The sequence below is a fragment of the Mytilus californianus genome, unplaced genomic scaffold, assembly GCF_021869535.1.
Source record: "Mytilus californianus isolate M0D057914Y unplaced genomic scaffold, xbMytCali1.0.p SCAF_20, whole genome shotgun sequence".
Classification (NCBI taxonomy): Eukaryota; Metazoa; Mollusca; class Bivalvia; order Mytilida; family Mytilidae; genus Mytilus; species Mytilus californianus.
In genome coordinates, this window is record NW_026262669.1 from 5612879 (window position 1) to 5684967 (window position 72089).

General features: G+C 32.2%; 3 long non-coding RNA genes across 8 annotated transcripts; 1 reads left to right on the plus strand and 2 right to left on the minus strand.

Moving 5' to 3' along the window:
* Window positions 1-10141: 10141 nt before the first annotated feature.
* Window positions 10142-37679, minus strand: LOC127731612 (uncharacterized). 6 transcript variants are annotated; one of them, XR_007995625.1, is made up of 11 exons: window positions 37638-37679; window positions 28626-28705; window positions 23549-23602; window positions 22434-22616; window positions 21486-21590; window positions 20296-20601; window positions 18524-18650; window positions 15930-16059; window positions 14822-14977; window positions 13025-13132; window positions 10142-12231 (listed from the first exon to the last, which is right to left on the minus strand). It is a non-coding gene; the product is annotated as an uncharacterized LOC127731612 (long non-coding RNA). The 6 variants fall into 6 exon arrangements; XR_007995621.1 differs by lacking the exon at window positions 37638-37679 and adding an exon at window positions 37360-37522; XR_007995622.1 differs by lacking the exon at window positions 37638-37679 and adding an exon at window positions 36231-36320.
* Window positions 37680-45937: 8258 nt separating this feature from the next.
* On the minus strand, window positions 45938-48110 carry LOC127731635 (uncharacterized). The gene is made up of 2 exons (XR_007995651.1): window positions 47706-48110; window positions 45938-46719 (listed from the first exon to the last, which is right to left on the minus strand). It is a non-coding gene; the product is annotated as an uncharacterized LOC127731635 (long non-coding RNA).
* A 10693-nt stretch (window positions 48111-58803) lies between these two features.
* LOC127731631 (uncharacterized) lies at window positions 58804-64551 on the plus strand. Its single transcript, XR_007995647.1, has 3 exons — window positions 58804-59497; window positions 60272-60725; window positions 64336-64551. It is a non-coding gene; the product is annotated as an uncharacterized LOC127731631 (long non-coding RNA).
* The last annotated feature ends 7538 nt before the right edge of the window (window positions 64552-72089 follow it).

Here is a 72089-nt window from a genome sequence, read left to right on the forward strand (position 1 = left end):
GTAATATCAGTTTATATTATTAATCGAATATTTTTAAGGATTTGTGATTCGTTAAAACTTGATCACATGTACATTTGTGTTTACTCAGTTTGCACGCCAATACTGTTGTGTTTAGCTTTTCGTAGGTCAAAGACAGTATATTGCACATGGCATACAGCATGTAACTAAAAATACATGCTAGAAATCCCCAATTTTACATTGTTCATGCAATAGTTGTTTGTTGATTAATAATATAACAATTGTAGCCTTTGGTTGAGGTCAATACGATGTTATATCGACCTACAGAAGCATATCGACCTCGGAATTCGTCCTCAGTCAATATGCTTCTCTTACGTCGATATAACCTCTTATCGAACTCATACAAAGGCTATAATTGTATAATTCAAAATGGATCTATTGCCCATGTTATAGACCAGAAATCGCATGCCGATATCACCCCGGGTTGATAACCGGTTGTCGGTCCGTCGATAATAGCCATGTTATCGATATTAGCCCATCGTCAATTGTAATGTCATCGGTTAAGGAAAGCAACGTTCTTACTAGAAATCTGAAAAAAAGTGTATATAAATGAATGAATTCGAATCAAAAACGCTTTGACGTAGTCCGTATGAGACTGCATTTTCATTGAAAATATGTGATAAAAAAAGTAATGACTGCATTAATAGATTAATATTTGGCTTTTTTCATATTGCCCTTGTTATCAGCCCAAGACATTGAATTCGGACCCGAGGGCTTTAGTCCGAGGGACGATATCAGTCGAGGGCTGATAACAAGGGCAATATGAAAAGGGCCATATCGTCCCTCGCATCACACCATGACCCATATCAGCCCTTGCGCACAGCTCTCGGGCTATATATGGGAGTCTCCAGTTGATACTCTGGCCGGTATGGAAAATTCAATGTTATAATCCATAAATCTAGTGGTGACATTGCTCGAGCAACTGTGTACCAATGTTATATGAACGTGACCCAGGGGTCATAGACCTGTTGGAACTAAATTGTAAGTATTTTTGCTGTATGAAAGATATCTGGTAAAGTCACACGCCTTGAACAACTGTGTAGCAGTTTAATATATACGTTACCGAGGGGTCATACACCACTTTGAACACAATATAAGTCTTGTATGAACGTTATCTAGGAGTCATACACCTCTAGGAACTCTGTACCTGTGTTATATGAACATTGTCTATCGGACCTTCGGAATACTGATATGGTTTTTATGACATATTTTGTCAGTGCATTGGACCTATATTTGAGCAATAAATTTCATTGCTTAAAAAGCAGGGGTCGTTCAAGTCGTCTAACCAAATTTTCTCAACCAATGTATATTTTTTTCCGATTGTGACCGATGTCCTCAGTGTGTAAAATGTCCTCAGTTTGAAAAAAAATCTCCAATTAACCGTATGTGCGTGTTGCCCTCAGTGCCACTGTTAGCTGAACGTAACATGTTTATATCTAGGGATCCTACTTCTCGAACATTTTAGTATCATGGTTAATATATGTGAATGGTACACTAAAGGGGTCGAATAACTATGTAGTAATGTTATATTATTGTTAGCTAACCGTAGAATGCCTTAAGTAACTCCATATAACTGTTTACAGAACTTTATCTAGGGCCCGTACACATCGAACAACTCAGTCCTAGTGTTATATGAGCGTTATCTAGGGATCAAACATCTAAGTATAAGTGTTATACGAACGTTATTAAATGATCATACACCTCGAGGAACTAAGTATATCTGTTGTAGAAAAGGGGTCTGCAACCTCGGGCATCATTCTATCAGTGTAATATGAACGTTTTCTGCAGATCATAGACCCAAAGGAACACAGTACCACTGTTGTATATGCGTCATCAAAGAGTCATACACCTCGAGGAGGTCAGGGTCACTTTCATGAACGTCATGTAGGGTCTTTTAACTCGAATATCTCAGTACGAGTGTCGATCGTATGAACGCTGTCATGAGGTCAATCACCTCGAAGACTCCGTATCACTGTTTTATGATCGTCATTTGAGGTAATACGCCTCAAGACATTCTTTATCTGTCTTATATGGACGTTATCGGAGAATCAATCATCTTTAGGAACACAATATTTTTGTTATATGAACGTTATCTAGAGTCTGGCACCACAAAGGTCTCAGTACCAGTTTTATATGAAGGATGTCTGTGGTTCAAACACCTCGAGAAACACCGTATAACAGGTATAAAAACCTTATCTAGGGGTCAGGTGAGTCGAACATTATAGTGCCAGTGTTATATGAATGTTATGAAGGGTTATACGTCTATAAGAACTCAGTATCAGTGTTAAAAAACGTTTTTATCAGCATGTTATATCAGTTTATTTAAAATGGATGTATTGCCCATGTTATAGACCAGAAATTGCATGCCGATATCACCCCGGGTTGATAACCGGTTATCGGTCCGTCGATAATAGCCACGTTATCGATATCAGCCCATCGTCAACTGTAATGTCATCGGTTAAGGAAAGCAACGTTCTTACTAGAAATCTGAAAAAAGTATATATAAATGAATGAATTCGAATCAAAAACGCTTTGACGTAGTCCGTATGAGACTGCATTTTCATTGAAAATATGTGATAAAAAAGTAATGACTGCATTAATACGTTAATACATGGCCTTTTTCATATTGCCCTTGTTATCAGCCCAAGACATTGAATTCGGACCCGAGGGCTTTAGTCCGAGGGACGATATCAGTTGAGGGCTGATAACAAGGGCAATATGAAAAAGGCCATATCGTCCCTCGCATCACACCATGACCCATATCAGCCCTTGCGCACAGCTCTCGGGCTATATATGGGAGTCTCGGGTTGATACTCTGGCCGGTATGGAAAATTCAATGTTATAATCCATAAATCTAGTGGTGACATTGCTCGAGCAACTGTGTACCAGTGTTATATGAACGTGACCCAGGGGTCATAGACCTGTTGGAACTAAATTGTAAGTGTTTTTGCTGTATGAAAGATATCTGGTAAAGTCACACGCCTTGAACAACTGTGTAGCAGTTTAATATATACGTTACCGAGGGGTCATACACCACTTTGAACACAATATAAGTCTTGTATGAACGTTATCTAGGAGTCATACACCTCGAGGAAATCTGTACCTGTGTTATATGAACAGTGTCTATCGGACCTTCGGAATACTGATATGGTTTTTATGACATATTTTGTCAGTGCATTGGAACTATATTTGAGCCATAAATTTCATTGCTTAAAAAGCAGGGGTCGTTCAAGTCGTCTAACCAAATTTGCTCAACCAATGTATATTTTTTTCCGATTGTGACCGATGTCCTCAGTGTGTAAAATGTCCTCAGTTTGAAAAAAAAAGTCTCCAATTAACCGTATGTGCGTGTTGCCCTCAGTGCCACTGTTAGCTGAACGTAACATGTTTATATCTAGGGATCCTACTTCTCGAACATTTTAGTATCATGGTTAATATATGTGAATGGTACACTGAAGGGGTCGAATAACTATGTAGTAATGTTATAATATTGTTATCTAACCGTAGAATGCCTTAAGTAACTCCATATAACTGTTTACAGAACTTTATCTAGGGCCCGTACACATCGAACAACTCAGTCCTAGTGTTATATGAACGTTATCTAGGGATCAAACATCTTAGTATAAGTGTTATACGAACGTTATTAAATGATCATACACCTCGAGGAACTAAGTATATATGTTGTAGAAAAGGGGTCTGCAACCTCGGGCATCATTCTATCAGTGTAATATGAACGTTTTCTGCACATCATAGACCCAAAGGAACACAGTACCACTGTTGTATGTGCGTTATCAAAGAGTCATACACCTCGAGGAGGTCAGGGTCACTTTCATGAACGTCATGTAGGGGTCTTTTAACTCGAATATCTCAGTACGAGTGTCAATCGTATGAACGCTGTCATGAGGTCAATCACCTCGAAGACTCCGTATCACTGTTATATGATCGTCATCTGAGGTAATACGCCTCAAGACATTCTTTATCTGTCTTATATGGACGTTATCGGGGGATCAATCATCTTTAGGAACACAATATTTCTGTTATATGAACGTTATCTAGAGTGTGGCACCACAAAGGTCTCAGTACCAGTTTTATATGAAGGATGTCTGTGGTTCAAACACCTCGAGAAACACCGTATAACAGGTATAAAAACCTTATCTAGGGGTCAGGTGAGTCGAACATTATAGTGCCAGTGTTATATGAATGTTATGAAGGGTTATACGTCTATAGGAACTCAGTATCAGTGTTAAAAAACGTTTTTATCAGCATGTTATATCAGTTTATTTAAAATGGATGTATTGCCCATGTTATAGACCAGAAATTGCATGCCGATATCACCCCGGGTTGATAACCGGTTATCGGTCCGTCGATAATAGCCACGTTATCGATATCAGCCCATCGTCAATTGTAATGTCGTCGGTTAAGGAAAGCAACGTTCTTACTAGAAATCTGAAAAAAGTATATAAATGAATGAATTCGAATCAAAAACGCTTTGACGTAGTCCGTATGAGACTGCATTTTCATTGAAAATATTTGATAAAAATGTAATGACTTTGCATTAATACGTTAATACATGGCCTTTTTCATATTGCCCTTGTTACCAGCCCAAGACATTGAATTCGGTCCCGAGGGCTTTAGGCCGAGGGACGATATCAGTTGAGGGCTGATAACAAGTGCAATATGAAAAAGGCCATATCGTGCCTCGCATCACACCTTGACCCATATCAGCCCTTGCGCACAGATCTCGGGCTATATATGGGAGTCTCGAGTTGATACTCTGTCGGTATGGAAAATTCAATGTTATAATCCATAAATCAAGTGGTGATATTGCTCGAGCAACTGTGTACCAGTGTTATATGAACGTGACCCAGGGGTCATAGACCTGTTGGAACTAAATTGTAAGTATTTTTGCTGTTTGAAACATATATACATGGCCTTTTTCATATTGCCCTTGTTATCAGCCCAAGACATTGAATTCGGAACCGAGGGCTTTAGTCCGAGGGACGATATCAGTTGAGGGCTGATAACAAGGGCAAAATGAAAAAGACCATATCGTCCCTCGCATCACACCTTGACCCATATCAGCCCTCGCGCACAGCTCTCGGGCTATATATAGGAGTCTCGAGTTGATACTCTGTCGGTATGGAAAATTCAATGTTATAATCCATAAATCAAGTGGTGATATTGCTCGAGCAACTGTGTACCAGTGTTATATGAACGTGACCCAGGGGTCATAGACCTGTTGGAACTAAATTGTTAGTATTTCTGCTATATGAATGCTATCTGGTAAAGTCACACGCCTTGAACAACTGTGTACCAGTTTAATATGAACGTTACCGAAGGGTCATACACTGTTGGAAGTAATGCATAAACATAACGTTATCGCTGCCGCTATTCATTGTAACGTCACCTAAGTGTGACGTATTGATATTAGAGTTTGAATAGAGATCCATACATGCTAGACGCCTTTGTTATTGTTAGCCATATAGTTGCCCGATTTAACCACTTAACGATATACACAACGTTAAACACAATATAAGTCTTGTATGAACGTTATCAAGTTATATGAACTTTGTATCTTCAAAACTATTTCTCATGCTTGCATGACCATAAAAAAAGTCTTCTTTTTTTTAATATTTCACTTGTCAGAATAATTAAAAATTTGAAATGTTTCCCGCCTTGGCTATCCTACAGGATTATCATGAAAGACTATTTCCCATTAAAAATGTCGCATAGGATTATTTTTTCTCCTAAGGGATTTAATTTGTCCTATGGGATTTCTTTTCTCCTATAGGATTTTGTTTTCTCCCATAGGATTTTCTTCTCTCCCTTAGGATTAATTTTGTCCCGTAGGATTTTTTTTCTTTCTCCCTTATGATAAATTTTGTCCTGTAGGAGTTTTTTCTATTGGATACATGTACATTTTGTCCTGTAGGACAGTTTTATCAGGTTTGCTGTTTTTTTACACAATATATTTATGGTGTTGTTTGTATAGTGTTTCCATATTTGATTAAAAATAAAACCTCAAAATAATACATCATGCACTTCAAACATTCCAATACTTTTATGCTCGTCAATGCGAATAGTCTGCGTGGTCCAGAACATGGAGTATCAAACATCAATAGGAAAGGTATATTTAGACCTTGCGACAATAAAAACTTTTTACATCGGATGTGACCTTGAGAGGTCATACCGGTGTTATGTTGCCGCAGAAATTCTGCACACGTCCCTTGCGCTTTTGACTGATAACCGAACGTATTTCGTATAAATACGCGGATATTATCGAGTGCAAAATAACATTCCTTATCGCTTGTTATAAATTCATTTCTTCAATGAATACCCATGAAAATAATTTTTAAGAACATAAATAAATAATATGAAAATGTTTTGTCGTGAGAAACATATATATATAAGTAAAACAATCAATAATATCTATGCACACGTACCGAAAAATTGTGTTTGCGGATGAATATCTCGAAAACGCATTCCAACAAGAGCGGGCTTTGAAAGAAATTGAGAGGCGAACCCTGTCTGGCAGGTATCATATTACCGCCTGTCATTTATTCATCATCCAACATAACTTGCGGTCATCCGATGTTCAGTACTTCAGTACTTTGATTTAACTTGTATTGTTGGCTTACAGTCTCATAGATCTATATAATTCAAAACCAGAGTTGTAAACTTTACCTCAGAATATGCAAAAGGATCAATGATTAATTGTCCTTCTTAAATAGAACAAGAGTGCACACGCTGAAATGTCTCGCCTGCCTTACTAACCATGATTGGTTTTATGTTGATAGTCCTAAAGATAAAGTTTTACTACAAGAATCACATAAACTTAAAATTATCAATGATCCATGAAAATGAGGTCAAGGTCATATAGACCAAGCCAGACAGACATGTACCCCTTACAATCATTCCATTCATCAAATATAGTTGACCTTATTGCTTATAGTATCTAAGAAGCAGACTTAAACAGGAAAACTTAACTCTGACCAATGAACCATGAAAATGAGGTCAAGGTCAGATGAACCCTGCCAGACAGACATGTACACCTTAAAATCATTCCATACACCAAACATAGTTGACCTATGGCTTATAGTATTAGAAAAAACAGACCAAAACACAAAAACTTAACACTGACCAATGAACCATGAAAATGAGGTCAAGGACAAATGACACCTGCCAGACAGACATGTACAACTTACAATCATTCCATACACCAAATATAGTTGACCTATAGCTTATAGTATTAGAAAAACATACCAAAACACAAAAACTTAACACTGACCAATGAACCATGAAAATGAGGTCAAGGTCAAATGACACCTCCCAGACAGACATGTACACCTTACAATCATTCCATACACCAAATATAGATGACCTACTGCTTATAGTATTAGAAAAACAGACCAAAAACACAAAAACTTAACATAGACCAATGAACCGTAAAAATGAGGTCAAGGTCAGATGAAACCTGCCAGACTGACATGTACCCCTTACAATCATTCCATACACCACATTTCCTTTCTCTATTGGTACTGTACACGCATACCTAACAACAAAATTATTTTCATTTACCTGTGTTTAAAGTTATTGCAAATGGATGGTATTTTTGTTGGAGCATATTGTTTTTCTTTACTTGTTTAACATTTCTTACCGATATAACATGTTACTTTTATTATTCTTCCCTTAATTTATTTTGAATCAAAATTATTTATTTTCTAAAAATATTTCCTTTCTCTATTGGTACTGTACACGTATACCTAACAACAAAATTATTTTCATTTACCTGTGTTTAAAGTTATTGCAAATGGATGGTATTTTTGTTCGAGCATATTGTTTTTCTTTAATTGTTAAACATTTCTTACCGATATAACATGTTACTTTTATTATTCTTCCCTTAGTTTATTTATTTTGTATTTACATTGTGTCATAGGTCAAATTTATTTGTTCAGTGTATGTTCAATGGTGTTAATATGTCCTTTGATTGAGTTAAGCTATTTCAGTTGATATTTTATAGTGTGTCTTTCTATGTTGTGATGTTACACTATTGTTTCAGAAAAAGGGTGAAGGTTTGGTACCATTAAAACGTTTAAACCCGCTGCATTTGTTTGCACCTGTCCTAAGTCAGGAATCTGATGTTCAGTAGTTGTCGTTTGTTGATGTGGTTCATAAGTGTTTCTCGTTTCTCGTTTTTTATATAGATTAGACCGTTGGTTTTCCCGTTTGAATGGTTTTACACTAGTAATTTTTTGGGGCCCTTTATAGCTTACTGTTCGGTGTGAGCCAAGGCTCCGTGTTGAAGACCGTACTGTGACCTATAATGGTTTACTTTTATAAATTTTGACTTGGATGGAGAGTTGTCTCATTGGCACTCATACCACATCTGACCTACTGCTTATAGTATCTGAGAAACGGACCTTATCACGTAACTTTAACCTTTATCACTGATCCAGGAAATGAGGGTGAGGTCAGGTGAACCCTGTCTGACGGACATGTAGACGTTGCAAGGAACCCATATACCAAATATAGTTATCCTATTACTCATAATAAGTGAGAAATTCACATAACAAAAAAACTATAATTTTTTTTCAAGCAGTCGCTGAACCATGAAAATGAGGTCAAGGACAATGGACATAAGACTGACAGAAACTTCGTAACATAAGGTATCTGCATACAAAGTATGAAGCATCCAGGTCTTCTACCTTCTGAAATATAAAGCTTTATAGAAATAGTTTACGCCACCGCCGCTGCCACCGGATAGTAATACCCGTCTCACTCTGCGACTTTCGTCACAGGCAAGACAATAAAAACAAAACAACTCAACAAAACAAATGTCTTAATGATTTTTACCTTTCAAATAAATGTTTTACCACAAAGAAGCAATTTAACAATGTTTAAAAATACCAAGAAACAGATACTGTAAATCATTTTCATTTACACTAACTAGTTAAGCTTGAAATGACAAAAAAATCAATTCGAAGAGACTGCACCAGTATTTATGTGGTCAATAGATTACGCTTTGTATCTAATAAATTGTTGACGCAGTGGTATATTTCGTCTTTATTCAATTTTGATAGTATGATGCAATTGTTTGAAATTAAAATTGTGCAAAACAATAAAAGTCAATGAACCATAACTGAAGGTGCAGGGACAAATAACCATCTTGGAAATGAGAAATGCCAATACTAATACAATTGCATACCAAATTTCACAAAGTGTTTCCCTTCCTTAAAACTGACCTAAACACAAACTTTAACATGTAGACTATGCAAAAGTTTCAAAACCAAAAGACCATGACTGAGGGGGCAGGGACTAACAATATCCATGGAAATGAGATGTGCCAATGTCAATACAGCTGCATACTAAATATCATTGACCTGCCACCAGTGGTGCCCCTTTAACTAACCTAATCACAAACTAGTACATTGTTGACGCCGACACTGCCAGAAAAAAAATCATGTTTAAGTCTGGCGTTTTCTACTTTGTCCAGCCAGGACAAAACCTGTTTGTATCATTGAATAGGTTCAAAGGGTGCTGCTCAGGAGAGTCTTGAAGTTGGATGTGCACATATTAGCTCATTTTGAAGACCAAATACATGTGAAGCTGGGAACACTGATGATAGTGCAATTACTTTTATGTGTAGTTGTTTCGTAATATTTCATGAAAATGTTTTCTACCCAACATTCTTTCTTATCCAATAGCAAGGACCACATTTCTCATGAAATAAATGGCAATTTATTACTTTGACAATCCAAATAAACATCTAGAATATTCAAACTATTTCTCATGCTTGCATGACCATCAAAAAAGTCTTCTTTTTTTTTAATATTTCACTTGTCAGAATAATTAAAAATTTGAAATGTTTCCCGCCTTGGCCTTTGATTCTGGTACTTTGACCATTAAATGATTACATTTAGAAACCTTACAAATATTTCACACATTCTCTTTTTTTCTTGAATAATACATTAACTACAGTGTAATGAGGTTTCTTGGCCTTGAATTGAAAATGAAGGACCAGTAAGTTGATGAAAGGACAACCCAGAACCTTTTACAAACAAAATTATAAATTAAAACCTCTACTATTGTATTAAGACAAACAAATTAAAAAAAAAGACAATTATTTCTGACATAAAATATTTATTTTGTATTTACAAAAGAACTATGGAAAATTGATACATCAACACATTTCTTTCCAAATGAAAGTTGTTATTTTACACTGGTGAATTCTATCTAAGATATACATCTTTTTCATTAAATGTCAATACTTCAAAGCATAAAGCCTGACTAATAAAAAAAATACGAGTAAAAAAAGTAAGTTCTATTGTCTAATAATCATACATGCATACATTTGAATTTTAAGGCTAAGTAAAGCTTTCTATTTCTCATCTTGTACAAAAGAGAAGGTTCAATAAAGCCCCAATATGACCCCTACTACTACCTATAATTACAAATTATTATTGAATGGCCTTTATTACAATGCATCATAGTTAAAACAATGAATAGATAGGAGAAATGCTGTTTTTTTTATCTATTAATTTATCGGCATTTTTTTCATGAAATAAAAATAAGTATAACTTTCATTTCCTACCAATTAAAACAGGCTAATTTCAATAGGTTTTTATGCATCATCTTCAAAAGCTTTTCAGCTGAAATAATTTACTTCAAATTGGGACATAATAGGGCACTTACCACATCTACTCCTTTCAGAATAGAAATAGCAATTTCACCATTTTTAAAATAATCACAGAATGAATTTGTCAAAACACTGACTGAAGCAATTAAAATATTATTTACAAATATTTTGTTTTATATTTACATTTATACAATTGTGAACATTATATATATTGCACTGCTATACATAAACACTTAGTTTTCAAAATAATCATGATTTTTTTGTGTGTTAAAGTTAAAAACAGAATTCCATGCAACAGAGGCAAACTATAGTACATCAATGCAGATGATATTTTGCTTCATACAGACATCTGCTAAAACCCTCAATTCATAAGGAAGTCAAGACATAGAAGTGGTGTCAGTATGTCTTCCTTCCATGTTTAATTGGAATGTCTAATAACACCATAACATATCCATTACAACAATAAGCCAAACTAAGTATCAGCTTCAAAGCTTTTAAAACTTTATATCCATTGGGCCAAAAATAAAATTTAAATTGTTTGATGTTGCCTACCTACCCCGAAAAATTTTATGACACAAACTGTTTCCAATTTTTTTTTAAAAGATTTTTTCCTGCTTTAACGTCGTTTTCTTGTCTAAAACATGTAACAAAGAATTTTTAAAGGGTGGCCTTGCATTCAATCAATTCAGATTTTAAATTTAGAAATGCCTTTTCACCTTTGTGTCAAATTATACATTCATACCATTTCAACAACATTAGTTTCTAAGATATTGGCCAAGATAAAACGGTTTAAAATGATACATTACTAACATGTTCATTGATATATATATTCCATTTTGCTTTAAAAAATAAACTCATGAAGTAAAATTTGATAAAGTCACTACAGTTTTAACTCAAATCATTGTGACTTCTATATTGCAGAGCTGTCTTTACAAAAGGGCAGCAGTAGAATGATTTATTACTACAGATATTTCTAAAGTCACTCAAGAACAACACTTTGTGATAGTGACTGAAATTTTGCTGTATAGCAACTTAATAAGAGAGTGAAATATTATACATAGCTACAAGTTTCTGGGCATTAAACTTGACACAAAACATGCTGTAGTCATTTCATTAATAGCAACACAAATTTGGCAGCACAGTGCTCATTAGAAGATGGTTTATCTATCAAATGTTCCTATGAGGTTCATTACAGACAAAATATAAAAAGTACAATTCAGTAATAAAAATCAGTTTTGAGGTCTTAAACCCGTGGTCGATGTGTGACAATCCTGACATTGGTGTTCCTATTAAATGTCTGTATGTGGTTGTTAATTGCCGCCAACATATAATCCTCCATAGCTGGTTGTGGATGTTGTGGTTTCTTGTATCTTCCCATATTTTGTGGCAAGGGAGTCTTTAGCGCAGGTTGTCTTCTCTTCTCCAAGGCTGATAAGTAGTTGATCCACCAAAGTTCATCTTCTCTATTTAGTTTACCATTCTTTACCCATTTTGGTAGATCTGTTCTCATCAACAGAATGATACCACTAATTTTTTCCATATTCGGTTCTACCAACCATGAGGAAAGTCAGCTTGATCTGTCAAAAAAAAACATAAATAGATATAGATTTGAAATAAGTAACTAATGCTTCAATTCCAATTCTCATATAGTTCAAATAAAATTACATAGATGCCAACCCTTTTTTGGTGCAGGATAATAACAGAAAATCAAGTCTCAATATGATCACCACCATATCTAGTGGGGACTGTTCTGTTCAACACAAATAATTAACAGAACAAAAACAAGCAAAATATGGACTATAGCACGTTATGGTCTATGGTCGGGAAATAATTCCAATTACTGAAAATCGTAATTTTTGGCATCTATACATTTTACTGACAATTTACAAACTTGACAAGCTGCTCAAGGCAGTGTCACTGATCAAATGATCAAGTTGAACTCTTAATCTGTGTTTTTAAATGAACTTTAGAATTTCAGTACATTTTAAGCAATTGAATCAATTGTGATTTTTAGATTCTGTGACATCTGACCTACTATAAGGTCATACGACTAGCACTTTTGCTTTGTTATGTGAAACATTTTCTCTTTTGATGATATAATTTTATAGGAAATTTTGTGAAATTTTGTAATGACAAACATATACATGATATAGTGATAAAGTGTTTAAATTTGCAATAAACGAATATTGGAACTAAAAATGTTTTGCATGCTGTAATGTCTTAATTTAACAGTAACTGGAAGTAAGGATAACAAAAAATCATACATGTATGCAAAAGAACTTCTATAATAATATTCAAATACCAAATTTTGTTACCATGGTTAGTCCATCTATCAGTAAAAAAATGCAAAAGAATAAAATAAATAATTACCTTTTTTACAATTTCCATTTTCACCAATATTGCTAGGAACATTATCACAAATTTATTTTTGTTGTCATCAGTTTGAATATAAAGTGTAGGAGGTAAACCACCATTTTCCTAAAAGAAAAAAAGTGAAACAGCTATACATATTATATATTCATGATATCTTTACAATAAAAAGTTTTCCAATCCTTTAATACTGAACAAGACATATTACCTAGCATATAAAGTATGCCAAAGTTAAAGTAACACAGTTGAATTTTAAGAAAAGATGTATTTTCAACAATGTTAATTTATGGTGAAACTGCATGAATAAATTGTTTCATTTCACCTCTTATCATGAGATAGGCAATTTGTTCTCCACTTTTTCAGTGAATTTATCATATTTCTTCGAAAAAAAATAGATCAAAGACTAAAATGACCGGGTTGCACACATTGTTTCTTAAACAATGGAGAATGGTCTATGGGTATCTGGGTTGAAAACTGTAGGAGTTGATTACACAAAAACTTGTACCCTCTTTCATAAATTTTGCTGAAAAATGACTTAAGTTTCCAAGTCTGGAAAAATGAGAAAAAATTCCTCAAACAATTCCATAATAGCAGGTGCACAACTTTCACATATGTGCAATCTTCCTGTGAAGTTTCAGGGATCTGGGTTGAAAACTATAGGTGGAGTTGATTACACAAATTAGGTACCCACTTTTCCCCGCCCGCCTGCCTGCCCATCATCACCATACTATAATCCGGTTTCCCGGCCAACAATTTTGCTTATATTTCCATAATATTTTACTTAATTTTTGGTATAAAGAAAACCATTAAATACCACAGAAAATAAAAATGCAATTGAAATTTATAGACTATATTATTAATAATGTTCATGCATATAGATGTTCATGCATCTAGATATATATATAATTCAGAAATGTGAATGTGAAAATAATCCTCCATCAAATGAGATTTACATAGTGTTCAAGTGCAAAAGTAAACAAAATAGACTTTCAGAATTGACACAAGCATGCTGTTGGTTTTCTTTTTTGAATTTGTTTTCCATTTTGTCATCACATGGCATTTTAGCTAAGTATAGGGTATGGGTTTTGCTCACTGCAGAAGGCCATACTTTGACCTGCAATAGTCAACATCATTGTCCGTTAGTCTTTATGCATAATTGTTTCATTGGCAATCATACCTATCCTTATTTTTATATGAAATATATAGCAACATTACACCCACCACATCTGTCAATGACTTTTAAGTATTGATTTTGAGAAAAGCCTACAAAGCAGGGTTAAGAACAATACTATAATTGTATTCATAAAAGAAAAGCAATTATAGGCCTATCCTCTTATGATGTTTATCATAGTCATGAAAATGAAGCCACCAAAATTTCATACTGATTTCCATACTTGTTGCAAACTTGGCACCACACAGTCCAATAATGAAAAGTTCATATAAGTTTATAACTGTTAGTGATATCGATGTATCTAACTTTAAGGGTTTTAAAGCAACCTTGTCAAATTATTATTTCCAATTTAATATGATATGCTAGATTGGACTCATCTGTTATTTTTCATGACTTTATCATGTGAACTCTTTGGATAGTTGTCTCATTGGCAATCATACCACATCTCTTAATTTTTATATTGTAGATGGTTCTTTGATGTTTAAAATTAATGGACTAAAAGTGGCTTCCATACACTTTGACTTTCTTGTAGATACATAAATTGTAAAGTTAATAAAAATGTGTTTTTCTCCTGCATGTGAACTTTAGTCAATTGTTTCACTTTGAACTTGATAATTAATACTTACTTTTGTTACATCGCCTAACACAGACATCAAACAATTCAAGGTGATATTACAATCAGAGGAAAACTGATCTGTCCATGTAAATGTGTATGCCTTATTTAATCCGTGACATAAAACACCTGTGACATGGTGGTGCATTTTTTCAAGTGTTGTTTCATTCTGAAAAAAAATTTGTTGAAAAACATGTGCTCATAACTCAAACCAGAATGCACTCACAATTCAAAATATTGGCAAACAGGAAGTAGTTATCTGACATATCTGAAAGGTGCACACTTAACAACTCATCTCTGTTGAGCTGCTGACCAAATAAAAAGTCATTGTGTTCAGTAGTTTCTGAGAAAAATGTGACAAAAAAGGTTAAGTTCATTCAAATATTGAAAAATTCAAAGTATTAGCAAACAGGAAGTAGGTATCTGACAGATCTTCAGATGCTTCACATATCACAAGTCATCACTGTCAAGCTGCTGACCAAATATGAAGTCATTCTGTTTAGTAGTTTCTAGAAAAGTTTAACGAAATATTTGTTGTACAAACAGATAGACAAGGTGATACCAATATAGCCCCCCCTTCTAGAATGGTATAATATTTGTCTCATACAAAATGCCTAAAAGAAAATAAATACTGCTAGAAGTTTTTTTCCTGTCAGAATGTTTATTTTAGCTACACATCCAGTTAGTTCATATGATTGCTGCTTCGCCTTAAGTTAATCAATCATTTAATAACAAGTAAATATAGTACTAAATAAAATGTCAACACAGAGATAGGTTTCCCATGTGTGACCTTATCACAAATTCTAACATTTGCCTGACATTCGTAGCAAAATTAAAAGAGACCATTCGAATGATATACCAAATATTTGTAAAAGTGATTTTATAAAGTACAAATATGATTAATCTAACACTGTCAACCCGTTTTCAATATTGAAATTGATTATTGCAGTGAAATATCATGTTCTTTTCAGAAATTTACATAAAAGTAACTACCATGAAATGTATTATGTAAGAAGTATGTAGTGATGTATCATCCCAGTGGTCAGACCAGATAACCTAAATCTAGTTGTATAGACATAATGGACTCTGCAATTTTATACACACTTCCAAAATAAACTCACCTTAAAATGTAACGTAAATCTTGGCAGATTTGTTTTGGACTGATCCATATTGTCAATGATAACAGATGTATACATGCTTGGATGTTCTTTGGATTTCTTGATGTGTTAAAAATATTTTTCTCTGCAGAGACTGAAAAAAAAATCAAAATATATACAATATACACACAAATGGCAGAATTTCACTGATGCACCACTATCAATACACCCCAAAACTCAAACGGGTTTTAAAGTTAAGAGAAAAAAAATGTATCTAAAAAAAATAAATACGCACATGGATGCACGATTAAGTTGCGCTAATTCTATGACCATGACTTCCTTATACCCAACACACCTTCTAGAAGTGGTGATTAATCATGCCAGGTTTCATTACCCAACATCAAGGTGTAGTGCAAAAATCAGTAAAGACCCATCGAAACAACATCTGATACACAAATTTAATAATACTTTTAGATATTTGGATGATATTTTGGCTCTCAATAATGACGACTTCAGTATGTATACTACAGAAATTTATCCTGTTGAACTTACTTTAAATAAAGCTAATACTAACAATGACCACTGCCGTTTCCTCTATCTTGATATCTATATCATTAACGGAAAGCTTAATACTAAAATATATGATAAAAGAAATGATTTTTCATTTCCTATCGTTAATTATCCATTTTTAGATGGTGACGTCCCCTTGTCACCATCTTACGGTGTTTATATATCTCAACTTGTACGATTTGCTCGTGTATGTAACAATGTTTTAGATTTTAAGGAGAGAAATTTATGTATTACTGAAAAATTATTACACCAGGGTTTTCAATATCACAAACTAGTCAAAACATTTACTAAATTTTATCATCGGTATAAGGACATCATTCGTAAATATAGCTCAACATGCAGACTTCTTATACGTTCAGGTATTTCACATCCAATTTTTTATGGAAATATTCTTTATAAAGCACAAAAAATGTCAGTATTCACCTCTAAAACTAACAAAACCGTTAAATAGACTTATTAAGAAGGGATATAGTTACGATACTGTTGTCAGGTCATTAAAGATTGCATATTTTGGCGTTAATATTGATTCACTTATAGGGTCTTTGCATCGGCACTAAACACATTTATTTAAAAACCAGCTGTTGGCATGACACGGGTTATGTTCTTCTCATATATGTTATGATGGTATGATACTAAACCCCTAACGGGAAGGATTGTGCCTGATATTCATATGATGAAGACATAATCTTTCAATCAGTTTAATTGAAGTCTGGAGCTGGCATGTCAGTTAACTGCTAGTAGTCTGTTGTTATTTATGTATTATTGTCATTTTGTTTATTTTCTTTGGTTACATCTTCTGACATCAGACTCGGACTTCTCTTGAACTGAATTTTAATGTGCGTATTGTTATGCGTTTACTTTTCTACATTGGCTAGAGGTATAGGGGAGGGTTGAGATCTCATAAACATGTTTAACCCCGCCGCATTTTTGCGCCTGTCCCAAGTCAGGAGCCTCTAGCCTTTGTTAGTCTTGTATTATTTTTAATTTTAGTTTCTTGTGTACAATTTGGAGTTTAGTATGGCGTTCATTATCACTGAACTAGTATATATATTTGTTTAGGGGCCAGCTGAAGGACGCCTCCGGGTGCGGGAATTTCTCGCTGCATTGAAGACTTGTTGGTGGCCTTCTGCTTTTGTCTGTTCTGTGGTCGGGTTGTTGTCTCTTTGACACATTTCCAATTTCCATTCTCAATTTTATTTTTATGTTAGGAAGCGTAAACTATCTTTATACCTATGCATGGGGGTGACTAAACTAAAGAGCCTGTGTCGCTCACCTAGGTCTATGTGCATCTTCAACAATGGACATTCTCCAACATTGTAGACTAAAATAGAATTTATGACAATAATCTTTTTTTTGTTGATATTGTATTGCTGATCATTTTTCTGTTGACAGTTTCTCTCCATCTTCTTTAGTTTTTGCCCAAAACACAAAAAAGGGTAAAAAAAACAGTAATTTAAGGGCAATCACTCATATAAAGTGTCTACTAAAGATTTCAGCAAAATTTAACTTGTTTGTAGATCTTGTCTTGCTAATCATTTTTGCTTTTTAAAGTGTATCTATCTTTTATAGTTTTCAAGATAATAGGCAAAAACACTAAAAATTGGTAAATATCGCCATTTAAGACCAATAACTCCAATAAAGAGTCAACTGACGGTTTTGATGTAAATGGACAGAAGGTAGATCACAACATTCTGAACATTTCTGCCCTGTCAGATTTATCTCTATTAATAGCAGTTTGCAAGATAATAGACAAAACTTGCATTTTACCCCTATGTTCTATTTTTAGCCCTGTCAGCCATTTTGGTAGGCAGGCATGGTCATTGACCACCTTTTTTATACTAAATACCCCAATGATGATTGTGGCCAAGTTTGGTTAAATTTGGCCCAGTACTTTCAGAGGAGAACATTTTAATGAAAAACGACGGACAACAAGTGATGAGAAAAGCTCACTTTGCCCTTTGGGTCAGGTGAGCTAAAAATGGGGATGTATCTGCATTAAACATGAAAAATACAAGAAACTCATATTCAAGTGTGGAAAGAATTCTTACTATTGAAGAAGCATATGTGCTCTAGATCTTCTCTTGTCCTTCAGCACCCCAAATCAATCTTTGTCAGTTTTTCGCTGATGGTCTCTTTAAAGATTACACACTCGTTACATTTGCTGAGCTTCTGATACTACAAATAAAAAATTCGTAAGAGGTTCTGCGGAACTCTGTGTCTCGCCTGCTATTGCTGCTGTCAGTGTAAAAGTGTAATGTTGACTTAAAAAGTGAGTCCATTTATCAGTAAAATACAGAATTTAAAAAAAAAAATCAAACTTTTTCTTTAGATGTTTTTTTCATGGTCTTGAAGATTAGCTTCTGTCCAAGTTACATAACAATCTATGAAGGTTTACAAATTTATCATGTCAAAAAAGTTGAATCCCAAACTGTCTGTAAATGTTAACTGTAAAAAACTAAGTCCATCTATCAGAAAAATACTGAAAATGAAAAAAATATATTTTCAAAAGTTTGCTTCAGACATTATCTCTTAATCATAAAAAAGCTTCTGCCAAAGTTTCATAAAATTCTATGAAGGTTTGATAAAGTAATTGATGTGTAACAAACTTTAACCCCAGTCTGTATCTATTTGTTAAATGTAAAAATAACTAAGTCTATTTATCAGTAAAATACACAAGTCCATTATCAGTAAAATACGGAAAAATGAAAATAAATATTTTCAAAATTTTGCTCTGGATACTGTATTTTGGTCATAAACAAGCTTCTGTCCCAATTTCCTAAAATTCCATGAAGGTTTGACAAAGTTATTGATGACTGAAAAACTTCAACCTCAGACTAAATCTGAATGTTAACTGTAAAAAAAACTAAGTCCATTTATCAGTAAAATACGGAAAAATGAAAATAAATATTTTCAAAATTTTGCCCTGGATACTGTCTTTTGGTCATAAACAAGCTTCTGTCCAAATTTCCTAATATTCCATGAAGGTTTGACAAAATTATTGATGTCTAAAAAAACTTTAACCACAGACTGAACCTAAATATTGACGCCGCCGACGAAGGAATCTAGGATCGCTATGTCTCGCTTTCGCGACATAAATGTCGCAGGCTCAACAAATAGGACATTTATTTAATTCTATGTACAATTATTAATTTATGCATGAATGGACATTTTTTTTATATGACGGAAGTGTTAACTATCTGCCATAAAGCAGGAGGTATGATATAAATAGCCTTTATCAGGCCAATGAAATTTCAAAAAAAGTTAAGTTATTCAAGACTTTCAACATTAAGTTCATTTTTTTTTATAAATAAAAAGGTTGAAATATAGTAATTATTCTAATTTTTGAAGGCCTAAGGTGACCTTTAGTTGCTTAAATCCATGTTATTTGGACTCTATAGGATAGTTGTCTCATTGGCAATCATACCACATTACTTATTTTATACTTAAGTGCAGAAAGGAAATTTTTTTTCATAAACATGTTGACATTAACATATTTGACCATTTAACACATAGTTTTTGGACAAAATTGATGTCTGTCATGACTTTACCCAAAAATATATTTTATACACATTAACATCTTTGTAAAATACATTTGATAGCATATGTTTTTAGGTAAAGCATTGGCATAATTACTGTTGAGATGTGTCAGACCTTGATGATTTCCTATTTTTCAGATATGATTTAGACATCTGCATATTTTGTTATCAAATGTTTACTGATTATACCTTGAAATGAATTTCAATGAATTTAAGAGCCATTATTGACCCTTCATCATGTTCATAAACCAACGCCTTTGTTCTGAATATTATTCCATACAAACCTTTGGAATTTTAACATGAGGAAACTCTTCACTCCACATTCCATAGAACCTTGGGTAAGACAAATAGGGGATTCTAAATTCTCACAGGAAGATTTATAATCCGTCCAAACTTGTAGAATAGAGAGACATGATGGAAAATGTATTTCTAGTATGTCAGGCTGATCATCACCATATCTCTTGCATAGACCAGACACAAAACTCTTTGCTTCAAGGTACTGGCGACTCTTGTATTGTTGGCTACATCTTTTATCAGAACTGTCTAAATCTTCGTTAGTAGACAAACATTTCTTTTTCATGTAGTAATACCTGAATGTTATAAATGTAAAAAATATTACAGGGCTTATACCACTCCTAATTCATGTGTTTTTTTCTTCGGTTATTTGGGATCCATTTGACCAATCCTTTTATTGAAATTTTGTCTTTTGTCATAACAAACATTTTTCAAATTGTTTTAACTGTGGAAATTGAACACCGTTCAAGTAAATTGTTAAAAAAAAACCTCCAGACTGTACCTTAACTTTTACTTAAAAATGCTAAAAGACCAAAAGACAAACAACAGTATACAAAACACAACATAGAAAACTAAAGACTGAGCAACACGAACCCCATCAAAAACGGGGGTGATCTCAGGTGCTCCGGAAGGGTAAGCAGATCCTGCTCCACATGTGGCACCCTTGGTATAAATTACATGAGTGTTTGACAAAAGTTATTTATGTCTAAAAAATGGAGCCACAGACTGAGCATACTAGGGGGAGGGTTCAGACAGCTCGAATATGTTTAACCCTGCCACATTCTTTATGTGCCTGTCCCAAGTCAGGACCCTGTAAATCAATGGTTGTTGATTGCTGTCTGTCATATTTTGTTTTTGTTTGCTTTAGCATAAATTAGGCTGTTGGATTTCTTGTTTGAATTGATTCACATTCTGTGAGCTTTTATAGCTTACTATACAAAATGGGTTTTTCTTTGTTAAAGGCCTTACAGTGACATGTAGTTGTTTGCATCCTCATCATGGATAGTTGTTTCATTGGCAATTATACCACATCTCCTTTTTAAATACAAATGTTGTATATATTAAAAATTAACCAGGCAAACTACAACAGAATGTTGAATCGCTACTTTTGATGTTGGGTTGCTGTCTTATGGATGTGTAGCCTATTAACTATTTTATTCATACTAATATGGTAGTATACCTCCTTCTTTTTATGCCATACACAATCCTTCATGCATATTCACATACTCTCCTACCAGTCAGCACAAAAGTCAACTGTTTGTCTTCTAAACTGGCATCATTGCACCTGTGTACAAAAATAAAAAACACTTGGAAAAATGTAAATAGATCTGAAGAACACATGTTTTCATCTGATCTGAAAGAAATGAGTAAAATTTATAAAGGATATCCCTACATTATTTGCATGTATCATGAGACATATTATTTTTTAGAAAATAAACACCATAGTTTGTTCTTGTGTTGTGTCGTTGCACCATTGTCCCAGGTTAGGGGAGGGTTGGCGCTTTCAAACATGTTTAACCCCGCCACATTATGTATGTGCCTGTCCCAAGTCAGGAGCCTGTAATTCAGTGGTTGTCGTTTGTTGCTGTATATCATATTTGTTTTTCGTTTATTGTTTTGTACATAAATCAGGCCATTAGTTATCTCGTATGAATTGTTTTACATTTTTCATTTCGGGGTCTTTTATAGCTTACTATGCGGTATGGGTTTTGCTCATTGTTGAAGGCCGTACGGTGACCTATAGTTGTTAAATTCTACGTCATGTGGTCTCTGGTAGAGAGTTGTCTCATTGGCAATCATACCACATCTTTTTATTTTTCTACCAGAAGTCTGCTATCTTTGTTGCAGACAAAACAAAAAAATATCTAAATAAAACTTACTTTAAAATTAGTTCTATTAGACTTCTTAATAAGTTAAGGTAGCTATAAGCAGAAGGTAGCATGTACACTCAGTATATCAGTATGTGAAAGTACATGTACTTGCCAGTTATTGGTTTGGTGGTTTAATATGGTTTTCTCAACCAAATTATAGCATGTTATATAGCATTATGAAATTGTATAAATCCAAGTATTGTTGCATATCAAACAATCAAATAAATTCTATTCATATATATATATATTGAGTATACCTTATGTTTCACTCAATGAAATCTGACTGTTCCTCATGGGTCTTTTTATACAACATAGCTTGACAGGTCTGTATTGTCTGAATGTTACTGGTACTTAAACATTTTTTCTCACAAGGCTGTTTATAACATTGAAGTCAGTCTCCTTGTCTTTTAATACCTTTGATGTTTTTTCATGTTTCCTGGCTAAAATTAAAAGAATAAAAGATAAAGTTGTTTGGAGAAATATCAGAGCCTTGCAATTCTAAAAAAATACTTGCCAGTCTATTCTATCTAAAAACCATGACCAAGGTTTGGGGAACAGACTTTTTTTAAATATCGCCTGGTCTTAAATGGAAAGACATGATTCGAAGTCTCATTGATACATATGCCAAATCTTTTATTCAGTGACAATATAACAAACTTTCCTTTTTTGAGAAAAAAGAAAACTTGAAAAATTATAAATTTACTCAGATAACTCTAATTTCAACATTAGTGAACAGTAGATAGTATTGACGTAAAGTCAGATAAGTCTTTTTCAACATAAGTGTATATGTTGGATAAATATAAATTTTTAATGGGTTTGGCGTAATCATGTGTCTCGCCTACTATTGCTGCTGTTGATGTTAAAGTGTGAGGTTGCCAACAACCAAACTTGTCCATTTATCAGTTATATCTGAATTTTCTTTTGTAAATCTAATGTTTTTTTTCAGATGCTATTTCTTAATCATGGAGATACTTTCTAAGTTTCGTAACATTCCATGAAGGATAAACAAAGTTATTGATGTCATAAAAATGTAACCCAAGACTTTAAGTCCATTTGTAAATTTCTATTATTCAGTTTATCATGTTTATTAGGGAAAATGAAAAAAATAATTTCAAAATATTGTTCTTGATACTGTCTTTTGATCATAAGAAGCATCTGTCAAAGTTTCGTAAAATCTTATAATGGTTATTGGTGTTTGAAAAACTTTAATCTTAGACTGTATATCAATGTTAGATGCAGAAAAAATATGTCCATTTATCAATAAAACACGGAAAATGAGAATAAATACTTTTCAAATTTTCCTCTGAATACTGTTAAGCTTCTGTTCAAGTTTCATGCCTTTAACATATTTTAATTAATTCTTTGTTCTCACCTATTTTGTGCTTTGCTTTTCTAACATCAATGTAGTCATCTTCTGTGTCACTGTCTACAAAACAACAATAATTATGTCATGCGAGTAAAATAAAATTATTCATGTTCACTCCTCTTATTCTACAGTAGGGGTCCGAAGAACTAGAAATTAATTTGGTGTGGCCTTTTAACATCTTGTTTCAAAAATATTTCTTCTTATATGTTACAAATGTGGACACAGACTTGTGTTGTCTGATGGCGAATTTTGATAATTGACTTGTGCAGGGGTGGATTCTTGTGGGTGCCAGCAGGCGCATTTGCACTCCAAAATCTAAAATTCTGTTGTGTTGTCTGGTGGGCGAATGTGGACACTGTTTCACATTGAAATAGTAATACTGCAGACACATCAGGAAGTCACAAAACATTAACAATGAAGGACAACTCTCAGGAGAAACACTTGAAAATTACTATGACTGATGTGGTTCTACAAATATGTTGCATATTTGATTTTGTCATGCCTAGACTCCCAAGACCAAACTGAAATTTAAAAGATTTAAATAAAAATAAAATTTGATCGAAACTTTGAAATATGAATTTAATGCAAGATAAAAAGGGTCAATACTTCAGAATTTCAGTGAAAAAGTTTGATAATGATAATAAAAATGCAATGAATAAATTTAGCATCTGTTTAGCCTTGTGAGTTTCATCTAATTTACATTGTTAAAAATGTAATCATTTGTCATGGAACGCATTAGTTGGCTCTGCATTTGGTATTTGTTTTCATCATGCCTGGACTCCTAAGGCCAAACTTAAATTTAAAGGATTTAAGTAAAAAATAAAAGCTGATCAAATCTTTTTAAATTTTATTTTAATGCAAGATATAAAAAGCAATACTTTAATACATCAGAATATTAGAGAAAATTTTTGGTAATCATATATATGATACCAAAAGTGCAATAAACAGATTTAGCGTCTGTTTGGCCTTGGGAGTTTTGTCCCTTTTACACTGGTTAAAATGTTATTATATTCGATGGGACTCATCAGTTGTTTCCCTACAACCCATACATAGTAAGTGCACCCCCCTCTTTTTAACCTCTATAAAAATCTTTGAAGGAAAAAAGGCAATCATACCGCAATTCCTTATTTTTATATTAGTACTTTGTGGATCATGCATATAAAATTTACTATTTCTTTCTGACCGATGGCTTTTTTCTCCTTTTTTTTTTTGTAATGAAAAAATAATCTGATTCCCAACATCGAAGAAAAAAATATTTTGATAGGGGAGAAGGGAAAAAAAATTCTGTTTCATACTCAGAGTATTTATCATTAAATTTTCAAAATGTTTCTTTAAAAAAATTCTCACTTTGTATGAAAAAAACCCAAATAATTTGATGCTTGCATGGTTTCATAATAAATTTTCAAAATGGAAAAAAAACCATATTAAACCCTTCCCCAAAGTAAAATGGTCCTTAATTTTGTTGTGTTGTATATATACATGTATTGGTATAATGATACATGTATATGATTGATCGATTGTTGTTTGCTTTATGTCCAGTGGAAAATACCTCATGCATGCTCAGGGAGAGAACAAATTAGCAATAAATACAATAGGAAGATTCTGTGCAAGGTAGGCCTACCAGGAAAGGAGGTGTGGATTTGGACTGCCACTAGAAATTAGCGATCAATGTTTGAAATGGGACAGAAATTTAGCCTTGCAACTGGCAACCTACAGAACCTCAAACAGTTGTTGCAATGCTTTTTTAATATGTAGAGTTTGTTGCACTCTCTCTGCACGAAGCATCAGATTTAACATCCCCTTTCTGACCGCACGTTCCTGATATATGAATTCAAAAACCAAATATCACTTGTATTTACTAATAAAAATGTATTAATTTAAAAAGAGGGCAAATGAACCCAGGGTTAACAGACTCTGTGGGCGAATGGTTGTAGGGCAAAAATGTTATGTTTGGCGAACAATCCCCATTCCATGGTTATAGGTTATTTGTAATGTTTCTACTTATGCAACAATGTGGAATTAAATCTGCACAGAAAAATTATGGGATTATTTTCAAGGAAAAGAAATATTTACAAAATTGGTTTTGATTTTTGATGGAAGGTGGGAAAAGGGATAAACTTATAAGAATTGGTCAGTTGATGACAGAACTGTGAATCTGTGTGGTTAGCCTATATGTTGAAAAGGGGGGGGGGGGAGGGGGTTATACTTGAAAGGGTAATCATAAATCGAATTTAGAAGATAAGGTCACAAACCAAAAACTGAGGACCGGATGTGATTACAGGGTACATGATTTACTTTGCGCCTGTCCAAAGTCAGGAGCCTGTAATTCAGTTATTACTATCAAATCTATCAACTCAAGACGACGATTACATAATAATGTTTTGCTTGCAAGGGAGGTAATTTGTGACACTAGATTCTGATCTCAAATCGATCGATAACCAGCTTTCAGTCTATTTATAGAAATATATGTGTATATCACTTCAGAATTGTAAGGAAAATATTTGCTCACCAAGACGTTAGTGTTCAAGTTGTTAAAATTAACTTGTGAATGGGTGACCCATTTTGGAATTATAGTCATTTCGTACCCTAATCATTTTGTTCCCTCAATTTCGTACCTTGTCAAAAACCATTTCGTACCCTAATTATTTTGTACCCTCAGTTTCGTACCTTGTCAAAAACCATTTCGTACCCTGACCATTTCGTACCTTTTATTTATTTAATCAAAACTATTAAAGTTTCCATGTGCTTAATTAAACCAATCACATGTCTTAATTTAGTCTATATTAGGTACGAAATTAGCTACCAATTATTCCCAGCATGCATTGTCACTTCTAACCGCGAAGAGCCAATAAATATTTTTTTTGATATTAGAGTATGTAATAAAAATAACTTGTTTTTTTCTAATAGAATAGACCGCCTCGGTGGTGTAACGGTTAGCGTGCTCGCCTCGAGTGCGGGAGGTCGTAGGTTCGAAATGCGGCCGGGTCAAACCAAAGACTTGAAAATTGGTATTTGCTGCTTCTCCGCTAAGCACGCAGCATTAAGGAGTAAGAGCAAAGACTGGTCGGCCCGGAGTCAGAATAATGTGTCCGGGTAGGGTGACATGTCTTCCTGCGAACTGTTACCTTGTGAGCTAGCACGTAAAAAATCCGGCTCAGCGTGTCGGTCTAGTACAAAGCAGGGTTAGTATTCATTTCTCATTATCATGCTCTCGTCCTGAATATGCATCTGACCTGCCACTGGACGTTAAGCAACCATCCATCTAATAGAATAAAGCGGAAAAGTGTATTTGTCACGAAAAAAAATAATATGTCCCACCCACTAAAGCATTCCCCCACTTAAGATAATGATTGTCAACTATATTTATTGACAAATTGGCACCAAAGTAACAACATTTGTTGAGGACCTCATAGGAAGGATCTCTACTAAGTTTGGTCAAATAATGACAAATTCTGATTAATAATTCTCAAACAGAAGACAACAAGAGTGCACATGCTGAAATGTCTCGCCTGCTTTATATGATTTATTCTATGTTGTAAGTCCTAAAGATAAAGTTTTACAACAAGTATAACATAAACTTAACATTATCAATGATCCATTAAAATAAGGTAAAGGTTAAGGTCAGATAAACCAAGCTAAACAGACATGTACACCTTACAATCATTACATGTATACACCAAATATAGTTAACCTATTGCTTATAGTATACAAGAAACATACCAAACCAAAACTTAATATTAATCAATGAACCATGAAAATGAGGTCAAGGTCAGATGAACCCTGCCAGACAAACACGTACATCTTGCAATCATCCCATATATCACTTATAGTTGGCCTTATTGCTAAATTATAGTAACTGAGAAACAGACATAACCAGGAAAACTTAACATTGACCAATGAACCATGAAAATGAGGTCAAGGTCAGATGAACTCTGCCAGACAGACATGAACACCTTATAATCATTCCATACACCAACTATAGTTGACCTATTACTTATAGCATTAGAAAAAAAAAGATCAAAACACAAAATTTTAGCATTGACCAATGAACCGTGAAAATGAGGTCAAGGTCAGATAAAACCTGCAAGACTGACATGTACACCTTACAATCATTCCATACACCAAATATTGTTGACCTAATGCTTACCGCATCTAAGAAACAGACCTAAATCATCATGATCATGTAACTTTAACCTTGATCACTGATCCATAAAATGAGGTTGAGGTCAGGTTAACCCTGTCTGACAGACATGTAGACCTTGTCAGGAACCTATATACCAAATATAGTTATCATTTTACTCATCATCATGATAATACATTTGTAAGTAAGAAATTCATGTAACAAAAAAACTACTTTTTTTCAAGCAGTCGCTGAACCATGAAAATCAGTTCAAGGACAATGGACATATGACCGACGGAATATTTGTAATATAAGGCATCTATATACAAAGTATGAAGCCTCCAGGTCAACTAACCTCCGAAATATAAAAGCCTAATACAAATAGTTTACGCCGCTGCCACTGCTACTGGATTGTAATCCCAATGTCTCGCATACCGAGACTTTTTGTTGCAGGAGAGACAAAAATGTCATTCCCAATAGGATTTCAGGGTAACATGTTAAACTTTGACCTCGGTTGGTGGCTATATGTATTTACAATCTTCAAACAACTACTAAAGTAACAACACTTATTAACTTGATTAAGACATCTCAATGGGAACATATCTACCAAATTTCAGTTCAATCCAGCATGGGTTCTCAAGAAGATCTTAGAAAATCGGCCAATAAGAAAATTCAATTAGCATGATTAGTCCTGGCAGACATGCTTTTAGACGAAACAGCACCAAAGTCACACAAATTGGAAGGGACCTCATGGGGATAATCTCTACCAAGTTTGGTCAAATTCTGTTAATTAGTTCTCTAACAAGAAGGAGTCGAAATCCCTAAAGGCCTGCATGGGGATAACACTAGAAATTGTGTATACAATATTACATGGATAGAAGACACAATGATCTGTACACAAATGGGCAAGACTACAATAGCAACAAGGCAAAAACAGCAACTTCCATAATCACCATGATATACCTATTTGACTGTCCGCCGTCTGGTCTGATCTGTATTCCAATCCACCATGTCCATCGATATCTTTCTTCCTTTTCCTCAACCTACGATATAATAAGTATCATGCTAAAATCCAAATTCTAATACATGTACGATATTCTTCAAAGTTAACTCTTTGTCTTTTTATGAACAAAACAGCATTTAATATGTAATATAACCAGAAATACTGTGAGCAAAGCTCACTAAATGATACCCCCTGCTCCCCCCTATGTGATGTTTTGCTATGGGAAACCCCAAAATTCATTTGAATTAAAATTTAAAATAGAAGGTGCACAATCATGGTGGATAACCTATGTCATGTTTTCGAAGTGTTTGCAAAATCTGATTTCTGTTCCAAATGATTAATATGGCATAAAAAGGGGTCTTGCCATTTATTAGTTTTTTATTTGCTTCAGGAGAACTTGAGATATCGTGTCTTAAAGTGGGCTTTGTTTACCTTTTTCGTGGGTTCCTTGTCCGTCAAATCATGTGACAATGACGTAGGTTATCCACCATGACAATAATCTGTGAAACTTTCATTGAATTTTATTAAGAAATACTGACTAAAGTCAATAAAGTCAATAAAGAGTTAAATATAGGTCACAGCGACTTACTTTGCCTGGATGCTGACTTACTACCCCTGTACATAAAAGTTTACATGATCCTACAACTTATAGTTGCTGAGATATGAACATTAAACTGAACCAGTCATTGAAGCATGAAATGTGGGTCCAAGTGACCTACTTTTGCCTGATTGCTGACTTACTACCCCAAATACATCTGCATACATACGAGGTTCTATGTGTACATTCCTTGGAGGAAGTTCACCAAGCTATCCGTGAACATGAGTTGTCAAAATCAACTAAATACATGTATATCACAGTTAAAAAAGAGAAGATGTATGGAAAGGAGGACTTTGGTAATTATAGCTTTTATTAGGGTATTTATATATAGAAGTGTTATCATTTATCAGCAAAAAGTTCCGGTTTTGGCAACTAAACCAGAAAAAAGACAAGATAGTACAGCGATTCATGTTGCCATACAAAAGCAGTGATAAGGTATCAATTTGATGACAGAAAAATAGACGCAATCAAGATTTCATTCCAAATCCATATAAAAAAAAAACATCTTCTGAAAGTGTTACTGCATCTGGAAAATTTGAGATAATGACACTTTTCCTGTTTTATAAAAAAACTAATTGCTCTTTTTTAGAACAAGAGAAAAGATGAAATATTTATTTATTACTTCTATTTTAATCAGATGTAATCGTCTCATATCTTCGGGTCTGACGACCCTCAGATATGAGAAGCTTACATCTAATACATACATGTAACAAAAAATGACCGGTCTAAAAAGAGAAAATAAATACCATAGGGCAATAAAAAAAAACAGACAACACCATAGTGAATAAGAAAAGCAACAGAAATACAGACAACTTAATAAAACACTTCACAGAAAACTAAGATTGAGCAGCATAAACCCTTTTATAAAAAAAAGTAGGGGTGGACAGGTACTCTGGGAGTGTAAGCAGTTCCTGCGGCACTAGTGGCACCTGTTGTGTTGCTTATGTATTCACATTTCTAATTTAGATATATTTCAGCAATGAATGTTATTTTACCTACAGTCATTGCAATAGAAACCAAACAATATTGGTAGGTTTAAAAGATATAGATATATATTTACACCAATATGTCGTTAAATGAAATTGGATATCCTGCATTTATCATGCTTTTCTATAACATATGGTCAAATCGCTGAAAGACCCCCCTCCTAAATTATGGAAAACTATCATTCTGCATTCACAATAATATCTTGGTGTAAATTAGATTCACCCAATCGGGCTTACGCGCTCATAGGTGTATCTAATACATATATAAAATTCTAACCATATAATTGAACAGATATATATCATGTTCACATATTTTTTACTTGTTTAATTGATTGATTGTTGGTTGCTTAACGTCCAGTGGCAAATATTTCATGCATGTTCAGGACGAGAACAAATTAATTAACAATAAATATAATAGGTAGGTCCTGTAATAGAGGCCGTCCGGGATGAAGGTCAGGGAAATTTAGACTGCCCAGGGGTGTGGAAATATTTGTTGTGAGCACTTGTCCCTGGGCAAGTTAAACTGTAAATTTTACTTGTCCAGAAAAAAAGTTAATTGCCCTGAATTTCACTATAAATATTGAAGTATTTTACTATGAGCATGTATGATTCTTACTAGAAAAATAGAATGATGTGGTATGATTGCATGCAATGAGACAACTCTCTACAGTCAGAGCTCAGACATAAATAAGTCTAAATCTGCTTTTGACTCGTAGAGGTCTATATTTGTAGGTTTCAAGATTTGTCTCCCTTTAATTTAAGACAAATTATGACTTCAATAAGTCAATTAGTGTTAAGCAAGAAATATTTGACCTGAATTAAAAAGTTGCAAATATTGATTCCTACAAGTCGATAAGTTACCAAAATTGGTCAACTTCAAGACCCAAGCATATTTATAAAAAGGTCATGCATCTACATGAAATTATGACAACATTGAAAGACAATGCTTTGTCTTCTAAAGAAAAATATGCATGAGAGCCTAAAAAAACGGAGATAATGTTTATTTACTTTACAATTCAACCATCTATAACCACACAAAATGAGGAAATAATCTTATGTTAAGTAAAAATGTTCAATTACATGATTATATACAGATAGCTCAGGTCCTTGTGAACTCTCAGACAGGTTTATGATGTCATAGGTGGTGCACTTTGGCCACCAATTAAAATTAAGTCTTTTCATAAACATAAATAGACCTAAACAAGTCTGTCATTTTCTGACTTAAATAAGTCTGAAAATGAAAACACATTTTTATAATAAATACATTTTTTACTTCTGTAACTCAAAAACAAAAAACGACTTGTTTATGTCTGAGCTCTGACTGCTCTACCAGAGACCACATGACGTAGAATTTAACAACTATAGGTCACCGTAAAACTGTTTTGTATTACAATATAAATGATGTTTGTGATATTGTTTGTGAATAAATAAAAGGTGGTATGGGGTTAACATCAATCAGATAGAAACCCAAAAGCAAAACAACCAAAAGACATCTAGAGGGCAATGTTTTGTCCATTTCCCCAGACACCTGTTTAATTTTACTGTTTTCTTTCATCAGACAAGCTTGGTGTTTTGCAGAACATTGATTTTGGTGTCCCTTCTATCTATTAATTTGCCAACAAATAAGTAAGACTTTTGATCAGCAAGATGTAGGCGTTTCCTACAAATTGTGCAAAAATTTAATTTATTTTCAGAAGTTTCTCACTGAAGAGCCACGAGGTCTGGAATTCTCGCTTCTGTTTTTTTTTTTTTTTTTCATATTCCTTGTCTTTCTCCACCTGTGTTTTCCGTTTTTTACTCGACTCGTCATTATTATTTTCATTCTTTTTGTCTTGATCACCAGGTCTTGGTGTTTTTTATCAGGTATTTATCCATCTCGATAAGACCCATGCAATCATGCAAAATTAAAATAACATTTCTGTGAGATGGCAAATAAAACCTAATCGACGATCCCGGGTCAATGGACAAAGATATCGCAATGTTTATGAGACCCGGGTTCGCATACTTAGGCCATAAAAAAGAATCTGTTTGTTTGCCCTAACCCTACCTACCCAGAAAATAGCTGCCTACTCAAAATCTTTTATTGTCCTGATGTGAAAAAGTTTTTTTTAATCAGATAGGCATGAAGACTAACAAACATCTGACACTTCAATTTCTCTTTGCAGAAAAAAAAAGAAGAAAATGCCTACATACCTACCCACTGTGTCTACCTTTGGGTAGGGTTTGGGCAAACCAAAATATTTTTAAATGTGGCCTTATTTTTATTAATTTTGGTTATCGATCTATTTCCGTTTTTTTTTTAATACTTGTCATCATGAACATTGATGTTTTGATTTAAATATATGTTTTTCACGTGTTGATCATTGGTTTCTTTTACATAAAATAATACATCTTAATAAATTATGAAAATAATTCTATATTTTTGATTAAATGAATTTTGTCAACTGTAATTTTTTACTTGTCCACGGGCAACCCAGACAAAAACAAGAGTGCACACACTGAAATGTCTCGCCTTCTTTACTAACCATTGATTTTATGTTGATAGTCCTAAATATAAAGCTTTAGTACAAGTAACACATGAACTTAACATGATCCAAAAAAATGAGGTCAAGGTCAGATAAACCAAACGAGAAATACATGTACACCTTACAATCATTCAATAAACCAAACATAGTTGACCTATTGCTTATAGTTTCTAAGAAACAGTCTTAACCAAGAAAACTAACATTGACCAATGAACCATGAAAATGAGGTCAAGGTCAGATGAACCATGCCAGGCAGACATGTACACCTAACAATCAATTTATGCATTAAATATAGTGGACCTATTGCTTATAGTATCTAAGAAACAAACTTAACCATGAAAACTTAACATTGACCAATGAACCATGAAAATGAGGTCAAGGTCAGATGATACCTGCCAGACAGACATATAGTCCTTACAATCCTTCCATACAACAAATATAGTTGATATATTGCTTATAGTTGAAGAAAAACAGACCAAAACACAAAAACTTAACACTGAGAAATGAACCGTGAAAATGAGGTCAAGGTCAAATAAAACCTGCGAGACTGACATGTACATCATAAAATATTTCCATACACCAAATATAGTTGACCTATTGCATATAGTATTAGAAAAAAAGACCAAAACTCAAAAACTTAACTTTGACCACTGAACCATGAAAATGAGGTCGAGGTCAGATGACACCTACTAGTTGGACATGTACACCTTACAATTATTCCATATACCAAATATAGTAGACCTACTGCTTATAGTATCTGATATATGGACTTGACCACGAAAACTTAACCTTGTTCACTGATCCATGAAATGAGGTCGAGGTCAAATGGAAATTGTCTGACGGGCATGAGGACCTTGCAAGGTACGCACATACTAAATATAGTTATCCTATTACTCATAATAAGAAAGAAATTAACATTACAAAAAATGTTGACTTTTTTTTCAAGTAGTCACTGAACCATGAAAATGAGGTCAAGGACAATTGACGTATGACAGACAGTAACTTCGTAACATAAGGCATCTATATACAAAGTATGAAGCATCCAGGTCTTCTAGCTTCTAAAATATAAAGCATTTAAGAAGTTAGCTAACGTCGCCACCGGATCACTATCCCTATGTCGAGCTAGGCTCAACAAAAATTACTTGTCCGGTTGTTCAAATGGACGAGTCGGGCGAGTCGGGCATAGCATTTCCACACCCCTGCTGCCACTGGAAAATGAGGGTATATTGGAAAGATACAGAAATTTTGCCTTGCAACAGGCCACCTACGGACCCCTCAAAGAGTTGTTAAAAGGGTTCTTAACGTGCAGAGAGCGTGGCACTCTCTCCACGAGGCATCAGATTTAACCTCCCCTTCTGACCAGACGTGGCTGCATACTTGATACATCCCGCACAGCCAAATGGCCGTCCCACTTTGGCAAGGGTTTTACTGCCGGTTGGAAGAAGACCTTTAGTGACCATATTTCTATTCCCCATGCAGTCACCCTTGGGGCATTATTTGTTTAATTACACTGCATATCAATATGGATGATTAAGTTAAATATTTGATTATATACCATAATTCTTTCACTAACTGTATTTAATAAAACACACAAATGATCAGGCATTGTGTGAAGGGTAAAAAGGCAAATACCATGGCAAAGAGGGTAAAAAAGACATATCCTTGTGCATATACCCAGGAAGTGATGGCAAACTAAAACATTATTATGACGACCTTGACACTTCATTGAATCAGCATGCTAAAACCTATTATACGATCCCCACCTCACTGATTCTAATTTCTTGAAATGACTAAAATAAATGTAATTTGCATACAGTGGGGACTATCAGTGGGTTACAAATAAAACATTTTATAATTTTATTACTTTCCTATGGTCCATGTATGTTTATTTTAAGGCAACAACCATTTTCTTATCTGGGGGGGCCTGGGATTTTCATTGTGTTCATAATTTTTTTTTCAGAACCTTCCTCCGATAAAATTTTTTTTCTTATGAGAAGGAAAGCAAAATTTTTTTTTCCTATCATGTTTTTCACAAAACCATAAAAAAAATTTCAGCTACAGTGCAAAATCTAAATTTTTTTTCGGTCAGCTAGGCCATCAAAATATTTTTTTCAAAAAAATCCCAGCCCCCCCCCCCCCCCCCCCCAGATAAGAAAATGGTTGTTGCCTAAGCAAAATACAGGATGGACATTGATATTCGTTGACCAGATTTGAAAGCCATTTTTTATACTTCTCTGAATGTTAAACAAGTTCAATCTGGAGGCAAATTATGAAATAGTAATTTCAATATGGAAAAGTTTTTAAGGCTAAATAATTTAAAAAAACAAAAGAAACTAAATAAAAAAGCAAAACCAGAAACTGAATATAAAAAAGCCTTTGGTGCAGAACTTTTCCACACAGTGTAATATTCATGTTTTTATAAAATAAAAAAGTGACAATTAGAGTAGAAGAGGCTGCTCAAAATCCAGCATTTGTACTAAGATTTATCCATAATCATTGAGGTAAGGAAGTCTAGATCTGGTTATGACATAAAAATAACTTTTGACTTGTCAGCTGTGGTAAAAATCTATTTGATACCCCTCTCCCAAGTTAATCAAAAGATAAGTTGACTGCTCCCTTATATAACTGAGACTACTATATGTTAATAGTAATTTAAATTGTCAAGTTACCAGTTATGGATAAAACTAATGTACATAAGTACATACATTTAGTAAGTGGACTTGGAATAATATCTTTTAATAATTATGTATGAAAAAGACGGTGAGTCCCAAAAGTAAGTCACTCTCCAAGCTGGCAAGTGGAATTTCAATTTGGTGAGTTGAAATGAAAAGCTGCTCGTCAATTTGGCGAGTAAGAAAAACAAAAGGTTTCACACACTGCATTTGTACAATCAATTCCAAGTAACTTCAATATAACATATATTGAACCATACCATGATGTTTTATTCAGTTGGTGAAGTGTTTTAAATTGTTCATATGCCTCTTTTAATAGAGGAAAATTACTTCCTAAATTCTCTAATCGATACCAATACAATAGCATCGCTTTAATTATATTAAAATAAATTGGAAATCTAACGCAACATTTGTTGTTTTTTTGTGCACACCAAGTATAAATTTGTTAAATTTAATGTGAAGTTTCTCATCTGGTAAACATGAATATAATTTTTCAAGAGATACATCTTCCTTCTTACATTTAGAGGAAAGAGAATTAAACATTCCCCATACTTCACTACCATATAATAAAATAGGTTTCACAGTGTGATCAAAAGCATGAATACTTGTTTTGATGTTAGGATTTAGAGATAAAAAATCTTTCCGCAATTGATAATAAGCTTTTAAGGATACTTGTACAGTTCACTTTGAGCATAACTAAATGAGCCAGATGAGCTTAAATATAAACCCAGGTACTTGTATTTTGAAACACATTCCAGGTTTATATTCTGGTATGTGTATTTACCTGTGACCCAACCTTGCAAGCCTACCAATGGGTCTCAACAAGTGAGAGAATCCACACCTGGAGGCGGGCTTCAGCTGGCCCCTAAACAATAATGTACAATAGTTCAGCGAATTTTTTTTTCGTTATATTTATAAAATAATATTCTCAAAGTGAAAACAAAATTAGTAAAAGAACTGTATATAATGTAAGACAATATAGTCGTATATTATAACGTGCATGAAAGAGTTATTTATGGTCTTTTCTGAGCCCTGCATCAAACAAGGGTTGGTCTTTGTTACTTGAATTGGACAGAAAATTTCTACAAACATAAAACAATGCATGCATAATCGGATCCTGTTCCTTATATTTAAGCCTTGTAATGTATGCAGCATTCTCAGCGATGGATTTCGTAAGACATTCCCGCTGCTTACTTCTGGAAACCTTGTTTACAACTACATGTACATTTTTTATCATTGTAATCATCCATCGTGGACTTTGAATGAAAAAAACTTTTCTCAAACATAGATCAAACACTGGTCATACTCCGTGATCAGACAAATCCTTTTTACTATTAAAATGGAAATAGAAGGCTATTGATGTCCATGCATTCTTGAAATAAAAGAGCCACAGTGACTGACCACATATTTTCATTAAATCGCTTTCATACTTCTAGAGTTGAGAATGGGAAATTATGTAAGGGTAGCAAATTCATTCATATTTCAAGCCAATCCTGAACAAAAATTTCTGCTATTTATATAGCTATACAAATTTGGGAAAAAATAGCAAGCCCTGTTTGAAAGTTACCAGCCGTGCATCCTCGGGCAGGCTGGTAAATTTACCAACTCTGGTAGAGGGCATACTCCCCTCCCCTCTTTTGATCTGAAACAGTATCATTTTTTGCATGTCATAAAATCGTCCAAATTTGTTTTGAATCACTCCACTCGGCGTGAAAATCTACCAATTTTATAGGCAATTCATGGAATTACGCCCCTTTGAAAAAAGCTGAATCCATCATCCGCCCCTGCCTGGGACTGTAGTTATGGTCGATCGGCAGCTCATGCTAAATTTTAGAGGCATTGCCCTTCCTAAATAAAAAACATGAATGGTAATGAAAAGTAAAACGTGATAAAATGTTGAAAAAAACAAGTACCTTGCTCCTCCAGACGCCGCCATCTTGTTCCGATTTTGAAGCATGCGCACTGGTGATATTGTGTTATAGCACGACCACAAAAATGGCGTTTAATAATATCGATGTACACACATAGTTCACACTTCCTCATAATAGACGGCGAGTGAGACTTGCTTATTTTTTCTTTTTATTTTATGTTTGATTGAAAAATAAAGCAATTTAGCGATAATCATACAATTTACATCTGAGGACGTCCTTAGTTGTGAGTGAAGTCCTCACTTACTGGTGTGTATACTTACACATGTCCTCATTGACATACGTGTACCAGAACACACACACACAAACACACACACACACACACACATTAAGTCATTCGTCACCTACAATGTTTCTATTGATGCATTACATATAAAACTAATGACTTTCGAAAAAATTGCAGGGTCATTGCTGGTTTGAATTTTATATTAAATGCAAAATTGTCCCAGGTGTAATTGTTAAATTGGATATATATTTGTTGTGAAACGCTTTTATTTTCTGATGATTTACACAAAGATTATATGTTGTACCCTCCGTGGTGTGTCTAATAGTTTTGAAATAACATAGGCATACTTGTGTGGACTCAATATAATACGTTTCTCGGTTGTATATAGACATAAGGAGATGATGTATGATTGCCAATGCTATGCCGCAAAATTAAATAAAGTGGATGTAAGCAATTACAGGCAACGGTACGGCCTTCGACAATGAGAAAAAACCCATATCGTATGGTCGGCTGCAAAAGGCCCCGACATGAAAATTAAGAAACAATTCAATTGAGAAAAATAACGGCCTAATTTATAACAAGACCATTAACGAAAAACAAATAAGACAGACATGAATTAGCGACAACCAATGAACTACAGGCTCCTGATTTAAGACTGGCACATATAGAATGTGGCGGTTTTAAACAAGTCTGTGAGCGCTCAAACCTACCCTTACATGGGACAGTGGTGTAACAGCACAACATTAAGTATAAAAACTAGTTGAAAAATGCTCGATACAAAGAAGAGAAACATCAAACATAAACAAAGACCGGACGTGGCAGGGTATTTATCCATCCCTCATCCTTAACAACCAAAAGAACACGATCTACATATCTGAGAATATCGCAGTTAATGACAAGTATTTCAAATCCAATAACAACTTATAACATTTTTTTTTATGTAAGACTATAAAAGCAATCAGTACACATCCAACATCCAATGGATTTATTCGAATGACGTCATTAACAGTCAGAGAAAAAAATGCCAAAATAAAGGTATCGACAGACTGTAGTATCGTTGAAATGTATATGTGTATAACAAAACTATTTAGTATGATTTTCTGATAAAAAAATCAATGTTTATAACAATAAAAACAATATTCAAATATCGAATTACAGTGTTGAATTGGTAACCTTTTAACATAAGTTTTTAAAAGATTGATAAGTTTACCCGGATCGTATATAAATTTCCGGAATCAGTAACCAACATCACCGAAATAATAAAGTGCTATTCCGTCTGAAATAGCAATACTTGCAAACCAAATCTTTGTATCTATGGAAAAATGTAGTAAAGGTTTTAAGTTATTTGTGGTAACGAAATCCCTGACTTCAAAATTTACCAATAAATCATAGATTACGCTAACTGAAATCCAAAAACGTCACTACAGCAACGGGAATAACGAACGAGTTGGGTTTAATAAACACCGTAAGGTGGTGCAAGAGGAACATCACTGTCCAAAAGGGGAAAATTTACAACAGGGAAAGAAAAATAATCCCTTTTGTCGTACATTTGTGTGTTGAGTTTCTGGAGTAAATCTTAAATATTTGTATTTGTATTGTTAGATTTCTATTTACAGGCTTCTAGATTGATAGTACATGTAGTATGTATAGAAAAAAAAAAGAATCGTTGCTTTTTCATTTGGCTTACATTTTATTCTGCTTCTCTATTTTTGCTCTATTTTGTTCGACTAGCTTGATTTGATATATAGCATTACATGCCTTTATTTTTGCTTTTTTAGTTATGCGTTCTTTATATGTTGAGTAAGTGCATGCATGCTTTAGCTTACATATAGATATTATATGTTATAATGTAATTTTTTTGCTTTTTTCGTTCTGCATTTTGTTTTCAGCTGTTTATATTTCTAGAGAAAATGCATGCTTTAGTCTATTTCATAGATAGCACAATGTATGTGAATTTATAAGATCACCTTAAGAGGTGTATATATACACAACTGGAGGATGGGCGGGTTGCTTTTTTATTCCTTTAAGACTCTACATTTCTTCAAAATAAACATTTAGATTGAAATAAAACATGTACATTTTGTACCTTCAATACTCATAAAGGGATAGAAATTAATATCTTAAGGTGAGCTTTAAAAAATTAATATTTAGTTTTTGATCTCAATTATAGTAAATAAACAAATTGTGTATGCTTATTTAAATCTTAAGATGCAAAGTGACACCTCACATATTGTAGTGATGTGATATAAACATAAGACAAACTTGACCAGATCAGATAAGGAAGCACAAAACAATGGACATTTTGTGGTAAGGTGCTTCTTGTGTGATCTCTTCTCTTTTGTCTAAATAATTATTTTCAATATTTTATGAATAAACCTAATTCATTAATTATAAGTTTGTAAGAAATGGTGTTTAAATATTGAGATGTAGTACATATTATTATGCAGATCAGTACAAAACTTAGTCTGGCCTAAATTTGATCTAAAAACAAATTGAGTTATCTCCCCTAGAACACATATGTAAATCTGCATTAAGATGAGAAATATCTTAGTTTCATATTATATGTTTTATATGTGTTTCATCTTCTTTTTTGTTTGTTTATTTTATGTATATATTTATTACAAAACATGGATTTCTGGTATTTGGCATATATATGAAATATTTTTTAAGGAAGTGAAATATTATGAAATCAGTCCTGATGTCTCGCATGAACTATTTTTTCCTTTGTTTTTACAAATATCATACTTTACAGTTGAAGAACAAATATCATGATGGAAGGAAAAAACATTAAAATAATGTCCTATAATTGTCAAGGACTTCACATGAGGGAAAAACGGGGAGATATTTTTGATTATCTTTATTCAAAAGATTTAAATATATATTGTCTCCAGGATACACACTTTGTAGAACAAGATGAAGTTTTGATAAAAAACCAATGGAAAGGCCATTGTGTTTTTAATTCATTTGCTTCAAATAAACGAGGAGTTGCTATTCTGTTTAAAAATGATTTTGACTATAAAATACATAAAGTTAAAAAAGATGGAGATGGCAATCTGATGGGATTGAATCTTAATATTGAAGACAAGAGATTTACTCTGATAAATGTTTATGGGCCAAATATTGATACTCCCTGCTTCTATGACAAATTAACAGAAATAATAGATTTCTTCGGAAATCAGCTTTGTATTATTTGTGGGGACTTTAATCTTGTTCAAAATTTCAACCTTGATACCCATCACTATATAAATATAAACAATCCAAGATCTAGAGAGAAAATTTTGGAAATTAAAGAATATAAGAATCTCATCGACCCATTTAGAGAAATATATCCTGATCTTAAACGATTTACATGGAGAAGGAAAAACCCTTTTAAACAATCTAGATTAGATTTCTTTTTGATTTCTGAAAGCCTTATAGATGACATTTGTGAAGTAAACATTGGTAATAGCTACAGGTCAGATCATTCACCAGTGATTTTGACTTTAAAAATAAATGACTTTATAAAAGGCAGAGGCCTCTGGAAGTTTAATAACTCTCTCCTTCAAGATCCTGAATATGTAAAACTAATAAAACAACAAATTACTAACACAGTTGAGCAATATGTAATGCCAGTGCATAGAGTGGATGCTTTACATGGTATTGATACTTTGGATATTGAATTTTCAATTAATGACCAATTATTTTTGGAGACCCTTCTCCTTGAGATTAGAGGTGAGACTATTTCTTATTCAACATTTATAAAAAGAGAAAGGACAAAACAGGAAATCCAACTGACTGAGGAGATACAAAATTTAGAAAATAAGGTAAGTACAGAGGACACTCTTGATGAAATAGAAGCCAAAAAATGTCAACTTAGAATTTTGAGACAGAACAAGGTTAAAGGTCAATATGTTAGGTCAAGAACCCAATGGATTGAAGAAGGAGAGAGGCCCACTAATTTTTTTTGTAATTTAGAAACACAAAACTTTGTCAATAAAACTATTAAAAAACTAGTTACTGATGAAAATACTGTAGTAGAAAATCAAAAAGAAATCTTAAAACAATCAAAAATATTTTATGAGAAACTTTACAAAAGACAAGAATGTCTTAAAAAAGTAAACTTATCAAGGGAATTACCATCTTTGACATCTAAATTAAATGATATCGAAAAAGAATCATCAGAAGGTAACATTTCTTTTACTGAATTAACACAAGCTTTGAAAAGGATGAAAAATAATAAAAGTCCTGGGTCAGATGGTTTTACTGCAGAATTTTTTAAAGTATTTTGGATAGACATTGGAAAGTTTGTCTTGAGGTCAATAAATTATTCATAGCAGATAGGGGAAATGTCTGTCACACAGAGGCAGGGAGTTATCACATGTATTCCAAAAGAAGGCAAGTCAAAACAGTTCTTAAAAAATTGGCGTCCAATTACACTTTTGAATTCAACATACAAACTAGCTTCTAGTTGTATAGCTGAGAGGATAAAGTCAGTTCTAAACAGATTTATTGACTCTGATCAAACAGGCTTTATCCCGGGTAGATTTATTGGGGAGAACTGTAGACTTATATATGATATTTTACACTTTACAGAAGAAAATGATATCCCTGGTATATTATTACTCATTGATTTTGAGAAGGCCTTTGACTCTATATCATGGGCCTTTCTCTTTGAAACACTGAAGTATTTTAATTTTGGAGACTCTATTATGAACTGGATAAAAACATTTTATAATGATATTACATCTACTGTCACCCAGAACTGCTGTCTGTCAGACTTTTTCCGTGTGGAGAGAGGCTGTAGACAGGGGGATCCTTTGTCTCCTTACCTTTTCTTGCTATGTGCTGAAATATTAGGCATTTTAGTAAGAAGTAGTGATGAGATAAAGGGTATTACGATAGATGATTCAGAGTATATCTTGTCTCAATATGCAGACGACACATCACTTATTTTAGATGGGTCGCCTTCCTCACTGGATGCATCTCTCCGTATATTACAATTCTATGCTGAGATATCAGGACTGAAAATTAATTTAGACAAAACAAACGTTATATGGATAGGTAGTAAAAGACATAGTCAAGACAAAATATGTGTAAAGTGGGGACTGAAATGGGGTTTCAGTACCTTCAAATTATTAGGTATCACTTTCTGTGTTGATTTAGATAGAATGTTAAATCTAAACTATGCTCCTCGAATACAAGAAATAGAAAAAATATTACAAAAATGGTCAAAACAGTCACTTACCCCGTTTGGTAAAATAACAATTATAAAGTCACTAATTATATCAAAATTAAATCATCTGTTCCTGTCCATCCCAGGTCCAGATGATAATATGATACGTCAACTTAATAGTAAAATTTATTCATTCATTTGGGATGATAAGCCTGACAAGATAAAGCGGGATCTTCTATGCCAAGAATACTTTAGAGGGGGCCTAAAAATGATTAATTTGAGACATTTTATACAAGGGTTAAAACTTACTTGGGTTAGAAGATTATTTAAGTCAAAATCCAAATGGATCCAATTATTTACCTCCACCCAAAATATAAATTTTACAGAGTCGGCTTATTTTGGAATTATTAAAAAATCAAAAAACAAATTTTGGGATGAAGTTTTTCATGCCTGGAAAATTATGTCAAAACTCAGACATCCATTTCATTTTGAGGAAGTCATTTCGACATCTATATGGCATAACGAACATATTAAAATTGATAACGTCAGCGTTTACTATAAAAATTGGTCACATCATGGGGTATGGACTGTAAATGACCTGTTAGATGAACATGGAAATATATTAACATATGAAAATTTTGAAATTATGTATAATTTCAAACCCATGTTTCTACAGTTTTATGGGCTTATATTAGCACTAAAAAAATGGCTACAAGCCATTGGAATCAACACCGAAAGAGAGAAAAAACATCAGGCTATTATACCTTTCAACATTAATATTTTCTTTAAGTCCGAAAAGGGCTCAAAGGACATGTATACTATTTTAAATCAAGGAACTTTACCTATAGATTTTGTAGCAGAAAAAAAATGGGAAGGTATTCTTAATAAAGTTATAGAAAATTGGAAAAAAATACACTTGTGTGTTACCAAGGTTTCAAAAAATACTAGGTTATGTTGGTTTCAATATAGAATTATTCATTATATCTTAGGGACTAATGCTCTACTCTTTAAAATGAAACTTGTTAACTGTAATTTGTGTACATTTTGCAAGGAAGAGCTTGAAACTATAGAACATTTACTTTGGGGTTGTCATATTGTAGCCGACATTTGGCACAATCTAAATTCTTGGATTTTCGATATAGTTCATATAGAAATAGCACTAAATTTGAATATTGTCATTTTTGGCCTCTATGAAAATTATAAATTGAATTTTATTAAAAATAAAGTTATCTTACTGACAAAGTATTTCATTTACAGATGTAAGATGCAAGACATAAAACCTCATATTAAAGGTCTTCAAAATTACATAAAAGAAAACTTGATTTTAGAGAAACATATTTCTTCAAAATATTTAAGTATGGAAGAACACAACTTGTACTGGAACCCCTGGGCTAAGATCATTAATTAAATTTAAATTAGGTTAATGTATATACATATGTGTATATATATGAGTATTTGAAAGAACTTGTATACTGGTAGTTATACCATATGCTTGCTCTACTATTACTATTATTACTATATTAATGAAAATGTTATTACTATACTTCATTCATAGATTTCATAGTGTTAGTCCATAGAATGCTTATCATGCTTATTTATTTCACTTGCTTGATTATTGTACCACAAGATAAATATATGTTGATACCTGTAAATTCATGAAGAAAAATAATAAATTATAAAAAAAAAAATCTTAAATATCTAAATCTAGACAAGGACACGTATTTCTAATAATATTTAATTTATTTAAAGTAAGTTGCTGTTGGTAAAGTTCACCAGCATATTTTGAGAATTATTGATTATCTAACGAAAAAATATCATCAAGATAACGGTAAGTATTGTTGAATCGATCAATTAAATGGAATTTACACGGGTCATACTGAGTTTGGCCATACACTGTGATTCATAACAGTACAGGAACACGACGGTCATCAGAGGGGCACAATTGGTGCTTATAGGAAGACCTACAATCTGTCGATAAAGTTTATACCCAAAACGTACATAAATGTTGTTAAGACGAAAATGTATGGCTGTAAACATCTCAACACTCCTCCAGTAAGTATGTCTAGCATATTTACCATTTTTCCGTTTGAGAAAAGGGTTTTTAATGAAAAATAAATGTGCAATTAGATTGACTGGACAACCATTTACTTGAAAAAGGAAAACTGTTGTTTGATAATTTGTGAGGAAGTGTACTGTAAATAGTGGAACAGTCAAAACTAACAACCGAATCAAAAGGATCGTCAAAACACGTGATTTATCGAAAATATCTAGAGAATGTTTTGCTATCCAAAAATGGTTCATTCCACTGTTTTCATAAGTTTTATTAGCAAAAGTAATGATCCGTTCTTTGATAGTAATTAAAGAACTCGTTGAAAGAACTGACATTCTAGTAGTAGAACACTTATAGGCCGAGATGAAACGATAGTTGACGGTGTTTTGGTAGTTTATGTAACAAATACATATTGGGGACCTTCAAATGTTCAGAAGAGGCCTTAAGCTCAGCTGTGGTTGCGACATGTTTATTTACTATATGACTCTCTGTGGAGCGTTCTGCCTGTAATATAGTTGATTGTTTAATTTCATTCTAAATGACGTATGCCTATTTGTTAACTAAAATTCCGCTAGAAGCGTGCAATTACGTATACTCGCCTGAAAATATTGTTAAAGGATGTTCGAACCTTTTGATTTTTACATTTTTTGCCAGATATTCGGAATTCTCTGGTGTTTTTCCATGTAGTGCCATTAAAAAATGTTGCCCGCAAACCCCTTATTTTGTTTGCATATTTTTATAACATATAGTTTTAAATGCCATATTTGAAAATTTTATAAAATCCTTGTTATTTTTTCATACTTTTGAAAGAAAGAAGGTGCCTGTGTTAAATTCATGAAAAATCTAAAGAGAACCACTTCCAGCCATATTTTCAAAGGCTTATATCGTGAAAACAACCGCATGAACCCTTCGTTATTTTCTGCTTGTTTAGTTTATTTATTCATAACATTTCAATTTGTATCAGTCTTTTACAATTCGTGTTATTTCGAAACAGAGGAGCGAATTTCCTCAAGCACTTCGCCATCCTTAACAATAAGGAGTTAATAAACAGAAGAAAAAAATAGAAAAAAACCATCATTCTAGTAAAACGAATTGCAAAGTGTATATTATGGCGTAAACAAGAATAACTCATATGCAAATATAAGCATAGTATTCTATAAAACAAGAACAGTAACATACATATACAGAATACTAAAATATGTATAGCAGTTTCAAGTTTGAAATATAAAATAATTTGAATCTACATGATAATGAGCTACATAATCGAAACAATGGATTATTCCAATATTTGTCTGATTGTCGATTTTAGATGAAAAAGTATAGTGTAAGGTATAGACATTTAACATTCATATCGCGCATGATTAGACAACAAGAAAATCAAAGGTACAACTAAACAGTACATTTAAAAAATTTTGGAATCAATTGACTTCAGAGTGTAATGCTCTACAATACGTAAAGGTCTACAGCCAGATGAATTGTAAGATTTTAAGAAAAAGTAAACTAATTTGAAGGATTGCATGATGTAATATTTCTAGCAAAGGACACTAATAAAAAACAAATAATAACAGTGTAACGATTCTAAGCAGTGAAATACAACTAGCTCATTTGAAACTAATATATGTGAGTATATTTAGTTATTATCAGTTATAAGAAAATATAACATTTTGAATGATTAGTGTGATTCAAAATGTACGACATAATTCTTTTGTGGATAAACTATGTGTTTGTACATTGTTAGCACAGTTTGTCTTATCATGTTATCACAATCAAACATATTTCAATTAAAAAATTAACATACAAATAAAACAAGAAACATTATATTCAGATTGTTTTCCGTTGTTGTATCATCACAAGGAAGTGTTTTTTATCCTTCCTGTTTCTTGCAAATGTTGTTTACTGGCTGACTAGTACATCATTCTGAATAGATGAAAAGAATGTTTTGTGTTTTACTTATAATATATATTTAACAATTATCATATTTGCTTCACTACAATAATGTATATACATGATTTTATTAAAGTGTGTTGTATGTTCCTTCAATGCCATTTGTTTCCCCTTTTTCAAACGAATTGCAAGTTAAAACATTTTTCTTCAACGGTGTGAATGAATGCTTGCTTACATGGTAGCAGTTTTGATGTCCTCAACATAAACTTCTGTATTTTTAGGTTATAGATAACAAACCAGTTTGATATACTTAACAACTCCTTAAGGACTGTTATTGGTTCATTTGTTTGTTTGTTGATCATCTTGTATTTGGTCACGATTTGACTCAATAAATAGTGTGGACTGATGATGCTTACGATCAGTTTTATGGAAAAGTAGTCATACAACTCAAAGCTTCAGATGTGCTATCATTTCAACAAGAACATCTTCTCCCCTTTCAAAAGTGATATTATAGATCCTCTAATAACAGTACATGCTCGTTCTGTACTTTGATTAATATATATAGTTACTTTATGTGTTGAAATTATCTGTAACTGATGAGTATGTATCCGGTCTATAAGAGTACCAATCTTTTCAAATGAAACCGATTTATGTCAGAGACGACCATACCACTTAACTAAACGAATAGTGTCCTTCATAAGTACCAGCTTGCAAACATAAATTATGTAATTCGTTATCTTCTTACAAAAAAAGAGTTTAAAGAGACTACCGCAGCAAAATGCCATTTTGTGCATATCCTTATTCATCAGTTATTAATTAGATGTATTGTACTTTTTCATGTCAAATTTCAAGTATGAAACAAATTATTTGAAAATATCATGTTATACTGCGTGTATAGCTATCAGTAGTACACTTTTGTATAATCATTATATGTACTTCTTTTGATGACTATTGCATATAATGTACATCCGCGCCATCGAAGAAAAATATAAATCGTAATCATTATCTTCAATACTTACCCTCCACAGGTACAGCTACAATGAGAACATATATCATCGTCGGACTTTTGTCAAAATTTATTGACCTATCGGACCTAACAGTGTAAGTTCTATAGTTTGAAATGGTTCACATATTTTCATTTTGGGATTTTTTTAGCTTTCTTAAAATACGGTATTTGTATTGCTCACTATTGGAAAAGCCCCTAATGTGACTTATTGCAACTACCATCAACATAATTTACTCTATATTAGGTAGCTGTCTCATTGACAATTCTACCACAATTTGTAATGTTTAGTCTATTGGCTCATAAATTAATGACTGCACACATAATTTATCAAATTAAAATATTCAAGTTTAATTGATTTTTTAACGAGCAAAGTAACAGTGTTATCTATGCATCTTGATAACAATTTTCAAGCATTGCAACTATCACCTTTTTCCACTTTTATAAGAAGACTGCCATTTGTCAAATGATTCCTATGACAACAAATGCTCAAAGTTTTTAGTTTACGTTTTCGATTTGGTACTTGACAGTTACCGACTAAAGTTAAATAATACATATATTTGAAATAGTAATGGTATGATATATATATATTAAAAAACACAAAGGACAACACATGTTTTTATTTTTGTAATTCTGGACCTATGTTTTAAAAACAGACGTCATACATTTATTATTAATCAAGAACAACTTTGAATGGCGACGATTAATCAAATAACCAGGAATTCTGGTTTACAGCATAATATGTACATATCGAGAATTAATACATTAATTGGACATATAGATATATAAAATGAAAGGAATAATGAGAAAGAAGTCACAAGATCATAATATGTTGTTACAATTTAGACATATTGTCACCTTTCTTCAGAAATACGGACATACTAAACATATACGATATTTGGAGAAATAGGAATATCGTTACGCAGTTAGATCATTCAGCTCATTGCAACCTGCATAATTAAAAGCATTATTCTAGTTTCAAAGACTATCGTCATGTTATGAATTGCGAGATAATTGTAAACTATACTTATCTGTTTGAAACTATTCACTTACGTACTGCAAAAATAATAAAATCAAGTAAATGATCATACAATACAGCACACCATCTAGCAATGAGTTATAGAAGCCACCGTAGTATAAGTAGTAAAGTGATAGTAGAACTGACATTTTTTTGTTGAATGTTATAGTCAGTAATCATGTCAAAATTAATATTTTGTGTTTGTAATATTTTATTATAACAAACATATAATGTTTTCTGAAGCACTGGTTGAACTTCAGTCTTATGTGTTTGTTATATTTTATAATAACAAACGTATAATGTTTTCTGAAGCACTGGTTGAACTTCAGTCTTCTATTGCCTGTTTTGTCTTATTGTCATCACAAATAACAAATGCAACGGAAAAACATGTTTGTTCTTTTATCAATTAAAAAATATAAAACTTTCATACGTGTGTGATAATTAGTCAACTGTCCATATCAAAGGTTATAAAACTTTCAAACATTGTCCGTTTACAGATACATGTACAACATTATAAACCTTATCTCTTTAATAAGTTTCTATACTGTTTTTGGTGGGGTTCGTGTTGCTTTGTCTTTAGTTTTCTATGTTGTGTCCTATGTACTATTATTTGTATGTTTGTCTTTTTATTTTTGGCCATGGCGTTGTCAGTTTGTTTTCGATCTAAGAGTTTGACTGTCCCTCTGGTATTTTTCGTCCCTCTATTATGGAATACTTTGTTATTACTGGCAGTATATTTGTCAGATTATTAAGTCGTAATGATTTACCTACACAACGTGTAAATTAATTTGGAAGCATTTTGTCTAAATAAAGTTATCAATCTTTTTGTTTCAATATATTATTCGTTCGGTTAAAGACATTTATAACATTTAGATTTGTAACAATAACAAATATTACATTGAACATATTCACGAAAGTATTTAATACTTGAAATATTTTTTTGTTATACATGTTATAATACTAGAGAAAAAACAAGGTGTTGTTAAAGATATTTATAAACAACAATACGAATTGTCTATTTGTTCACGTTTGAATTTAGACTACTTAGCATTTCATTTAAAATCATACTAATCAAAATATCGCATTGCTTCTAATATACGAATGGATTTTGTTACTTCTATATAATTGCGTCTTTATTGGTTAGAACTTTTTTTATATTTTCCAATTTCAATAAAAACACCATACTCAACATGCACTATCTATTGTCCTTTCATTTTTCATTATTTGTAAACTAATCACAATATAGTTATCCTTATGGTAAATAACACTTACTGTGCACTGAAAAATATAAATAAAAATACAAGTTTAAAATCTGAGGAATAATTTAAGACAATCATGATACAGCAAATACTCATCTCAAAAACACCAGTTTATAAATTTTACTGAATATGTTCAGCACATTGTTTAAAGTGTTTTAGTTTTCTTAACTAGAAACTGTGTTTTCTTGAATGTGGTAGCTATTCAAACGAAGTATAGATATCAAAAATGACAAACCAAGTGGTGAACATGAATACCTATATCCCAAAAATAGTTGTAAAGTCATTATCTTCTCTTTTAGAGTTTATACAAATCACGATAGCATCAATTTTGTCTATAGGTATTTTGTATCTATGGTGTCCAGTAGTAAATTATATACCAATCATAGTAGAACAAAAAATTGAAATGTATATTATGAAAATACTAGCATATTGATAATGTGATGTTCTTTTGCTGATCGCCTATTGATGAGTAGTTACTGCATAATCAGGAGTATATACATGGTATGTAGCACAACATTCTATTTTTTGAAAAGCAATTAAATGATAGGTATAATCAAAAAGAATAAACAAGACTAAACATAAAGTCGCAATTTTGACATCGGTTAACTACTGTCTCCTTAATATAAAGATGAGGATATACCAAGATGTGACACTCGGGAAAATGTTAATATTTTCACGTAATTAGCATATTCAGTGGCTGCATACATAAATAATCACATGGTTCAAGCTTTATAAACTAGTAATCGCCTGTCATTACCAAGTCATATTATTTCATAATGTATTCTCATATTTCATACTTGACAACAATAATTTAAAAATACAATTTCTTATAATCTTTCCAAAAGGTTTATTTTAAAGAAAAGCAGATAAAAGTGTTTTACTAACCCATTTTTATATACTTTTTTCGACTATTTCTCTCTTAAAATGGTATGTTTATTGTTTTACTTTACTACACTACGTTCACCATTATATAAATAGTGTTATATTATAAATTGCATATATAATTGTACGCTATACTTATTTGTTTGCTACTTGACACTTACCCGCTGAAAAATTCAATTACATATTAATAGAGTACAGCATACTATTTAGCAATGAATTATTACAACGAAAACGGAATTAATTGAATTTGTGGTAAAGTGATAGTAGAACATTTCGAGATGACAGCTTGGTCTGTCAGATTATTCAATAGTAAAGTCATTAGTCATGCCAAATATTGAAATGTGATATTTGTATGATTTCAAAGTGTCGCTTTATAAATTTAGAAATTATAAAGAAACTTAACTTTTAACACCCTCAAGCAATGTTGACGTTAAGTTGATATAATTATTTTCGTGTATGTTCTCATTGGTCATATACTTGAACTATGTTGATTATTATACGTTCTATGATTTAAACATTTCTGCTTTGAGCGTTTCCCGTTAAGGTAAATTTAGAAAACAGCACATGAAATCAATCCCGGTTTTTTGTATACTGTTGTTTGTCGTTTTGTCTGTTGAGGTTCATGCCATGGCGTTGTCAGTTTATGTTCGACTAATTAGTTTGAATATCTGTTTGGTATTTCCGCCTCTTTTGTAGACGGAACGCGTGTCTATCACACATCATTTTCATGGTATGTTTATTGGTTTACTTTACTATTCTACTAAAAACATTATATAAATATTGTTATATTATAAATTGCATAGATAATTGTACGCTATACTTATCTATTTGCTACTTGACACTTACCCGCTGAAAAATTCAAATAAATATCCTTAGACTACAGCATACCATTTAGCAATGAATTATTACAACGATAATGGAATTACTTGAATTTGTAGTAAAGTGATAGCAGAACATTTCGAGATGACAGCTTGGTCTGTCAGATTATTCAATAGTAAAGTCATTAGTGATGCCAAATATTGAAATGTAATATTTGTATGATTTCAAAGTGTCGCTTTATAAATTTAAAAATTATAAAGAAACTTAGGTTTTAACACACTTAAGTAATGTTGACGTTAAGTTTATATAATTATTGTCTGTTCTCTATGGTCTTATACTTGAACTATGTTAATTATTAAACGTCCTTTGATTTAAACATTTCTGCGTTGTGCGTTTCCGGTTAAGGTAAATTTAGAAAACAGCACATGAAATCAATCCCGTTTTTTTTTGTTTTTTGTGTACTGTTGTTTGTCGTTTTGTCTGTTGAGGTTCATGCCATGGCGTTGTCAGTTTATGTTCGACTAATTAGTTTGAATGTCTGTTTGGTATTTCCGCCTCTTTTGTAGACGGAACGCGCGTCTATCACACATCATTTTCATGGTATGTTTATTGTTTTACTTTACTATTCTACTAACACCATTATATAAATATCGTTATATTATGAATTGCATAGATAATTGTACAGTATACTTATCTGTTTGCTACTTAACACTTACCGGCTGAAAAAATCAAATAGACATTCATAAAGTACAGCATACCATTCAGCAACAAATTATAGAAACGACAATGAAATTAATTGAATAAGTAGTAAAGTGAACATGTTAAGATGACAGCTGGTTCTTTCAGATTATTGAATAAGTATTGTCATTAATCATGCCAAATACTGAAATGTGATATTTGTATGATTTCAAAGTTTCGCTTAATAGATTTAGAAATCATTAAAAAACTTAGATTTCAACACATACAATTAAAGTTAACCTTAAAGGAGATGTGGAATGATTGCCAATGAGACAGCTATCCACCAAAGTTCAAATGAAGTGAATGTAAGCAATTATAGGCAACCGTACAGCCTTCAACAGTGAGAAAAACCCATATCGTATGGTCGGCTATAAAAGAACCCGACATGAACAATGTGAAACAATTCAATTGAGAAAAATAACTGCTAATTTATAACAAAACAATTTACAAAAAAACAAATGTAACAGACATGAACCAACGACAACTACTGAACTACCGGTTCTCTATGGTCACATAGTTCAACTGTTTCGGTTATCACAAATCCTTTGCTTTAAACATTTCTGCTTTGAACGCTTTCCATGAAGGTAAATCATCAACAAACAGTACATAAAATCATATTCGGTTTTGTGTGTTTTGTATACTGTTTGGTGTCTTTTTGTCAGTTTAGGTTTTAGACATGGCGTTCTCAGTTTATTTTCTACCTTTGAGTTTGACTGTCTCTTTGGTATCTTCCGCCTCTTTTGTAGACGAAAGGCGCGTTTGGCATACATAATTTTTATCCTGGTATTTTTTTTTATATTGTTTTATGGTATAATATATTACTACTGGCAGTGCATGTTTAATTCTACGCAAAAAATGAATCAATTCGGAAGCATTTTGTCTATACAAATTTAACGATTTTGCTTTATAACTACATTATTCATTGAATTTTGGACACTTATAAAGTTTCGGTTTGTTAAAAAAATAAAATTACTTTGAATGTTCTTATGATCGAATTTATCACTTTAACCATGCGTGTTAAGGAAGAGAGAAACAGGTTGATGTCAAACATCTTTGAAAAACCCCGTATGAATTTGTATTGTTCAATTGCTTCCGTTTGAATTTAAATTACTTAGATTTTTTTTTAAAAGTATAAAACTGATACCTAATTGACCAATATTTGAGGTTATTTTGACTCATCTTATTCCATCTCTGTATCATCTCGTTTGGTATTAGGAAACCTTCTTTTCATAAAGAACGATTGAGTGAACAACATTCGATTACTTTCTAGTTGATAAACAAACATAATAAAAATGTAAAATGCTGGAAATGTGACATTCATTATCAAAAGTGAAGAACCTCATGCAAAACACGTGTATTAAAGATACAATGCGCATACTTGTGATCCCCCAGCTGTGTGTTTCTTCTTAAACAAATTGACGCTCGAATAAAATAAAGTTGAAAGACTAAATAAAGTATGAAGTTGAAGAATATTGTCATCAATCCATCAGACTAATAGCGAAAATCTTTAACTGATTGGACTGATTTATCTTTCTGACGTTTTGTACTCTACTAGGTCACATAATGAAATTTTACAAATTAAAACGGAAAAAATAAGAAACCCGACAAGTTAAAACTAATCACTCAGCAAAGTTAACACATCTACAATGTTACGGTTGTTAATAGTGAGGTGAAGTATGCTGATAGAACTAAAACTTCAATTTGATAAAAAAAAAATGCGATTGTAGTTAATATAAAGGCATTTTTTCATCAAACCCGACGAATGTTAAAAACGTTGTTTATTGCGATTGCTAAAATCTACTAAATTTGCCGAAATGCTCTAAAAAATGAAACAAACAAATATTGCAAATAATTAAATGGTTGATGATTTCCATTACAATATAATAAAATGAAGAAATAATTGTATTTGAATTTAACACAAACATGTTAAGGTATCTATATCCATATGCTACTCAAATCCATTGGTGGGTTATGATTTACATTAAGATAAAAAATAATTGCATTATTTTTCAACACAAACAAAAGTGTAAGTATCTTAATCCTTATGTTATTCAAAGTATATAAAACATAATGTATCCAGAGTCATTTTAAAGAAATGATTGCAAACAACTGGTCACTATTTTTGATAAAAACTAATTGCATTTTTTAACAATTCGAACAACATTTTTAGTATTTTTTTTTCTGATAAGATAAACAACTGTCATACAAGTGGAAGGTTTAACTAACTATACATCTAGGTTTAACCCACCATTTTCTTCGGAAGATGCCTGTACCAAGTTAGGAATACAACAATTGTTTTACACTTGTTCCGTTGGTTGTTAGCGATTGATTTTGGCAGTCATAATGGATTTTTCAGTTTTGAATATGCTTTTTAGTTTTGTATTTTTATTATGCTTTTTATTGATCATATCTTATGAAAACCACAATTTTAAAATTGTACTTATTTGTTATATTCATCATAATTTACGAAATACAATAGAAGTTCATTAGTTTCATTAAAATAAAGAAATAATCCAGCCAGAGGCATTGTGAATAACCAAATAATGTAAACAATTTAGTAACGCATTATTCATTATTATATAGTATTCAAACTTGATAAGAATAACTACTTACCCAGAGCCATTACAAACTACATTACACTATTGTTTATAATAAGAAGAAATTATGAGATTTCTAAACAATGAAAACAAATTGTTAGTATCTTTTTTTTTTATATTCATCAAATCATATGGAAAACAATCCATCCTGATGTTCGAAAGTACCAAAAACTATTAGATTATTCATATTTTATAAAATATCTCATCCTGAGGCCTTTGAAACGACTAATTACAAATACAGGTGCCTTGGTTTTTATCAAAAGAAAAAAAATTGAGCATTTTTTCTCTAATATTCAGAAAAAAAAACCCATGTTGATGTACAAACAGTGCTAACATGCAATGAAAATAAAGAAATCATTGCAATCTTATTCGACACACATAAGTTAAAGATTCTCTATTCTTCGAATATCCACATTTTATCAAAATAACTCATCAAAAGCGTATTAAAGGACCATTTGTCTATAAAAGTGCATTGATTTTGTCAAGAAAGAAGAAATATTGGTATTTTTAAGCAATGCAAACACAATTTTATTAACTTATCTGTTATGTTCATCATTATTTATGAAAAACAATAGTGGTTCATGATTTTGGTTCTCAAAATGGCAAAATATCTTCTTAATTTTGCCATTTATATAAAAAAAAAATGCATCTTTAATCTTCGTGTATACACACATCATGAAAGGTACCCATCAAAAGGCGGTTGAAATGTTGATGTGCGAAAAAAAGTTCATTTATTTTCACGAAAAAAAAAAGAAATATGGGTATTTGTAAACAATAAAAACAAAATTTTACTAACTTATCCGTTATAATCATCTTAATTTACGAAACACAACCTATCTTGATGTTCAAAACGTACTAAAAACCAATGGTGGTTCATGATTTTCATTAAAATAAAGACATAATTTAGCTCTGATTCAACATGTTCAATACACACGAAAGTTTTTTGCATTCTTATTCCACAAAAACAAAAGTTTAGGCAACTGTATCCTTATAGTATTCAAATCTTATGAAAATAATCAGTTATCCAGAAGCATTATGCATATCTGATTGCAAACAACAGTGCATACTTGCTTTAAAAAAGAAGAAACATTGACATGTTTAAACAATGCGAACAAAATGTGTGTATCTTTTTTCTGATATTCATCATATTTTACGAAAAACCGTCTAACTTGATGTACAAAATTACTAAAACACAATGGCATTTCATGTTTTCATTAGAATACAGAAATTGTTGCACTCTTATTTAACACCAACATAAGTGTAAGCGTCTATATCCATAGACTAATCACAATTTATATAAAAAAGCAACTCTTCTAGAGGCATTTGAAATGACTGATTGAATATATAAGTTCATTGGTTTTCATATAAAAGAAGAAATATGGCCATTTTTAAACAATGCAAACACAATGTTACTAACTTATCACTTACATTTATCATATTTTATGAAAAAGAACCCATCCTGTTGTACAAAAGTACTGAAACCAATGACCGACTTATATTTAAATAAAGAAAAAATATGCACTATTAATCAACACAAACAAAGCTTTATGTGTGTTTACAGCCCTTGGATGGTGTAAACTTCCCAAAATAACGTGTATGGTGTAATGGTGTATGGCATATGGTGCAATGGTAGAAGGTGTATGGTGCTATGGTGTATGGTGTAAGGGGAATGGTGTAATGGTGTATGAGGAATGGTGTGATTGTGTAACGTGCGATCGGGAATGGTGTGAATGAATGGTGTACGACATTTCATTGGTTGAAACCGAAGTTCATTTTATTTTAATTTTTCGGATTGTAAACATAAACAATAATAATAATCCTATTGTTCTTTTTTCCCAGTAAAGCAAATTACTTTACTCGTTAGACTCTATGTCATATATATTTAATATACACATATTAAAAAATCTTTTTTTTTCTTATTCTTATTTACATTAAACAATGGCTTTAAAATTACACACTTGTGATCACATGCAGTTATCATAAAAGAAAGGATTTTATTTAAACTAGAAGGCGGATAGAAAGGTTATCCACGCATCGGAACAGTATTTTTATATCACGGGTTATCAACATCATTTTTAAAGTTGCTTCGTTCCCCACTTTTGACAGTCTCTTTATAAATATCTTATCGTCATTCACCTATGTTTGCCTTGGATTTACGATTCTGTTTTCCAAAAAATGTTCAAAGGAAAATTGTACAGTGTTATTGCACATAAGGTGTTGTATAATTATGAACAATCTCGTCAATTTCGTTAGATTTGTCTTTACGGATTATAAATGATATCTTGAACGTCCGAAAAAATATACTTATGTGAAACGGGATGAAATATTTGCCACTTGATATTTAGCCACCAACAAAATCAACCAACCGACATAATATACTAACAGTATACTTTTCCTAGAAGAGAACTTCTCATACTTTTCATTATAAAGTACAAATGAAATCTGTCATGTCAGTCACACTGTTGGATGATGAGGTGGAATAGTTTTATTATACAAACCATCCTGAACTACTGAGTTTAAATCATCACACCTCAGCAAGCACGACTAATTTATGCGCAGACCAACCCATCACACAATAGCCCAAAATGGAATCTGTGATATACCCGTCCATATTCAGAAGTCATGGAAGTGGGAAATACAGATACTGATACTGACTTTAGTGACAGTTTTATATAACGAATACAGAGATGAAATGCTGGCACTCTAAATTAAAGCGGACAAGATTTTGTTATCATTGTATTGCAATGTTGCTGTCATTTGTATTATACAATCCATCCTGACATCAAAATATTGCTGATTTACTATGCGGCTGCCGCTATATAGATTTACATAATAAAGTGCAAATATGGTCAGTTTTGTTTGATACTTTAAAATAGTTTTGTTATACGAGTCAGCCTGAGGTATCAAAACTACTGAAATTTTCTTGCGAGACAATATTTTTAATAAAAAGAGGACATGCTGGCTATCTAGATTGATGGGGACAAATTTTTGTTGTCATTGTATTGCAATGTTGCTGTCATTTGTATTATACAATCCATCCTCACATCAAAATATTGCTGATTTACTTTGCGGCTATATGCTGATTTACTATGCGGCTATATAGATTTACATACATGACATAATAAAGTGCTAATATGATCAGTTTTGGCTGATGCTTTAAAATAATTTTGTTATACAAGTCAGCCTGAGGTATCAAAACTACTAAAATTTTCATGCGAGACAATATTTTGAATAAAAAGAGGACATGCTGGCTATCTACATGAAGATTGATGGGGACAAATTTTTGTTGTCATTGTGTTGCAATGTTGCTGTCATTTAATTTGTATAATGCAATCCATTCTGACATCAAAATATTGTTCTTTACTATGCAGCTATATAGATTTACATAATAAAGTGCAAATATGGTCAGTTTTGGTTGATTAGTTTAAATAATTTTGTTATACGAGTCAGCCTGAGGTATCAAAACTACTGAAATTTTGTTGCGAGACAATATTTTTAATAAAAAGAGGACATGCTGGCTATCTAGATTGATGGGAACAAATTGTTGTTGTCATTGTATTGCAGTGTTGCTGTCATTTGTATTATACAATCCATCCTGACATCAAAATATTGCTGATTTACTATGTGGCTATATAGATATACATAATAATGTGCAAATATGGTCAGTTTTTGTTGATGCGTTTAAATAATTTTGTTATTCTAGTCAGCCTTAGGTATACAAATTACTGAAATTTTGTTGCGAGACAATATTTTGAATAAAAAGAGGACATGCTGGCAATCTAAACTGATGGGGATAATTTTTGTTGTCATTGTGTTGCAATGTTGCTGTCATTTGTATTATACAATCCATTCTGACAATAAAATATAGCTGCTTTACTATGTGGCTATATAGATATACATAATATTAAAGGTGCAAATATGGTCAGTTTTGGTTGATGCTGTAAAATAATTTTGTTATACAAGTCAGCCTGAGGTATCAAAACTACTGAAATTTTCTTAAGAGACAATATTTTGAATAAAAAGAGGACATGCTGGCTATCTAGATTGATGGGAATAAATTTTTGTTGTCATTGTATTGCAATGTTGCTGTCATTTGTATTATACAATCCATCCTGACATCAAAATATTTCTGATTTACTATGTGGCTATATAGATATACATAATAATGTGCAAATATGGTCAGTTTTTGTTGATGCGTTTCAATAATTTTGTTATACTAGTCAGCCTTAGGTATCAAAATTACTGAAATTTTGTTGCGAGACAATATTTTGAATAAAAAGAGGACATGCTGGCAATCTTAATTGATGGGGATAATTTTTGTTGTCATTGTGTTGCAATGTTGCTGTCATTTGTATAATGCAATCCATTCTGACAACAAAATATTGCTGATTTACTATGCGGCTATACATGTTTAGATTTACATAATAATAAAATGCAAATATGGTCAGTTTTGGTTGATTCGTTTAAATAATTTTGTTATACGAGTCAGCCTGAGGTATCAAAACTACTGAAATTTTGTTGCGAGACAATATTTTTAATAAAAAGAGGACATGCTGGCTATCTAGATTGATGGGAACAAATTGTTGTTGTCATTGTATTGCAGTGTTGCTGTCATTTGTATTATACAATCCATCCTGACATCAAAATATTGCTGATTTACTATGTGGCTATATAGATATACATAATAATGTGCAAATATGGTCAGTTTTTGTTGATGCGTTTAAATAATTTTGTTATTCTAGTCAGCCTTAGGTATACAAATTACTGAAATTTTGTTGCGAGACAATATTTTGAATAAAAAGAGGACATGCTGGCAATCTAAACTGATGGGGATAATTTTTGTTGTCATTGTGTTGCAATGTTGCTGTCATTTGTATTATACAATCCATTCTGACAATAAAATATAGCTGCTTTACTATGTGGCTATATAGATATACATAATATTAAAGGTGCAAATATGGTCAGTTTTGGTTGATGCTGTAAAATAATTTTGTTATACAAGTCAGCCTGAGGTATCAAAACTACTGAAATTTTCTTAAGAGACAATATTTTGAATAAAAAGAGGACATGCTGGCTATCTAGATTGATGGGAATACATTTTTGTTGTCATTGTATTGCAATGTTGCTGTCATTTGTATTATACAATCCATCCTGACATCAAAATATTGCTGATTTACTATGTGGCTCTATAGATATACATAATAATGTGCAAATATGGTCAGTTTTTGTTGATGCGTTTCAATAATTTTGTTATACTAGTCAGCCTGAGGTATCAAAACTACTGAAATTTTGTTGCGTGACAATATTTTGAATAAAAAGAGGACATGCTGGCTATCTAGATTGATGGGAATAAATTTTTGTTGTCATTGTATTGCAATGTTGCTGTCATTTGTATTATACAATCCATCCTGACATCAAAATATTTCTGATTTACTATGTGGCTATATAGATATACATAATAATGTGCAAATATGGTCAGTTTTTGTTGATGCGTTTCAATAATTTTGTTATACTAGTCAGCCTTAGGTATCAAAATTACTGAAATTTTGTTGCGAGACAATATTTTGAATAAAAAGAGGACATGCTGGCAATCTTAATTGATGGGGATAATTGTTGATGTCATTGTGTTGCAATGTTTCTGTCATTTGTATTATACAATCCATTCTGACAATAAAATATAGCTGCTTTACTATGTGGCTATATAGATATACATAATATTAAAAGTGCAAATATGGTCAGTTTTGGTTGATGCTGTAAGATAATTTTGTTATACAAGTCAGCCTGAGGTATCAAAACTACTGAAATTTTCTTACGAGACAATATTTTGAATAAAAAGAGGACATGCTGGCTATCTAGATTGATGGGGACAAATTTTTGTTGTCATTGTATTGCAATGTTCCTGTCATTTGTATTATACAATCCATCCTGACATCAAAATATTGCTGATTTACTATGCGGCTATATAGATTTACATAATAAAGTGCAAATATGGTCAGTTTTGGTTGATACTTTAAAATAGTTTTGTTATATGAGTCAGCCTGAGGTATCAAAACTACTGAAATGTTCTTGTGACACAATATTTTGAATAAAAAGAGGACATGCTGGCAATCTAGATTGATGGGGACAAATTTTTGTTGTCATTGTGTTGCAATGTTGCTGTCATTTGTATAATGCAATCCATTCTGACAACAAAATATTGCTGATTTACTATGCGGCTATACATGTTTAGATTTACATAATAATAAAATGCAAATATGGTCAGTTTTGGTTGATTCGTTTAAATAATTTTGTTATACGAGTCAGCCTGAGGTATCAAAACTACTGAAATTTTGTTGCGAGACAATATTTTTAATAAAAAGAGGACATGCTGGCTATCTAGATTGATGGGAACAAATTGTTGTTGTCATTGTATTGCAGTGTTGCTGTCATTTGTATTATACAATCCATCCTGACATCAAAATATTGCTGATTTACTATGTGGCTATATAGATATACATAATAATGTGCAAATATGGTCAGTTTTTGTTGATGCGTTTAAATAATTTTGTTATTCTAGTCAGCCTTAGGTATACAAATTACTGAAATTTTGTTGCGAGACAATATTTTGAATAAAAAGAGGACATGCTGGCAATCTAAACTGATGGGGATAATTTTTGTTGTCATTGTGTTGCAATGTTGCTGTCATTTGTATTATACAATCCATTCTGACAATAAAATATAGCTGCTTTACTATGTGGCTATATAGATATACATAATATTAAAGGTGCAAATATGGTCAGTTTTGGTTGATGCTGTAAAATAATTTTGTTATACAAGTCAGCCTGAGGTATCAAAACTACTGAAATTTTCTTAAGAGACAATATTTTGAATAAAAAGAGGACATGCTGGCTATCTAGATTGATGGGAATACATTTTTGTTGTCATTGTATTGCAATGTTGCTGTCATTTGTATTATACAATCCATCCTGACATCAAAATATTGCTGATTTACTATGTGGCTCTATAGATATACATAATAATGTGCAAATATGGTCAGTTTTTGTTGATGCGTTTCAATAATTTTGTTATACTAGTCAGCCTGAGGTATCAAAACTACTGAAATTTTGTTGCGTGACAATATTTTGAATAAAAAGAGGACATGCTGGCTATCTAGATTGATGGGAATAAATTTTTGTTGTCATTGTATTGCAATGTTGCTGTCATTTGTATTATACAATCCATCCTGACATCAAAATATTTCTGATTTACTATGTGGCTATATAGATATACATAATAATGTGCAAATATGGTCAGTTTTTGTTGATGCGTTTCAATAATTTTGTTATACTAGTCAGCCTTAGGTATCAAAATTACTGAAATTTTGTTGCGAGACAATATTTTGAATAAAAAGAGGACATGCTGGCAATCTTAATTGATGGGGATAATTTTTGTTGTCATTGTGTTGCAATGTTGCTGTCATTTGTATAATGCAATCCATTCTGACAACAAAATATTGCTGATTTACTATGCGGCTATACATGTTTGTCTACTTTCGTCTATTGCCGAACATTCTATAATCAAGGATTTTTACAAATACACATACACAGAGCACGCCAAGAGGAAGACTGTCACTGCCATGGATGTTGTCTACGCTTTGAAACGCCAAGGACGTACCTTGTACGGATTCGGAGGTTAAACAGCCACCCAGCTAACATTAACAACGGCCCTTTTCAGGGCCACCAAAATATTTCAAAAAGAATCTTAGATTTGTTGTACATCGTTTTAAACTAAATCTTGAAATCAAAGTTTAATCCTACTTCTATTCTCTAGTGTAATATACTTTTCCCCTTTTTTCTTGTACTTCATTCCTTGAGCTGTTACATTTTTTTTTTTACTCTTTATCTTTAATTAAGATTGCCAGCATGTCCTCTTTTTATTCAATAAATTTTTGTTGTCATTGTATTGCAATGTTGCTGTCATTTGTATTATACAATCCATCCTGACATCAAAATATTTCTGATTTACTATGTGGCTATATAGATATACATAATAATGTGCAAATATGGTCAGTTTTTGTTGATGCGTTTCAATAATTTTGTTATACTAGTCAGCCTTAGGTATCAAAATTACTGAAATTTTGTTGCGAGACAATATTTTGAATAAAAAGAGGACATGCTGGCAATCTTAATTGATGGGGATAATTTTTGATGTCATTGTGTTGCAATGTTTCTGTCATTTGTATTATACAATCCATTCTGACAATAAAATATAGCTGCTTTACTATGTGGCTATATAGATATACATAATATTAAAAGTGCAAATATGGTCAGTTTTGGTTGATGCTGTAAGATAATTTTGTTATACAAGTCAGCCTGAGGTATCAAAACTACTGAAATTTTCTTACGAGACAATATTTTGAATAAAAAGAGGACATGCTGGCTATCTAGATTGATGGGGACAAATTTTTGTTGTCATTGTATTGCAATGTTCCTGTCATTTGTATTATACAATCCATCCTGACATCAAAATATTGCTGATTTACTATGCGGCTATATAGATTTACATAATAAAGTGCAAATATGGTCAGTTTTGGTTGATACTTTAAAATAGTTTTGTTATATGAGTCAGCCTGAGGTATCAAAACTACTGAAATGTTCTTGTGACACAATATTTTGAATAAAAAGAGGACATGCTGGCAATCTAGATTGATGGGGACAAATTTTTGTTGTCATTGTGTTGCAATGTTGCTGTCATTTGTATAATGCAATCCATTCTGACAACAAAATATTGCTGATTTACTATGCGGCTATACATGTTTAGATTTACATAATAATAAAATGCAAATATGGTCAGTTTTGGTTGATTCGTTTAAATAATTTTGTTATACGAGTCAGCCTGAGGTATCAAAACTACTGAAATTTTGTTGCGAGACAATATTTTTAATAAAAAGAGGACATGCTGGCTATCTAGATTGATGGGAACAAATTGTTGTTGTCATTGTATTGCAGTGTTGCTGTCATTTGTATTATACAATCCATCCTGACATCAAAATATTGCTGATTTACTATGTGGCTATATAGATATACATAATAATGTGCAAATATGGTCAGTTTTTGTTGATGCGTTTAAATAATTTTGTTATTCTATTCAGCCTTAGGTATACAAATTACTGAAATTTTGTTGCGAGACAATATTTTGAATAAAAAGAGGACATGCTGGCAATCTAAACTGATGGGGATAATTTTTGTTGTCATTGTGTTGCAATGTTGCTGTCATTTGTATTATACAATCCATTCTGACAATAAAATATAGCTGCTTTACTATGTGGCTATATAGATATACATAATATTAAAGGTGCAAATATGGTCAGTTTTGGTTGATGCTGTAAAATAATTTTGTTATACAAGTCAGCCTGAGGTATCAAAACTACTGAAATTTTCTTAAGAGACAATATTTTGAATAAAAAGAGGACATGCTGGCTATCTAGATTGATGGGAATACATTTTTGTTGTCATTGTATTGCAATGTTGCTGTCATTTGTATTATACAATCCATCCTGACATCAAAATATTGCTGATTTACTATGTGGCTCTATAGATATACATAATAATGTGCAAATATGGTCAGTTTTTGTTGATGCGTTTCAATAATTTTGTTATACTAGTCAGCCTGAGGTATCAAAACTACTGAAATTTTGTTGCGTGACAATATTTTGAATAAAAAGAGGACATGCTGGCTATCTAGATTGATGGGAATAAATTTTTGTTGTCATTGTATTGCAATGTTGCTGTCATTTGTATTATACAATCCATCCTGACATCAAAATATTTCTGATTTACTATGTGGCTATATAGATATACATAATAATGTGCAAATATGGTCAGTTTTTGTTGATGCGTTTCAATAATTTTGTTATACTAGTCAGCCTTAGGTATCAAAATTACTGAAATTTTGTTGCGAGACAATATTTTGAATAAAAAGAGGACATGCTGGCAATCTTAATTGATGGGGATAATTTTTGATGTCATTGTGTTGCAATGTTTCTGTCATTTGTATTATACAATCCATTCTGACAATAAAATATAGCTGCTTTACTATGTGGCTATATAGATATACATAATATTAAAAGTGCAAATATGGTCAGTTTTGGTTGATGCTGTAAGATAATTTTGTTATACAAGTCAGCCTGAGGTATCAAAACTACTGAAATTTTCTTACGAGACAATATTTTGAATAAAAAGAGGACATGCTGGCTATCTAGATTGATGGGGACAAATTTTTGTTGTCATTGTATTGCAATGTTCCTGTCATTTGTATTATACAATCCATCCTGACATCAAAATATTGCTGATTTACTATGCGGCTATATAGATTTACATAATAAAGTGCAAATATGGTCAGTTTTGGTTGATACTTTAAAATAGTTTTGTTATATGAGTCAGCCTGAGGTATCAAAACTACTGAAATGTTCTTGTGACACAATATTTTGAATAAAAAGAGGACATGCTGGCAATCTAGATTGATGGGGACAAATTTTTGTTGTCATTGTGTTGCAATGTTGCTGTCATTTGTATAATGCAATCCATTCTGACAACAAAATATTGCTGATTTACTATGCGGCTATACATGTTTAGATTTACATAATAATAAAATGCAAATATGGTCAGTTTTGGTTGATTCGTTTAAATAATTTTGTTATACGAGTCAGCCTGAGGTATCAAAACTACTGAAATTTTGTTGCGTGACAATATTTTGAATAAAAAGAGGACATGCTGGCTATCTAAATTGATGGGAATAAATTTATGTTGTCATTGTATTGCAATGTTGCTGTCATTTGTATTATACAATCCATCCTGACATCAAAATATTGCTGATTTACTATGTGGCTATATAGATATACATAATAATGTGCAAATATGGTCAGTTTTTGTTGATGCGTTTAAATAATTTTGTTATACTAGTCAGCCTTAGGTATCATAATTACTGAAATTTTGTTGCGAGACAATATTTTGAATAAAAAGAGGACATGCTGGCAATCTTAATTGATGGGGATAATTTTTGTTGTCATTGTGTTGCAATGTTGCTGTCATTTGTATAATGCAACCCATTCTGACAATAAAATATAGCTGCTTTACTATGTGGCTATATAGATATACATAATATTAAAAGTGCAAATATGGTCAGTTTTGGTTGATGCTTTAAAATAATTTTGTTATACGAGTCAGCCTGAGGTATCAAAACTACGGAAATTTTCTTGCGAGACAATATTTTGAATAAAAGAGGTCATGCTGGCTATCTAGATTGATCAGGACAAATTTTTGTTGTCATTGTATTGCACTGTTGCTGTCATTTGTGTTATACAATCCACCCTGACATCAAAATATTGCTGATTTACTATGCGGCTATATAGATCTATATAATAAAGTGAAAATATAATGGTCAGTTTTGGTTGATGAGTTAAATAATTTTGTTATATGAGTCAGCCTGAGGTATCAAAATTACTGAAATTTTGTAGCGAGACAATATTTTTGATAAAAGGAGGGCAAAAATATTTCCAAATTTTTTAACCCTATATAAATTAACAGATTGACACACTCCCCATTTCCATTCTCAATTTTATAATTATAAGTGCAAATATGGTCAGTTTTGGTTGATGCTTAAAATAATTTTGTTGTACATGTTGTACATGTACCAGTCATCCTGAAGTATTCATTTTTGGCATTGTTTGTCGATTTTATCTGAAAACCAAGTTTATAAGATTTACGATACATGTTAAAACCGATAATAATAGCATTGTAACCAATATCGTTTTTAATTTATAGATAGGCAGATCGCGGATAAATTTGCATTACAAGCAAAGTTTTATGCGTACTTTATTTACAAATACATGTATATATATTTAATCTGTATTGTTTATATAACCATCATAGGCATGACCACGGAGATTTTAATTTTATACATTAATTTACAATATTGTGATCAAAATTCGTTTTTTAAATCAAATAAATAATTTTGTAGTCGCACGCTTTCTTTGAAATTTAATTGCATTACGGGTAATTTCGGATCGTGTAGATAGAATGGGGAATGGTGTATGGTGTAATGTGTAAGGTGTATGGTGCAAAGGTGTAACGTGTATGGTGTAATGGCACAAGGTGTATGGTGTACTGGTGTATGGTGAATGGTGTAATGGTGTATGGTGTGAGTGGGAAGTTTACACCATCCAAGGACTGTACTGTTATATCATTTACATTTTGTGAAAACTAATTAAACTAGTGGCATTAAAATGCATGACTGCTAAATAGGGTACTAATGTCAAATGATATCATGTTATCTCTTTTAAGTGGTATAGAAACATTCTGAGCATGACATTATTCTGCTATAATGAATTTTTTTAGCAGAAAATTAAAAGAACCAATAATGAAGCAATCAGATATATCGCATTTAAAGTCATTTATATATTTTTGTCTTATGTTATTGCGACAAGTTGGATACACATTTTCGAGTAATAGTGTGTTCTAAGAGGTCCGTGTTTATCGCATGTAAATACTGCGGAGTTCGTTTCACATAAGAAGTTAAATCAGATATGTATTCACCGATCCGCGCATACAATTAATTGACTGATAGATCGATCACGGTTGTTACGATAACTGCCAGATAAAATCTGTAAAATGAGTCAAATAAGATACATTGTATCGATCAACGATCAGTCATTGATAAGTCAAGTTCTCGTCACCGATTGTTCACCGACTAACAGAGTTTACGTCAAACAGTAACACCTAAGGTTTCAAGTATAGTCTACATTATTTAGATGTTTTCATCAAATAACAGAAATCATTATTCTGATTAGTTATATTTTCAAACAGAGACCAACTAAATTTCCTCGTCTATTCTCAACCAGTTAAGTTTGAAGTTTAATTACATTTCCATTCACACATTGGAATGTAATTCTGTTCAGTTTATGATACAAAACTGTAAGCAGGTAATTAAATGTATCGCAAAAAAAAAATAAAATAAACGTTCATATCTGGGATAACTCCACAGACAAAAACACAAAAATGTGAAACATTACAGCTCACCATATGGTTTTGAGCAAAAAGTTATACCTTATGAAAATATTCAGTGCAGATACAAGGATTATAATTTGGTACGCCAGACGCAATCTTTGTTTATATCATAGTCCTCGTTGGAGTTCCATTTTAAGACAAAATTGAAGAGCATTTTAAAGCAAATATTACAAAAAAGTGAGACCTATACGGCCAAGGTCATTTATGCCTTGAAGTAAAAAGTCTTTAGAGCTTAATTTATAAAATGACCGTATCAATAATAATTCAATTCAAAACAAAAGTACTGTCTATTGGACTGGATATACTTTAAGGAACGAAATATCCACCACAGTCGCATAAAACAAGTTATTGTAAAAACACCAGGACACCTGTATTATAATTTGGTAAAGCAGACACGCGATTGTTTAAAAATACAAATCGACTATTAAGTGTAAAAATGGCATTAACTGTCTGCGAAAAGCATGATCATATACTGTGCTTAACTATAGATTTCGATAAGATATATGACCATAAGTGTTATGGATAACAATTCCTATATAAATAACAAGGTATTGTATGATTACCAAAGAGACAGCAATCCACTAGAGATCAAATGACAAAATGAATGTTATTCATTCAAAAGGTAGATGATGACCTTTAAGATTATTTTTATTCAGGAAAACCATACGTTTACATGGATCGCTTGTCTATTTATGAACATTATATACGACATAACTATACTAACTATAACTATAGTAAGGACATTGTCTTCTATTAATCATCATTTGAATGGTTATTTATATATGCGAGGGCGAACTCACAGTAAGGCATTCAAATTTTCAAAAGAAGGCCAAAGCTGAGATGCGGTAACGGTATGATTGTCTACGGGTTGACTCTGTATGGACACTAAGGCCTTGAATCTAGACATAAAAAAAAGTTTCATTCTTACAAAATCGTTGGTGTAGGGTTTACGTCGTACGAATGCAATGTTGTTGGTTGCTTTGCTGGCCAGCATGAACACAAAACGCTTACTGAATACGTGTGTTTATTTCAAATACAGATCTTTCATCTTGTGGAAATAAACTTTGAAAACGATGATACCGATTAATTCAACCTGACAAAAGTGCATAAGCTGTATGTGTTTAGCACAAGAAAAGGTTGATCAGAAAATATTCAAGTTATAATTTAGGATATATTTGAAAAATTAGTTACAAAAAACAAAACTCTTTAAAAAACCTTTTCCTTATTTACGTGGATACATTTATCTGAATGTTCACCTGTATTTGATTTGACATTTGATAGAAACGTTTTGAAATAATCTTAAAAGTATAAAAAAAAACTGTTTTAATAACAATACGATCTCAATATTACCTTCTCCTTTTAAAAGTATTTATTTGATCAAAATACCGTACCAATACGCATATGATGTAGGCATTCGTTCTGCCTGACAGTTTACATTAACTAAATCGAAAGGGTTGTTACTTATGGCGTATGTATTATATTAAGAATGACAATATCTCTATGATTCTAATATACGAATAGGTTGTATTTTTACTTCTATGTAATTGCGTCTTTATCTACTGAAAATTCTATATTTTCCTAATTTTAATAAAAATACAAAATGTACTGTATACTTATCTGTTTGGTACAAAACACTTACAATGAACTGAAAAATAAAATTAAAAATACATGTTTAAATAAATATAAAAAAACACCACTTTATCAATTTAAAAAAATATGATCAATATATTGTTTTGAAGTGTTTATGGCTTTAAAGTCGAAACTTCATTTTCTGAGAAGTAATAGCTAATAAAGAGAAATAAACATATTCAGATTTTCAATACCACCAAATCATAGTACGTCACATCCCGTGCATACGAAAAAGGGGTCAACAAAAAATATTCCCTTGACTTTGATAGTTGAAGTAAATTAATCCTACATTTCATTGCAGTGAAAAATTCTGAGTCATCAACATATATTTTGGGTGTTTCAAAGCACCATCCTTTTTTTATTTGGTGTTTCTATAAAATATTTTGGAAACTTGAGGTAACATGGTTACTAAAGCTTGTAAACAGGAAAGAAAAGAGTGGACATTTGATTGTTAGCTTACAGTGATGGTTATTATTTCATATGTAATGAAATGTGATGTGAAATTTTGTCTGTAGTACTGAACAGGACAACACTTTACTCATGCCAAATATTTCTTTATTTGAAACAATGAGAAATTCTGCACAATTTTTTGAAAAGTGCAAATTTAACAAAGACTAATAGGGGAAAGTCGATGGTAGTATTACACTTAAAAACATCTAACAATTAATATCACATTTGTTTACATATGATTTATGAAGCCCAAAGTATAAAAAAAAAACATTGAAATATTTCAGAAGTTACAAGGAAAACAAACAATCATAATATAGAGATAAACTTTAGACTTTATCAATTAAAATAACACATCAATTGCTTATGTATCATGCTTTCATTTTAAATTGTGTACGCACGTATCACAGTATACTTATCTGTCTTGTAAATAACACTTACTTTCTGAAAAATAACAGTAATACAAGTTTAATATCTTTAAAAATATGTTAAGCTTCTCACCATACAAAACATCATAATCTCAAAAACATCAATGCATATAATTTATAAAATATAGTAAACGTATTGTTGTAAAGGAAGTACAGATGTCTGTCCCGTTAAATTTATCATATCAACACAGACATCATAAAGGATAGTATGTGTAAAAGAACACTATAAGGTATGCTCGATTTTTATAGTTGTAAACTTATTTTAGAGAAATTAAGCCATTTAAAGTCGTCGTTACATTTGATTTGATATGCTTGTTGAAGCTTACATAAAAAGTAAAATCACAAAAATACTGAACTCAGAGGAAAATGCAAAACGGAAAGTCCCTTATCAAATGGCAAAATCAAATTTAGTACTTCTACAACTAAATAATTACATTCGTTTAATAGTTGGTAGCAAGTTGTAAACTTGATACTTAGATATAGCAAATTGAATAATGATAAAACTGAGTAAATTTCATTTTAGTAATTTCCTCTTTCAAAATCACTCAGTGCGATATCTAGATTGAAACATATTTAACTGATGCTCAAATTTCATTACTTTTCTAAGGAGAGACAAATCAAGCAAAAAACAAAACTCGGGGATTCGCATGATATCCAACAGGAGCTAGTCGGCGTGCGTGAATGGGACAAATGATTCTTGGTATGCATGCATCACTCGCCAGTCCATACTTAGTCAAAACATCACTATCGGGAATACGACACAATCGGTAAATTTAAAGATCAGACAACTGTATACAAAGCTCTAAGACAACCAAAATATGTCGTTAGCTAGTTGAGAACCATCGAACAGATCAACCAATCCGTGATTGTAACTGTGAACTTCTGTAATGTCGGATAAGTATGTTAGTGCTGAGAAATTGAAAGTTGAAATCGTTTGTCATAGATTCTAGATTGTGTCCATTTTGAAAAAAAAATCAAGATATAAAGCAGATCTGCTACTTTCGGTATATGAGGTGTAATCACACGCGGAAATGTAGGTTTTTGAATTACAAAACATCGTCGATATATCCCATTAGGTAATCAAAGAACTTTGCAAGTTGTTTTTTATCATTTTCCTTGAGATGATTTTAAAAATAAAGTTATACCTAAGGTGCTTATAGTTGGATTAGACATACATAGCAGGAGGTGCAAGTCCTGCAATGTTCTCCTGTGTTATACAAAGACATGTAACATTTAAGCAAAACATCGGAATGACAGAAGTTATTTTATTTTCCTAAGTTTTGTGATCGAGCACCCTTTGATATACAAACAAAGAGATGTAATATGATTTCCAATAAAAAAAACTATTCAAATGACGTGGATAAAAATTATAGGTCGCTGTACGGCCTTTAACAATGAGAAAACCTATTCCTCATAGCCAGTGATACAATGAATATTCAACTTGTAAAACCAGGTTTGTATGTGTGCAACACATCTCACAATTTTACTTTTTTCACGAACTTTATGTTTGCTTCATTAGATATGTGGTTTTTTTATTCAT